Here is a 70,105-nt window from a genome sequence, read left to right as displayed (position 1 = left end):
GACCGTAGGTGGGCATTACACCGCATTAGATTGTAGGTTAGCAGACGAGGCGTTCTGTGCAGGTACCTGCCTCAGCTCCATGCCACTGGAGCCGAGGTGAGGCACTAGGAGATAAGCAGAGAGCATGTCACTGCTTTGTTTCGGCTCCGGTTCACCCGCGGCCCAGGTGAGCAGATGGAACAGGACGTGCAGAGATGTCACACCGGCACCATCATGCGGGACACGTATGGGCGGAGCCATGGGTTGGCGGACTCGCGTGGCCCGCCTCCACCAGTGGTTCCCCACCCAACCCCGAAGCACTTGTAGGCGATTTGAGCGGCACTGAGCATGCGCTGGGCGGCGCGCGGCTGGTGTGTCGTGCGTTTCGGTGGGGTGCAGCACTGAGGTGTCCCGGTGGGACGTGTGTCTCAGTAGGGCGCAGTGCTAAGGCTCGTCCCGGTGGGACGCAGCACTGAGGTGTCTCAGTAGGGCACAGCGCTGAGGTGTGTCCCAGTGGGGCGCAGCACTGAGGTGTCTCGGTGGGGCGCAGTACTGAGGTGTCTCGGTGGGGCGTGTGTCTCAGTAGGGCGCAGCGCTGAGGTGTGTCTCGGTGGGGCGCAGCGCTGAGACGTGTTTCAGTGGGGCGTGCGTCTCAGTAGGGCGCAGCGCTGAGGTGTGTCTCGGTGGGGCGCAGCGCTGAGACGTTTCAGTGGGGCGTGCGTCTCAGTAGGGCACAGCGCTGAGGTGTGTCCCAGTGGGGCGCAGCGCTGAGACGTGTTTCGGTGGGGCGTGCGTCTCAGTAGGGCACAGCGCTGAGGTGTGTCCCAGTGGGGCGCAGCGCTGAGGTGTGTCTCGGTAGGGCGCAGCGCTGAGGTGTGTCCCAGTAGGGCGCAGCGCTGAGGTGTGTCTCGGTAGGGCGCAGCACTGAGGTGTGTCCCGGTAGGGCGCAGCGCTGAGGTGTGTCTCAGTAGGGCGTAGCGCTGAGGTGTGTCCCAGTAGGGCGCAGCGCTGAGGTGTATCCCAGTAGGGCGCAGCGCTGAGGTGTGTCTCGGTGGGGCGCAGCGCTGAGATACGTCTTGCCGGGCAGGGTGGCGCGCAGCTGCGACGAGGGCCTCGACCTGGCCGAGGAGCCGACCAGCACCACACGGCGATACGTCGACATCGCGTCCAGTGAGTGCCAGAGCCCAATGGGCAACGGGCAGTTCATGTGTTACGCTACGCATGGGAGAGGGGTAATAATGGAGCGTAATCGAAGCGTAACAAGGGGTAGGGGATTTGGACAGCGTAGCGTTGCGCTCATGTATGGTGGTAAACAATGCTCAAGTATTTTTGTGGCGTTTCAACACTTGGATACCGTTGGCCTCCTCTCGTGACAACGAATACGTCTGCCTTTATGTTGCAACTCCAGCTCAACTACGGGCTAAACCGACAGTACCTTTTTGGGACGTTACGCTTGACATAGCCTAACCAAGGAGGGCTTTTCGTTCAACGCAGCCAGTTCGTAACTGGGTCGGGGGGGGGGGGGGGAAGTGTGCAACATAATTTATGGACGGAGACGCCACGGACGGACATGCGATCTTTCACGTCTTAAGGAAGGGGGCAATAACGAGGGGCGTGGTGTGGCATGTTCCTGTCCCCTCCTGTTGCTGTCCTGCTCGAGTACCCGTCTGTGAGTGTGTTGGGCTGATTGTTGCATGGTGAAGTAGTTTAAAATTATCATCATTGCCAGGACCAACGCCGCAGTACGTCCTAAAGAAGCAAAGTATAGTCAGTCAAGTCAGTAGAGATAAGCACTGCGTGGATCTGGCGACCTGACGGCACCGTCCTTCCATTTGCAGGAATCCTGGATGCCTGCGAGGGAACGGTTAAGGAGCGGAGCGACATGGAGACGGCGTAGTCGCGTTTGTCAGCGGTGTTGTTTCATTGTATTCCAAATGGATCGGTTACATTATACCCAGGATGAACGAGGCTATTATGGCACTCATGTAGCGTCTAGTGACCATCGTGACACTCCTTGGGTTGAGACCAGATGGGTCGAACTATCCTCTGAATGGTTTGTGTGGGGGTTCAAGAGAAGTCGGAACGGCGACGGCTCTTCCGTGGTACTGTTCAGGTCGTGGTAGACTAGCCCACCAGAGCCCTGCATCGTGCGTGCCATAAGCAGACACATGTCTAAGGACTCGACCCTTGGCTGCTTGTCGCCTGTCGGCTGGATGTGGTCGGATACGGCAGTCTTCCGGGAAGGAAAGCGAATGACGACTCTATTAAATATATTAAAACATGTCTCACCGGTATGTCACAGGTACAGATAGTATTATTTTAAATACACTCATTCCACTCTGGACTGCGATGTCTCATGCGCAACCCCGCACGTTCACCGTCGTGTATGATATAATGCAACGGCCACTGAGGACTACCTGCCAGCATCTAATACCAACGACGCAAGCCAACAATCCCACCATATAACCATAGCCTTGAAGCATGAAAGACTAGAATGCGTCACAACACCAACCCATTAAAATTCCCTGTGCCGATCCATCTCATTGCACGCTAAGGCGCCTCACCGAAACGCCACGACGTCGCAGTAGGCGAGATGGCGCCTCCATCGTCTTCAGTGGCGCCTTCTCCCCGCGGGGACCTTTTGCGCCGCCCAGCGCGCGTCCCGCTCGGAACGGTCGTCACCGGGTGCGGAGCTCCAGCAGTAGGAAGGCCTTAAGACTGGGGTCGGTCACATTAGCCTCGATGGCGCGCCGGCCGGCCTCGCCGCCGTCGCGGTAGTGCGCCGCCAGTCGCTCGGCGTACTCGATCCAGACGCAGTTGGCACAGCCGGACATGCAGCAGATGGTGGGTTGCTCCGGCGGCGGCGCGTCCACCGCCTCCGCCAGCGCCGACAGGTTCTCCAGCAGCTCCACGCTCTCGCCAGAGGACGACTCGCCGTCAGAGGAGGTGGCAGCGTCGGAATCGCCGGAGCTGTCCGAGGGAGACGCGACAGGGGATGGTGCACTGCTTTTTGGAGTGAGTGGTGGTGGTGATGTAGATGTATTACAGGGTGGACCATGTCTAGTGAAATATTTCTTATCTGAGAGGCTGATTTGGCCTGGAGACACAATAGGTATGGATTGAGTACAAATTGTGGGGACCCTTGTTGAGAACAACCAATTTTTTCTCACTAAGCATCTCAATGGCAATGCCATTCTATTCTTTGGAGGGTTACTTAGCAAATGTACCAGGATAAATGAATAGCACAGCATGCAAATGAAATGCAGCTATGACAAAATTACTTTTGTGGTATGATTGACTTGATGATGATGATGATGCATCCCTACTGGTGGGTACCAGAAACACCTGGAAGCACATAACAACATTTTACCTTGCAGAGTAACATGACAGTATTCAGGGAAAGTTGAAAGTTAAATCCATGAACAAAAATGACTTTCTTAATTCACAGCTTGCATGTACACTGTGTTAGTCAGAATGGTGTTCTTTCTCACAACAATGTCTTCATTTCAATTTGATCAAATTCACACACATTTCAATGCAAAATTACAGGGGAATTAGTTGCAATGCTTAACATCATAGTATGTAATCTGTCTGGCACTGCATGTGCATATGTCTTTAAGAACTTGACATTCTTCATTGGATGGTCTATGGGGGAGCTTTTTAATATGTCATTTGTAATCAGGGCCTGATAAGGGAAAATCATTCCTCTATTCACAGTTAGGAAGCTATTCTATTCACAGTCAGAGAAAGGTAGCTATACAGGCTAGAGCACTTTAAAACAAGTGGTAGGAATGAAAGGGAGGATGTTCTTTAAGTGTATGCCTGTTGCTGTGCATATGCAGAATTTCACAAACAGAAATCAACATATTTCATTGAGAAATATACCAGTGCACCAAGCACATTCAGACCCTGTTGGATGGGGCAAAAGTTGCAAAGACAGTTACACGGCACCTTTCCAACAATATTTGTCCACCTGGCGAACAAGCTTCAAAGCGCAACCGATTACGAGTTCGCAGCGACCCACCTGCTAAACCCGGGCTCGCTCTTTTGAAAAAACTGCGCAATTCACAAATCCCTTGTATGGATTATAAGCACTGACCCTTCCATCCAACCCTAAATGCACGGCATAGAGCCTTGCTGCACTCACCACGAGCGTCACCACACTTTTTTGCGATAAAGCAGCAATCGCCTCTTCTGCAGCATAGCTGCCGACTGCTAAGTTATCGGTAAATACCAAACAAATATGTAGCGACCCTACAAATACAATGTAGCTATTTATCTTGTATTTCGCTATTTTGGATCAATATGACATATTGGTGGACAATTTAGTTTTTCCTTCAACATTAAATTGAATTATGTGATCTTATGCTGCTTTAAAAGTGCTAAAAAACATTTGTTTCAAAATAGACTGAATTTTATTTCATGAGCTCTTGATGAGAGATTCATGGGAGTTATGGTAAACGGTGAACCTTCATTCAGATTCACCACTGTCTGCCGGTCTCGCTGCGCGGGGCAGGCGCCTTGGGGTAGGCGTGTTAGGAGCGAGTTACAGTGCAGGGTTGTGGTACAATTTTTTATAGCATTAGTGAACGTAAGCGCATGTTTTGAGTAGTATGTGGCATGTAGTAGCATGTCATGCCCAACAAGTTGTGATAGCAGGCAGGATAACGGACAGTGAACGTCTTCTTTCTGTAATAATAAAATAAGTGTCATTTGCATGAAGCGTGGTTGAAGGAGCATTTGACAGAGAACACTGCTCAGAGACATACACCCTACCCCCCTATCCCAGATGCTGCAGAAGTCTATGCAGTATTTGTGGTCACCACCTTCCAAGGCTCCTCATTTGTGGAGAAACTGGATTGTGACGACTTGCAGGATGTGACTGCTAGCTGGTTGCCTGCCTGTACAGAAGTCCCTCTAGCCAGGGTCAAATTACGGATGAGCATGGGTCATTGCTGGCATTTTATTTGCTAAGAATCTTGAAATAAGTGGTAACCATATCAAAAACTGCAGACTAACTTGTTTTATGGAACACATCAGTGTGTTCTAAATTGTGTGTTGTGTCCATTATATCCCAAATATGTTACAAATGTTGTGATTATAATACTCAGTGAATATACTAGCTTCACATTGACAGCCTTGCTTGAGCTGTTATGTGCAAGATTCATCAAAGTAGCAACTGATGATAATACTCATTCATTTGTCACTAGATGTAGGTGGTAATGGCCTGCAGTTAGCATTTCTGTGCATGACATTAACAGCAGTCTTTTTGTTTCAGCATTGATATTTGCAAGTCATGTCCTCTGAAGCTGTAAAAGAAACTGGGAATAAAAATGCTGACCAACCGTGCCAGGACAGTGCGTCACATGGTGACAGCATAGATGGCGACAAGCAGAGTTCAGTAGGCACAGACAAAGAAGATTTTGGTTATGATTTGTATCCTGAAAGACATGGTGGAAAGTATAAGCCAGGTTTTTGGGAGCATATGCTGCTTCATGAGGGTGAAAACCTAAGTGATCAGATTACTTGTGAGAAAAATGTCTTCAACTGCTTCAAGAAAAGTAAGTCTCTGCATCATTTATGGAGAATCAACCAGTGATCTGCTATGTTACATTTCTGAAAATGGCATGCAACAGCTGGGATATTTTGCTTGTTGGGATTGTTTTCCTGTGTGGACAGCTCAGGCATTGGTTCAGTGAGGGCAAGCTTCTGGCTGCTGCAAGGAACTATTGGTAATTGCGGATGGCTGCTGACACACTGGACTAGGTTGGGATTTGGCAGGTATTTGGGATAGTGATCAATGACCATCATTGGCCATCATTGATCAGTGATCATCATTGGTACCATGAGGATAAGCATCTTGCTGCATGGGATGTTTGGCAAGTGCAAGTGACAGTGGACCCACTATGAGTGAGGCTGGGACTTAACAGGCATTCAGGATAATGAGTGGTGACTGCATTCAAGATAACAGCTAAGGCAAAGAGGAATGGCATGGATAAGTCATAGTAATCATAAGGCACAGGAGTACTGTTTGCTTCCCAGCTGGCCGGAAAGATCGACCCGGGTCTCCATCGTAGATGTGATCTCTAGCTATTATTCTAGATGCATGTCTGAGGACATGTGATGTGCCATGCCTTGGACCCCATGCTTTTGATCATGGAGTAATTAATGATGCTGGTCAGCAGAAAATCACTGGCCTCGCGAAGCCAATCATTGCAAGGCCAGTTGGATGGTTTGCGTGGGGCTTCTGTTGCTATTGACATGTCATTTGCTGGGATTCTTAAGTTGAAACAATCACACTGCCCTGCTACTTTTAGGGTTGCCTGTGTTTCAGGTTGAGTCTACACAACATGATTTATGAGGAAAAATTGCACTGGTGTTTCTAGCACGGCCATACTGGTGTGTGGGTAGACATGATTTTGATATTTGTGTGATTGTTTATTGATTGCTGTGTTTCAGGTTATGGAGTAAGACTAATGCTAGATGCCTTGAAATCGGCAGGATGGTAAGTGTTTTCACTTTTTACAATTCCAACTTGAAATTTGATTTCCTCATGTACATCTTGACAATGTTGTATTTGGTGTTCAGGGACAAAATGAGTTGATATGATGCATGAGAGGTCATCCAAGTCAAAATACTATTTGTTTTGCCCCACAACACTATTTGTAATGCTAACTAGCCATGTTTCAGGGCAGATTAATTCTACTGTGTTTGGTGTCCGAGGCTGAGAGGCTGTTTGGCAATGACAACATGAACATAACAACCAGTAAGCACCCAGTAATCATAAGGCACGGGAACACTGTTTATTTCCATTCGGGCCGAAAGGATCGACATAGTTCTCCATGTACATATGATCTCCTGCCATGATTTCAGACACATGTCTGAGGGCCTGTGGCCTGTCATGCTTTGGATTCCATGACCTCCAACATTCAGTACATGGTACCGGTGACTTTTTCTTCACAGTCCAGTGGATATGAGCAGGAATGTGTCCTGTGAGACATGTGAACATATTGTCACTGGTGGCTATGACCCTTCCACAAATCAGGTACGTGCGGCAAACCTTGCCTAACGGATTTTGCGCACATATTTATTCAATCGCACTTGCAAAGGCTGTTGATATATTACAATACACAAATAGTTAAATGCTAGTATCCTCGCTTATCAGCGTCGCCTCCATTTCTCGTCCCTCCACTGTAGCTAAGGTGATATGGCGGACATCCTTATGCCACCAGAGCTCCTTACGCCCCGAGCCCAGCGGGCCGTCACGTGGTGCATAGTTTATAGGGCGTGCGATCTCGTTGAGTATCAGACTGTGTGGTTGGGCTTGTGCGATATGTGGGGTTCTGGAACGGATAACGACATGCTGGTTTTGACTCGGCTTTGTCTTCGGGTTAATGCTGGTGCCTTCCACTCGATGGTCGCAATAAACGGAGCTTATGCATGTATATATGTATATATATATATATATATATATATATATATAAGCTTCATAGATAGCATGAAGCTTATGAGCGGGCTGTTTGCCGCATCTAATGCTGTTTTGTGTTGGTCTTTTACAGATTGTCGTCTGTCAAAACGTTGCCCGGAAAGAAAGCGTGGTGCAGGGAATCCTGGTGCATGAACTTATACACATGTTCGACTTTTGCACCAAAAAGGTAAGTGGCTTCAAGTGAAATTGTTCGTTATGTTCTGTTTCCGCGCAACATTAACCACACTGGAAACGGTGGGAGTACTGGAGTCCGTTAAAGAAAAGGGGTAAGTACTGCTCTCCCCCCCCCCCCCCTCCCCTGCGATCAAATTTTGAATGCTCTGAGATGCTTATGAATAGATTCTGACAACAGGGGTATCACTTTGTACACTTTCGGGAGGCTGAGCCCTCCCCCCCCCCCCCAATCCTGACTTGAGCCTCCTCGATGCTCCTCTGAGTCCCTCCCCCTCCCCTCCCTCAATTGATACGAGGAAAAATGATATTTCGAGCCAATGAAATGCAACAGGTGTCCAAACTGCTGGTACACCAGGTCCTATACGCATCGCTATCGTTATCGTCATCATATATCATCACAACCACATCACAATCACATCATCACATCGCATCAAATTTTAAGTCGTTCCCCAACAGCAAGCAATTTTGGAACTGCCTAAATATTTGTTTTATTTTTTAATTTTGACGGCAGGGACGCAAATAAAAGTGACCGAAATCTGGGGAGAAATCAGGATTTCAGGGAAGGTTAGGTCAGTTTATTGGCGTGGCCCCTTCCCCCTCCCACCGATTTTAGAACGTGACAACCATGGCTGACAATATTAAATCAAGTTAAACTCGTAAGAATAGGTTAAAAGCAGGCGATGCTGGTAGACGCCATGCAAGCATAAAGATATTTCGCACGTCTGGTGCGCGAAAAGCTTTTCGTAGTCGATCTGTGCATTTGTGCTCCCTCCCTCCCCATCTCCGTGGCGAAATTCTGTATACGCCGCTACTGGGAAATATTTAATGTATTTTCTGTTGCCCCCCTCCCCTCCCTCCCTCCCTCCCCCTTCCCCCATGGACGTTATGTGACCTCGCCGTTGAAGCGCACATGAGCTCTATTTGCTACTTCTCTGCCCCTCCCCTCCCCGACAAACACTGCCCCCAACGACGTCTGTGACGGTGCCCACGTCTATGTCTCCTGCCTCTGTTGCAGTTTTCCTTTTTGTTTGCTGATCTGCAGTGTTGCCTTTGAATGGAAGTATCGAATATGTTGTCGTGAGACGGAAGTCACTTCCAATTTGGGACATATTTTGGTTTTCTCCGTAGCGGATGCTTGCGCAACGTGGCCACCATATTTCCCCTTTTGACTTGCTCGGTGCTTCGATCATGTACCAATAAGGTGCCCTTTTACACGTCTTCGGGTTATTATATCACCTGCGAATTTCTAGGAAGAGAATTGGTGTTAAACCTTGTCACTTCGATAGTCGCTATACGTTCGTTTCAGAGCTAAAGCAGGTCCCTGATTTGTGGTTCCAGTCATTGCGAGAGATGTCTGGAGCGCCTTAGGCTACGTGGCAAACTACGCTTCATGGACACAATCTCAGATATGCGTGTGTTGCTGCAGGTAAACTTCGAGAACCTTGAGCATTTGGCGTGCACTGAGATTCGGGCTGCCAATTTGACCCACTGCAGTTACGTCAGCTCCATCTTGCAAGGAGATTCCAGCCCCATCAACATCAAACAGACGCACCAGGTAAGATATGGGCTCCAAGTGAGCTACATTTTTACTGTGCACTAGAACACTAGGAGTGCTAGAGCACGGCGACGGAGCGTATGTGTTCGTGCTCTGCAATGTGACCTCAGCCGAACAGTGGCAACGCTGGCTGAAAACGGCTATAGTTGCGAAAGTGGTTGGTGTAGTTGTACTGTATCATGTTCATGTGATTCTTTCTCTTCGTAGCGCGTAATGTTACTGATGAACATGAATGTCAACAGGACTGCGTCAAGAACAAAGCGGCCTGCTCCCTGGTGGCGGCGCGCGGAATCACAAAACGCGAGGCCGTCCGCATAGTGGACCTGGTGTTTCCTAAGTGTTACGCTGACCTGGAGCCCATCGGCCGACGGGTGCGGCGTAACAGTGAGGATATCCGCAGAGCTTACTTGGAGCGGCACAAGTACGGATACGTGTGACCAACCAAACGGACTAGTCATTTATGAGGAGGTAGCCATTTTTGCATTGTTACGTGACCAAGATGCGCCGGAACCGCAGTGGACTTGTGATTGTCAATTCTCGTTGATTGCTCATTTATCGTGAGAGACAATACAAGGTTGTGCAAATTATCATGATCGTAATGTGTTGCGAAGTGGGCTTGGAAAGTTCCCATAACGAGTTTCCTTGGGCGACAAAATGCCACAATTATGCTGCATGCAATTTTAATGTAATTTTAGGTAATTGTTGGTGTGTCCGACGCCTTCCATTTTAGACTGACCACCCTAGCATAAACTGGTCTAATCTAGCTATATGGCGCATGTTCTACATTGCCCATGCGACCGAATGTAGCACGTGATCAGCAGGCCGCGAAAATATGAACAATGCACGGATGGATTGCAGCTGAGTGGTCAAGCCCTAATAACAACGGTGCCAACGGTGGTTAACACGCCCTGTTTTAAGCTCAAGTTAGGCTGATGGATAGGTCGGCTGAATCTCCCAGTCTGCCGGTTTTTCTTTTATGAGTTACGGCCGGGAAGGAAAATATTGTTTATGTGAGCATTTAATCTATGAGTTGATTTTCAGTGACCCGTTTTTGGAAGAGACCCAGGAACGTACGGGGGACGTGCCTTAAACGCATTGTCACGTGATCAAGTGTCTATTATATTCCCCTTTCACCATTGTAGTCGCATTCAAAATCTGCGTAGATATACTGGACATTTGTGTCATTAAATTCGTAGTCGAAGCATGCAAAAGAACGACCTGGAGGTGATCAAATTTGTTGTGTCATGTGTATTTGTACTGGCGGTGGAAGATACTACTACAGCAACATATCAAGTGCCTCCTATAGCTGCGCTGTCCACGCTTTCGTCTATCTCCTGATCCTCATCTACACCCTCAACTGGTTCATGAAGCCCAAATACTGCGGAGTCTGTCGGAGACGTGGCGGCAAGTTTTGCCCCCCTTCGGGCATGGCGCTCAGTCCCAACTGTCGGACCTCGCGCCGGTGCGACTGCTGCAGCCGGCCGCCCTCCCGCAGCGTGTCGCCCTGCCGCCGGCCGTGCCCCGAGCCGTTCCGCTCCAGGTCCCGCGGCTCGCTGAACTGCGGCCGCCGGTCTGGCAGGCGCGTGTCGGTCTGCAGCGTCAGGCGCTGTAAGCGGCTGGCGCGCACCACCTTCTACCCGTGACGACAAACTGGTGGGCCACGTGCCAGGGAGGCGTGGAGGAAGTCACATCGGAGGTCGATTGCGCGTATAAAATGAGCGTCTTCAAGGTTGCGTGGACCTCGTAACATTGCCGTGTCGCCATGTTATTGTATGCTAGACAGCTGTGTGGCAGAGCGTATCGTGACAGCTCGTGGACTTATGGGCAGGTAATTTTTTGAGCATGCAGATATACCTAGTACGCGCTTTTTAGCATCAACAGATCAGTTGATCCCTTTTCTATATAATGGTACGTAGGCAGACATATCCCTCGGGGGCATTCGTTTGCTGATGTTAATTTATCGGCGGCGAGCGACTTAGCAAGGCTTATTGCGTCGGGGTATCTACAATGTCTGTAAAGGTTCGTACGCACGGGTGTGTGAGGGCTTATGCCGACTGGGGCTTTAAAAAGTGACGTCCATTTTCACGTACAATAGCATATTCGAATACAATCTGTTGGCATTTTGTGCTGCAGTCTGCACTGTCTTAGGCCGTTTCCGGAAAATCAAATGTGGTGCTTTATTCCAGTGTAATAATGGTACAGCCTCCTGACCATCGGGGAGGGGCTCCAACCCACGGAACTTTGGAGAGAAATTGCGTCGGCAAGAATCCGCTTGGCTATATTTGGGTGCATGTTGAGCCATATTTTCCCGCGCAGGCCCGGTCCTAACTTGCTTTGCGCCACACACCCTCCCCCCCCCCTCCCCTCCTGTGTCGGCTGATGTAATGTGCGAGCTATAAAGGAATTTTTGCAGCTCGTACAAGACAGCGCAACACCCAGACCTCCAGCCACGGAAACTCTCCCCCCCCCGCGCCCACTCCCTACACTCTGCTGCGTGGCACGTTTTCCATGACAGCGTTTATGTCAGATTTGCTTCATACCTAGCCATCATTGTATGATGTCACAGACAACATACGGCTCATCATTCCACGCGCCGTTTTGAAATGTCGCTTATACTTACTTGCATAATTGCATGGTGTGACTTGGCATGGCCGTACCCCCAATGGTGTTCACACAGAACCATCCCCTCAATTTGTGATGCAATTTGTACCTGAGTTCACCATGATGTTTTATAATTGGCAAAGTCGGGCATTGATATGGTATATGGTGACTTCCAGGGGTCAGAACTGTGCGCCCGCGAAAATCCGAGACCCGTTCTTGTAATCTCGGATGTTCTCAACTTATAACGATTGTAAAGGAAATAGAAGAGGCTAGGATTTTCTAGGCTGTGTCTTTTTCTGATCAAGTCAATGAGAAATCATACTTTCGGCGAACAGCTGATCATTTTAAGACAAAAATTTATCTCCAGAGCTATGCGCCAATGAAAAATACTATCGATACGGCTCGACTTACCATTCCATGAACTGTTTGGTAATGAGTCACATATCCTGCTCACTACAAATTTCGAAGGGTTCGTCGTTTTCTGCCGAATATGATCCAAATTGAAATCGACTGATACGGAACATGCTTCACCATACGACATCTCCAACGCCACAGCGGGGGGAGGGGGGGGGGGGGCAAATCACGCCAGCGGTGGACTCGGACTCCGCTTCTACCTGCAGCAGGGGCAGAACTTCACTATTGTCCCGGTTTCTGGTTGTACGATCCCCGAAGCCGGACTTCTCGGGGCAAAAGAATTGTCCTGCTTCTGAATGCATTCCAATGTTGACAAGCATTCTCGAAGAAAGGAAAGCGAAAGGACTTGCGTACGCTGATGGAGGCAAGGGTGGATCCGGGAGATGGGGCCGACTCCCCCCCCCCCCCGCCCCTCAAAGGTCGTGAGACCATGGTTCCCCTCTCCAACGGTCTGACGTATGCTGTTATGTGCGTGCACCGGCATGTTTCCAACAGTTAATGGCATAGCTGGTTTCTCGTTCTGCCGCTGCTGGGGCAGTAAAATGTGTCAACGGTCGACACACCCGCAGCCTACGGCGGTTGCGGATCTAAAACGAGTTGTTCATTGCTGGCGGATGGTTAATCCGTTATGACATTGACATTTAGAGATGGGACTTAACCCGCTATTCTTTTGCCAGAATACCCCAGTGATCAGAACGCTGATGACCATGGTGCATCATTACAGTCAGCCTGCCGGTAACAGATATTTATATTCACTGCACACAGCCGTTCCACGCACGACACAGTGACGTGAACCCACGCCACGACGCCGGGGTCATATCATGCACACACACACACGCACACACACACACATGCACGCACGCACGCACGCACGCACCCACGCACACACACACACGCGCACACACACACGCACACACACACACACACTTCAATAACGGTCTGCCTCTCTCGCAAAAAAATAGCGGAGATCCGCCGCTGGATGGAGGTATTGGGGTGAGGTTTACAAAGGACGGGGGCATTAAATGAATGCCGGGGACCAATGAGCTTTCCTTCAAGGCACGTTAATACGGAGGGATCAAAAGTGCCTTCTGCTGTGCGTTCCTCTCCACGCAATAGCTTCGTCAAGAGTGTGGTAACGTGTCGCGATCGCAGTATGTGTGCAGCTGCGAGGTATGTGTGAGGAGTACGTGGTTGATGGCATGTCTGGTGATGGCGTGATGACGGCGTAGCGCATCAGAGAGGGGAGAGAGGGAATGCGTCGGCATCGGCACTTTCGTCTTGACGTTTCGGTCAGTGGCAGTGCCAGTTAGGCTATACGTGGCTACTTTTCCATCCCTGTTAGGATGTATGTACCGAACCCATTAGACATTTGGACACGTTACTGATGAGGGGTGGAAGAATATGCGGTGTGGAAGGTGCGCGAAGCAGGACATCAGTGCTCAGACTGTAAAGCCGAAGCAGTTGATTGTGTCAACTGTGGTCAAGGCGTGTTTTGTCGTTCTGAGGCTACTCAGTGCTTCCGACGCAGAAAGCCATCATGGGCATCAAGACGAAGGGGAAGTTTTTTTAGATAGGCCCAGCGTTGAGACGTTCACATGAATGTGTTACGGACAAGCCCCGCCCGCAGATAGGCATGCAAGCACCGCAGCCAACCCGATTTTACTAAGAGGATCACATGCTAACGCGCGGTGTGTGATCCGTGGGGCCAAAAATGCATCGTATTATACTGCATTACTTCGATAAAACCACCCTCAGTGGGCCGTGGCTATTATAGTCCCGTATCTAAAGTACAGGAGGTAAGCTGGACATGCAGGTAAAAAAAACAAAACATGAACACACAAACACCCGTTCACCGGCTACCAATAGCATAAGCGCTCAAGCAGGTGCTCTCTCACTTCGCGTGTGAAACGCTGCTGTGGCAGTTGTGTGATGCCGGCTGGCAGTGCAGCGTGCAATGCTGGCGCATGGTACCCAAGACGTCTCCTTCCGGGCCTCGGTTCTCGACCAAGGGAGGCGTACGAGTCTGTCCTGCCGAGCGGGTCGCGTACGTGTGTCGTGGTTTAACACACCCTTGGCCCTCAGAATAACAGGCCCACCGTGCAGCATCACCTTATGAGCCAGGGTGCCACCTGAAGCTCTTCCATGTTCTGAAGCGACATCTATCGAAGTGTTCCACGCAGGTCAAAGACATGGTGAAGTCTACTCGGCCAAACATCACCGGGGCAGCAAAGCTTAAGATCTTTTGTATTCTATCAAAGTCCGTTTGTGTGTCATTGCCGTAAACTGTGAGGCAGTATCTGGCCTTCGTAAGCACCATCGCCGTCACTTGAATTTTGATGACTCGACCTAGGGAGCTGCATCATAGTACACTGAAAGTAGATTTATCCCTACGTCCGCAAATTAACTCATCGCCGATGGGTAATGCATTATTTACTTGCCTGCGAAGGATTTTCATCATAGTTTGCTACTCATTCACGATTATTCCGTGATGACAATGAATCTTTTCGGGCGTAAAATCTGTTCACTCTTCCTGCTTAGATGGTGTTTACTGGCAACCTGTTAAATGCCTGAAATAATGGACTAATTGCCCGGATAATGAATTAGTGAATAGTTCGGCATGCATAATGCTTACATGTAATGCCTGATACGCTTGACTATAGTCAAGCGTATCAAGCATTAATCAGTTTACTCCCCTCGCAAAAATACGTAACTGAATGTACCAGATAGCAAAAAAGGCTTGTGCCACCATCTGTTAACGCCTTGTCAATGGCTCATAATGATCGAGCTCAGTCATGGGCACATGACAACAGCAGTCGGCGCGAACTAAAACCCCGATCCTCATCGAACATGCAGCTGACTTCTCACAGGTGCAATTGAGATGCCTCGCGATATCAAACCTGCACTGTCACAGGTCGCGTAATTCAGAAGCTACGAGAAATCATTCGCTGAAACCTATGGTTTTTGAAATCAGCGTTTCAAGAATGCCTTCCACACACAATTTAGACGGTATCGAGACGCCCGAACATGGCAGTACGATATTAATCTGCTGCTAGGTGGACGGACGTCCGCAGCTGGGTGTTGGGTGACCAGATATGAAATGCGCGTGCATCTTACGTCATGTAATCCAAAGGAAGCCTAGCTGTGATGGACATATGCAAGCGTTCGAATGTCTGGCGTCGGCAACAAGCTTCGTTCTTGAAAGGGTGTGCTGGACGACCATTCATCACCTGTCACCTGTCACCTGTCACCTGTCAGCAGGGCAGCCTTCTCCATTTAAGGCAGGTGTCACCATACCATTCATCCAAAAATTAAATATTTGGTAGCCGTAACTGCTACCATATTACGACATATCTGGAGCGTCATCGACGTTCTCGCGTGAATTTGTAAGGAAAAAATGAGTGCGTGGGAAGTGTGAAAACTGGGTTTGGCTTGTTTTTGTCGTTCGTCTTGTTTTCAGTGCTGGAGCTGTTAACGAGTAATCTGCGCTGCGGCACTGTTGGAATAAAATGTGGGTAACTTCTGGTGATCTTGTGGTTTATTATGCCGCTGACTTTCGCGTGCTGTCAGCTGTTCGCGCCAGCTCCGTGTGCGTTGCTGGATGCAACATTTGAATGTTTGCGTACCATTACCAACACTTTCATGTTGCATCATGTTCATTATCATTTGAAAGTAATTGGGTTCTTTAAGTCAATATACTTTCTGGGAATACTGTATTGCAGTGTAACAGGACTTACTATTATTTGTGAGTTTGTGAAAGGTAGCAGAGTTGCTGAATATATGGGACAGGTCCAATTCTTCCCCAAGCAGGGCAGCCTTCTCCATTTAAGGCAGGTGCTAATGATTTGATAACCAGAGAGGAGAGCAGGTCTCAAGATTTTCCTAATAATTTACACCTGCTGACCATTAATTACCAACACCACTATGGTCAAAGTGGGTCAAAGACACTGGCTTTGCCATCCAATGTTTTGGATGTCACCTTGAAAATGCTAAATTTATATTATAAAAATATGTGCTTAACATCTTGCAATGTGAAGGACACAACCCATCATTGTAGAGCAGCAACTCTAATTGTTGACCCATCTGGTGTGGGTCTGTTTGCAGCTGTTGTATCTGCTCAGCACAAGTAGCAGAGGCTCGAGTGTGTTCTTCTTCACACTCGAGCAGGATTTGTTGTCAAGCTCATCATTTAATATGTGGATCTTTGGGTATAGGGGATGTGTGAGTAGCAGCATGCTGACAGACAGGCAGCATACTACTGACAGACAGGGTAATATGACAGTGATTAAGACAACTATGATAAAGTTGAGACAAATTAGGCATACTCAGCCTTCAGGTTGTGTTTGCCTGTATGAATTCTCACTCCTTTGTTTTACACATTCAAATTTTCAATTCCAGCCTGATCTCCACCCAAGAATTTCCTGAACTTGCTCCAGATATCAATTTTGCCTCAACTCTGCTCCAATGACTTGTCATCATAATATGCCACATTTTGCGGACCAGTATGTGTTACCATAGAAATCCATGTGTACATGTATTTCCAGCTTTGGTGTGTGTATGTGTGTATTTGTGTGTGGTGGGAGGGAATGAGTGTCAAAAAGCATATGGAGTTGGGACAAAGAGAAAGATCAGGTAAGTACTTGTCATGTGAGAGCACATCTTAGTCTTAATGTTCACTTTTACCATATCATAATAGCCATTATCATCAGCATGAATCAGCATTTCTCCTCAACCATGGCCAGTCTTGACAGTTCAACTCTCTTTGTTGTAATTCATGAAATCTTTGTTTCTAAACTCCTGTGGTGTAGTCAGGCACAGGTAGTGATAGTGTATAAATATACTTTGAAATGACAATTGGCAGCATTGTCTTTACAAATGCCACACTTGGGTATCACAAGATTCATTGTACATATATGAGGAATAACAGTGCATTGGTAAGTATTCTATAGTACTGTATGGAGGTGTGTAATACTCAAAAAATGCTCCCCAGTGGTATCTTCCATAACTAAACATTGGTACCAAGTCAGTTGTGGATAGCCTAAGTAATTTCGATCTGTATCTGCACCTGTGTCTGGTGTGTGTGTCGCTCAGTCTGCAAAAAATCAATTGACTGGGTGGGATGGGGGTGCCGGTTGTGAAGTGGTTCATCGGTCTGAGTTAACCACCGCGGTGACGCCATATGGCCTCAGCAGCTGAGTGCGTCATATACCCCCAAAGACACGCAGACTGGATGGTACGCCTACTCAAAATCGACTGCACTGAACCTCACTGTCATGTGTGCTGAACTCAGGCTTGCCAAATTTGTCCTGCCATTTCAAGTTGCCTTTTGTGTGCACATGTTTTTGGATCATTTTTGCCAGAAACTGCCTGTGCAACATCATATTTCTCTGAGACACTGGCTCTCTGTGTGCTCATGTTGGTAATTGGTGTCTCACTGACTGCCACGGCCATTTCGAGACTGGGATTACCCTGCCAACCACCTTTGTGCTGTGTAAATGTGAACTATGCACCTGTTTATGTTTGCATAATTACAACATTGATATTCCTGTGAAACTATTGTTGTTTATTACCTTTCCAGCTTATCATGTTATCCATAATTTTGCAGATCATTTGGCACCTTTAACCTCCCTCCTATGACACTATATCAGGGCTATTTCATATATATTCATATATTAGGATCACAGGCATGGGGACAAAGCCAGACTCCTGGCTTTCAACCGAATCCGACGCCAAGACAATGAAATGAGGCTGAAGTCAGTGGTAAAGCCAGTGGCTGTAAAGTTTGGGACTGCGAGTCCTTACAAACTGATCAGTGTAAAATCACGAGATCGACGCGGAAGCCCAGTGCACGACGTTTTGCGAAACCAAATGATTTTCACGTCCGCTAGAACTGCATGAGATAAAACTATATAATCAGGGTGTTTTGCAATGATTGAGACAAGTTGCTAGCATTACAGACAAAACAAAGCATTACATGGCAAAAGGCTTAACCTGACAGCAACTCTTTGAAATACCACTAAGCCAAAGAAGGAGACAGGAATAGAAAGCCTGTTCGAAGGCTTCAAGGGAGGGTCGAGCTCAAAGCCGTTTGCGAAAAAGCTGCAGCTTCGTGAATCCGAAGTCAGCTGTGTTCCCATGCCTGATAAATATGCAGCCAGTTAATACCTTTCCCCGTCCACCGGTTTGCAGTTATGGATGGTACCGTAGTTTGTTCCGTGATTGCCTAGAGCTTTGCCATTATCTGATTTGTTATGCGTTCATCTTCAAATCGCATGTCTCTCATTTACTGGGCAAGTTACATAGATGGAATGTATCGTTCAAAATTATCAATTAAGATGGCAAAACTGCAGTTGGAGACGTAGGAATGTTAATGCAGAATTGAATGCCTTGGAACTTAAGTGTGACATTACTAAGACTCATTGGCTTATCACATGGTGTATCATTTCAGAAGTAATTGAAACAAGTCACACCATTTTGCGTGCTGATGCGTCTCACTTTCCCACGCAGGTGACCAGGACATGATTGAAGTGGACCACCAAGACTGACACTGCCTGTTCATCAATACATATTCCCATAATGGGCTTGATACTATCGCGCTTTCGGGTAAGCCGCATTGAAACTGTGGTCAGTACATCACCTTTTCTCATGGCACTGCATGTGCTTGAAGTAGCGTGAGAAAGCATGAGCCAGCTAGTCAAATGAGGGATTTTGTTTTTTTTTTCAAATTGAATGACAGTGTTTGATGCATGCATATGAGTTAGTGCAATGAACTGAGACAGAAGTAGATGTGTGGGTCATTTGACACACGCGAGAAGACACCCTATGTGAAGTGACCCAAACGCATCGTGGAATGAGAGCGATGCATGACTTTATCCATTTCCGCTGCCGTCCACCATTAAGGTTAAATGTCTGTATTGTAGGATTGGTAATATGATGTGTGGCTCTTGTCTGGAGGAGAACCAGGCCTGTCCGATCAAAGCCGCGCCCGTGCCCCGTGTGACGCCGTTCTTCCCCGGCTGGCGCAGCGCAAGGCGTCGACCATCGAGGTCCTTCAGAAGATCGAGGACGACATGGGCTCCATCGCCGAGAACGAGGCGGCCGTGCGGCGCCGGCAACGCCGCCTGGCGGCCGTGGTCGTAGCCTACTCGGCCCTGCTGTACGTGCTGGCCGGGCTGCTGTTCTACTACCGCTACTTCCCCGACGACGTGCTGACGCGCCTACTGTGCGCCGGCGCGCTGCTGCTCTTCCCGGCCCTGTGAGTCTCGTGTACGGAGCGCCGCCCTCGTCCGGCACCGGACGGGGCTGGAATGTGTGGTGCTAGTTGAAAGGATTCTCAGGCTGTAGTGGCTGCGTTGCCTGAATGCGGTCTTAAAGTTGTCTTCGATTGGTTCAGCTGTATTTTTGAGGGGGCTGAAGATTTTAGTAAGGAAAGATAAATGGCGCTACCTTCGCGCTTAAATATGGTGAAATGTTCGTATCTAAAAAAGTAATTGTTGCTTTACTCAAGGTGTTACTTGGATTTAGCGATTATTAACAGTTCAGGTCTTTTGGATAATATTCTAATTTCCTATCCTATTTGTAGGGTTTACTCTCTTAAGAGATTGATGACATGGTACTACGAAAGAAAGATACGTCAAAATGAAACCAGATTGGCTGCATTGAAGAAAAAGAAAGAACAGATCTTGGAGGAGGTCCAAGACAAGGAGACGTACAAGGTCGCCAAGGAGATCCTGGAGAAGTTTGCTCCTGAGCAGCTGCGCCGATCACCGGTAAGGTATCATGACCGTAGCCGAGCGGGGGGAAGGCATGTCGTTATTGGGACTACACTTCCGAGCTGCTTGACTCGTTGCCCTTTAGTTGTTACGGCCTCATTTCGAACACATTTTGTAGCTGCCGTGCTCGAACACACAACGCACGCCACCGCTGCTGTGTGACTGCAAGCCGAACCTCACGAAAACGATGCGTCTGGAATATTGTCAATCGCACCAAGGCAACCAAGAGCATCACGTTTAGCCGTCCACGCCGCCGTCACAGGGTCACGCACGCTGTAAGGTCGACCAAATTGAAACCACTTTACCACAATACCAGTGGCTCGTGAACAACGGTCTTACCACGACAGCCTTCTGCACTGGGCAGCCAAGTGGTGGCCTGCTGCGCCTATCACATCCCTTTCCTGGCAGTATGCTGCAAAACAAACAGGTCACTGTGTTTCTCACAAAATGCGAGGCGACCAAATGCTTTGTGGAACCGAACTGACAGACGCACCACCACCACGACCGGCGCTACCATCGCCACCACCACCGGCGCAGTCACCGATGCGGCCACCGACGCTGCCACCGACATTGACACTGACGCAGTCACCGACGCAGCGACCGACGCCGGCACCGACGCTGCCACTGACGCAGTCACCGACGCAGCGACCGACCCTGGCACCGATGCTGCCAACGACGCTGCCACCGACGCAGCGACCGGCCTCGGCACCGGCGCTGCCACCGACCCTGGCACCGACGCTGCCATCGCCGCTGCCACCGACGCTGCCATCGACGCTGTCACCGACGCCGCTACCGACGCTGCCACGGACGCTGCCATCGACGCTGCCATCGACGCTAGCACTGACGCTGCCACCGACGCTGCCACGGACGCTGCCACGGACGCTGCCATCGACGCTGGCACTGACGCAGCCATCGACGCAGTCACCGACGCTGCCACCGACGCTGGCACTGACGCTGGCGTCACCGACGCAGCGGTCGACCTTGGCACGGACGCTACCACCGACGCTGCCATCGACGCTACCACCGATGCTGCCACCGGCGCTGGCGCTGACGCCGCGACCGACGCAGCGACCGACCTTGGCACTGACGCTGCCATCGACGCTGCCACCGATGCTGCCATCGACGCAGCCACCGACGCCACCGTTATCGAGGCCGCCACCGGTGCCACGGCCGTCGAGACCACCGACGACGTCGTCGCATCGACGCCTTCCTCACGGGACGCCCCAGGCTGCTGTTCCGCCACCGCTTCTTCAGCCATATCAGTCAGAGCTGACCTGACGATCGCGGGCCCCCGGTGCGCCGGCTCCTCTTCCACGTTCATGCCTTCAGGTAGCTCAGCCGCAGCTGACTCTTCCAGTGCCGTACTCTCAGCTGCTGTCTTGGTAGGTTTGTCCGCGATTGCCTCCTGTGTCCGATCACCGGCAGACACGGCGTGATTGGGCGATGATAGTTAGCCCCGGCTCACGCCTGCTCGCCGCAGTCGAGCTCTTGCCCCCGCCCCCCCCCCCCCCCCTCATCCGTCCTCATTTCGGTATTTGCATTGACAGAAGGAGGATATGCTAGCAAGGGGCACGTTCTTTAGACAAGTACCATGCGCTGCTGCCCCCTTCCTTTTCGGACCCTTTAGTCGAGGGGGCGTGACTTGACCACTTAAAGAAGACCCTCAAACTTGGACCTCAGTACACCGTTTACGTCTTTTCGTCATGTGAAGTTTTGCACCAGACCACGTCTCCTTTCCTGGAGGTGCCCTGATTGTGGTCCGTCCGGATCGCTTGCTAACAGCGCTGGTATGATTCCACGACACATCGCTTGCGGCAGGCATGTTGCCATCTGCCCTGGCGTCTGGCACCTCGGCAGGAAGACTCCTATTAGCTTGATGAAGATGCCGGTGATGACCAGGATACGTTGGTATCCATCTTCTGTTCAGGGAGCTCAGTCACATCAGCAGCTCACTGTCGTCAGTGGGGCCTTACGCCGCGCTCAGCTGCTGGAGCTGTATTGTGCTGCCTGTCTCCCACCTCGGCAGGAAGGGCGGGCACCGAACTCTACCTACGTACCTCTGGTTTCTCATTTGTGCAGTTTAATCACTGCACGATCGGTACCCCAAGCGAGTCATGGCCGCGCCCGTGGCCTTGAACACAACATGAAATGTCGGGTTTGAACAATATGACCACTGCTTGTTTAATCAAACGTTTAACCAGCACCTCCCGTATTTTAAGCGGGTTTTAGAGGGGTTTTGTGGTATTATTGGACCTTTGTTATCCAAACATGTCTGGTGTCAGGTCTCTGTTCTTTTTCAACATCTGTTTGCAAACAGTCCCAGAATATTCTCTGTGGAACCAGAAGTATCGCATTTACTTTGCAGCGGGCGCCGTTTCAGTGCGTGTTTTGGGTTGCCGCCATGCTATGTACATAAGCCCGGTCGCGATCGGTCGGCCGCCGTACAGCCCCTGACTGGTACTGTGCGTCTGCCCTCCCCCCCCCCCCCCCCCCCCTCCGCCCAGCACAGCCCCTGACTGGTGCGCTGCGTGTGCCCGCAGCTGCGCCCGGCCAGCACGCCTCTTGTGCCGCGGGGCGGTGACGCAGGTGAGAGGCGCCAATACCGCCGCCACGCCCACCCCTCCTAGCTGACTGCCCGGTCACCGGGGCCGCGGTCAGTGAGTGACGTGACAGACGTGTCACCGAGTGTCGCGCAAATTGTGCCTCTGTCGAAGCTTGATGTTACAGCGTATCACCTCTCTGACGTCCAAGTGCGTGCGTGCGTGCGTACGTGCATGTGGGTGTGGGTGTGGGTGTGGGTGTGAGTGTGGGTGGGTGTTTTTTTATGTATATACATGATGTATGTGTAATATGCATACATACATACATAAAACATGCATGTATACATACATTAATATCACATCTGATTCGGGGTGGGGCGTGTTCCGGCAGGAGGCGCCCGGCAGCGGCAGCTGGCTACATTGACGGCCCCCCGGGGCCCGCTCACCTCAACCCCGTTGGGCGCGGCCGGCCGCGGTGCGCCCCAACCCGGTCAGTGTCGCTGGCCTCGGTGGCGGCTGTGGGGCGTCGAGGAGGAGTGGTCGGCGGCGGCCCGGTCCTTGCTGTGTGACTGGGGGCTGGGTTCCCGGCGCGCCATCACTGGACACGTGACGTTGCGAGGTCGCGCGCTTGTCACATTCGCTCACAGTCGTGCACAGGCACATCTGCTTGCAGCTGTACATAAGACTCGTAGTTCGCACCTCCGGACGTTGACAGCTGAGCAAATGTCGCCTGCCATTGATCGCGTGACAAACCTGAACGCGTGCTGTGGGAGCATCTCTTTCGAGATATTACGGTTACGGGTGTCAGCACTGGAGCTGCCACAGCTTTACCACTGGCGACCTTGACCTCATGGATCTGAAGATCGCGGACAGATTTGCAAGCACACCAGTTATCACCAGATGTTGGAAAGATTGTTTCGTATATTCATATGAACTAGCAATCACCAGGGGTCGTGACTGCTGATGATGCTCGGGGCCCTGGCGGCACGACCTCTCTCATGGGCCCTTCTCGGCGCTCCCTGCGGTGTTCGGGGCGGCGTGAGCGCGCGGTGCTGTCGCTCTGTGTGACGGTGACCCTGTGCCGCGCCAGGCATCGGCGCCGGCCGGTACTCGGGCCCGATGGCGCCGTCTCCGCTCGTGCCGGCCGGCCGCGGCCTGCCGCCCGTCGGTGAGTACTCATCCTGCGTCTGCTGCCCAGCCGTCGCCGGCAATGGTCCACAGCTGTCGCGGGCCGGCTCTTGTGCAGGGGTGACTGCCGAATTTCACATGGGTTTCACTTGCTCAACTCGCCAGGGTGGTGACCTCAAAGTTGTGCCTGTTGGTCATCGCCCAGTCATTTTGCAAAGTGTGGTGGATAGGTGCAGGGGCATGGGTGTACCTAACTCAGGTTGGTGGCAAGGGGAGGGGGTCACTTCCTGAAGTCAGTTGCGGGGGGGGGGGCTGAGCCAATTAAGTTGACCTAACCAGTTCCCAAATCCTGACATCTCCCCGGATTTTGGCCACTTGAATTTGTGTCCTGATGCCAAAATGAAATTTAAAGAAACAGTTGGATTCAAATGCTGTTTTGATCTTGAAGAATGCCATCCCATTTGAAGCTGACGTGGTTATGATGATGTTAATACATGATGATAATAATATAAATTATGGTGTGATGAGATACCGAGTGCAGCAGCAGTCCAGAGCTTACATAGTTCGCCGTCATTAGCATACAAAGTGACCCCCCTGGTTGGCGGTGCCCGGGCCACGAACCCCAGTAACTTTTGGGTTGATAAGTTTTTTTTGCGTTTAGAGCACATAATGAGTGTCACATAATTATGTGCACATAAATAGTGCACATAATTACACATGAGTGTAATGCACATCGATCATGGCCGAAGGCGTTCCTATTCGTAATATGGTATAAGTACACGATGTGACGTGTGTGGAGGCAGTTCCTCTGGTAGCTCAGTTGGTAGAGCGGTGGACTGTAGTGGTTACGGGCGGACATCCATAGGTCGCTGGTTCAAATCCGGCCCGGAGGACTTTTTCGGTTTGTGGCGTTTTTCGTCTCCTTTGCGCATTCGTGTCGTTGAAATCCGCCCTGTAGAATTTTTGTAATTCGCGACCTTTCGGTGGTTATTTCGTTTCGTAAGTGGAATGGTTTTATTGTATCTGTAAGTGGTAGCAAAATTGGAGAGCCATTTTCGGCAAAATTCGGCGTGGATCTAACTTCTACGAGGCGTTTGCCCAGGCTCTGTCTCATCCAAGGTACATTACCATGACTAGCGGGACCTGCTCATTTTCTGTCAAGTCGAACATGATGTATGAATGGGTTCTAAAATTGTGTTGCAATGCTTGCAAGGATGTTATATAAATATTACGATTTAACCCCGTACGTCATTAGAGGAACCACTTCCTTTGTACTGAAAGTTACGGCATCGCGGCCTGTCATCTTGCTTGATAACACCTGAAGGGACGCACCGAAAAAATGTTTCGGTCGCAATAGATAACAAGATGCCACATAATGCGATACCTTTCTTGATGACACGTTTCTTTTCACGCGGTCATAAATCTGTACAGCTTTAACCCTATCATGTGTCTGTGAGAAACGGACAGGGGGAAAAGGAACGGTCGGGTCAGTTCCTTTGTGAGTTTCCTTACAGTGGCGTAGCCAAGAGGAGCTTTTTGGTCAATGCGAGGTAATTTTGTTAAAACCATGCTTAATAAACAAGTAAAACATGATTTTTAAACATTTTTGTGAAAATCAGTGGACCGCAATCCTCATTATCGTCTCCAGCTTACCACGAAGGCTGCCAGATTGGCGGAGTATTCGCGTAAAAAAACAGCATCGTCAGCACTCATGATGAGGTGAGATCAATGAATACAAGAAGCCAGGTCATCAGTGCACGGTGACAGCGTCATTGACCTTCGCCCCGGTTGGCGCGCAGGGCCGCGCGCTGGGCCGCCGCTGCCGCGGCCGGTGTTGCCCCGCGAGCGCGGCTACATGGACCGCATGATCGACTATCTGGTGGGCGACGGCCCGGCCAACCGGTACGCGCTCATCTGCCACCAGTGCCAGAGCCACAACGGCATGGCGCTTAAGGAGGAGTTCGAGTACCTGGGTGAGTGCCGGCCGGAGCGTCCTCCGTGGGCGTCACGCTCGCGCTGCCAGCTGGGGCCGATGTTGCGGCTCGGCCAGCGGCGAAGTTTCGTATGGTGTATTGGGGAGGGGGTCTAAGCCGTGAAATAAGATGAAACGTTCTCCAAAAATTCACTAACCGGATTTCTCCCCGGATTTGACCCACTTTTCTCTCAAAGTTTGGGTGAGGCTGGAGGGCGGGGGGTTTCTTACTTAAATTGTGGTTGAAATGTTCCAGTTCACTTCGATATTTATGAGGATTGGTAACTAATTATTTAAGAAAAATGAGTAGAACCACACCATATTGTCAGCACTAATCTGCTGAAACCTGCCGTGGCGCAAAGTAAGGACATAACAATTGTCCATTTCTAATGTGGGTTCAGGGAAGGGCTCTACAATGCCTTGGGATGAAATACGTAAAATGGCACCCATGTTTCATACACTGCCGTTACAACGCACTTCGTCATTTTTAACTCTGTCTTGCGTCCCATTCGTCGTTTATTCCGGACGGTGGCGTCGCAGTGCTTCTATCCCTCTGTTAGGGCTACGGGGCCGCGTTACCAGGGCATCTTTGAGGGGATGTAGAGGACGAGCATGTCCCTTATCAAGTGTATTGCATGCATTCAGTCACGGGCAGATCCAGGGAGGGCCACGGCTCCTGTACTTTTGGACCTGCGTAGATGTCCAAAGGTAGAAGAATGGTGGGGCCGGCAAAATTGGTCAACCCCAGGAACTTTCACGATCACAACGGCTTGAGTGTGGTCCAGACGCAGGGGGATGACCACTTATGGCGATCCAGTATGCGTAGTGCTTCGACTTATATCCGTGCAGATGGCGAAATGTGGGGAAGGGGCGCCACCGTGCCTTTTGGGGTCTCACGTCCCATTGCGAGATCCTGGAAGCGTTAATGCCCCCCCCCCCCTCCCCCGTTCCCCCCGTCCCTGGTAACAACAGCCAGGGTCGGACCCTCCATTTAATATACTTTTGAGGAAATTTTTAATTGATATAGCTGGATAGGGGTGGGGCTTTCATATTGAAGTGATGTATCTTACCAGTGGTTGAACGAAGTGAGCTCCTCGAAAAAATATATTGGGTTCAGTTACGTACGTCGAAGATCGCTCCTTCTACTACTAACCCACGTGGTAACTATCGGCAGCCGCTAGCTCCGTACGCTGCATTGTTTCCGTAAAATCCATTCTGGCCTTGACGAGACCCCAGCGGAAGGGGGAGGGGCAATACAACTTACGAAGGAAGCTGGAAGACGACCGCGACTGAAGCCATGACGTTTTAGCACCGTGAGCCTAAGGAACAACGTTGTCGATAGTTTCTTTGTTTCTCATTCAATGACGCCAAAATGTGACCGCTGGCAACTGTAATTTTCATCTTTTTCGAGAGCACAAAACTTATTTTGGAATATTGTTTTTTAGGCTACACTCGTTCAAGGGACCATCATGTACATGGTGTGCCGTTATCATGGGCCGGCAGGTCCGTGGCGGGTGGGATCGCCGGTGGCAGTCGGGCAGAGCCGGCGCTGACCGGGCGCGCCGGGCGCTGTGTTTCAGCGTTCCGCTGCAGCTACTGCTTCGCCTGGAACCCGGCGCGCAAGCAGCGTCCGTCGGCGCCGCGTCTGCCGGCGGCGCCCACCTCCGGCGAAAGCATGGTCGAGTCGGACACCACAGGTGGGCCGACACCGCTCCGGCTGCGCCGTGGCGCTAACGCGGCTTGCCCTGGCCGACGCCAGCGCGAGTCAAATACATGCAGTTAATGTTTGTCGACTATTTCCTGTAGAACGTCCACTTGATTATTTCTATACCAACTTCGTCGCTTTCGTACCAAATTCGTTAGTTTTATACCACATTCGTCGCTATGTCAGGATTGCCACATATCAGGATCTCTGTGCCATAATTGGCTATTCTTCTGTCCGAAATGTACTGGCAATAGGCCAGTGTAACCCGCGTGATATGTCGCGCCTGTGTCCTTCGCCGTCATAAAGATTGTGCGGTGTGGCCTTCAGAGACGAGTGAGAGCGAGACAGAGCCGGACGTGCCGAGCCGGCCGCGGTCGGCGTCCGGGCCGGAGCCGGCCGGCCCCGCAGCCGACCCTGCCGCGACCGATGCGGCCCAGCCCAGCGCTGGGGTTTCCGAGCCGACCAGCATCGCTTCAGCCCAGCCTAGCGCTGGACCCACCGAGCCGACCAGCACCGCTACAGCCCAGCCCAGCGCCGGCCCCGCCGAGCCGACCAGCACTGCTACAGCCCAGCCCAGCGTCGGGCCCGCCGAGCCGACCAGCACTGCTACAGCCCAGCCCAGCGCCGGGCCCGCCGAGCCGGCGAGCGCGGACAGTGACCGGCTGGGGTCGAGTTCGGCGGGGGGCGAGGCCGACCCGAGGCCGCCGTCTGACGAAGAGCTGGCACCAGAGGCGCGGGCAGACCCACCGCCGCCCGGCGAGGAGCAGAGCGGTCTGCCGTCTAGTCCAGCGGCAGACGATCAAACGCAAGGTATGGGGCGTGCAAAGCAACTTGCAATAGGTGTGTGCCGTGTTCGACGCTAAGATTGCCTTAGCTGACATTCCGCTCCTGTGCTTAGACCGTTACCTCCGTGGCCGGAGGCTGACCAGCTCGATTCCGCCTGTTGCGATTTGCTGTGATCAGTGAAGGCGGTCGGTCGCGCGATGCCATCATATGTCGGCTGTTGTGTGCGGCGCCGCTCCGCCACGCCTATCTGACCTGTGACCGCTGACCCGAGCTGACCGCCGGCAGAGCGGCGGACTCCTCCGGCGGCCTCCGTCGACACACCGCCGCTGTCACTGGCGGGCGCCGAGCACGTGCCGTTCGCCGACGATAGCGGCGCCGAGACGTGATGCCGCCGGCCGACCGGGCCGGCCGGCTGCCCACTCAGGCGGGGTCGGGGGCGCGCCGCGGCGCCAGGCCTCAGGTGTAACGTCGGAGCCGTCTTGCCAGCGTGTTGTGCCTTAGTGGCGGCGGAGCGCGGCGCGAGTCCGCACCGTGAGAGCGGCGCTGGACGGCATCGTCGCGTCGCGATGGCTGTGTAGAAGCCATGACGGGTCGGAGAAGCTCCGGTTCGTCCTGTGCGTCGGACGGCTCGCCGCGCCGTAGCTCCCCTTTGATGTGCGAGCCCAGGTCAAGGCGTGTCGTGCCCCGCCCCCTCTGCGATGCGGGTCGTGAGAGCTCATTAACAAGCGTCCGCTCGGTGGTTGAAATCTCAGCGGTGCTCATCTTCCTCGAGGCGTCGTGTGAAACGTATGTCGCCTGCTTGTGGCGGACGGGTATGCGGTGTAATAACGGTTTGGAATGGAATAAAAGAGTTGTATTAATATGTATCCCATCGGCTTTCATCCGGTGTCTGCTCTTTGACTTTGCGTACTAGTTATCCAGCGGTGTAATTTTGCAGCAGCCGGTCGAGTGCTGAGCTGAGATCGATTAGCCTGGGGCTTCCTCAAGTGCTAGACTCCTTGAATTGTGCTTTTTGGGAAAATTTATGTGCATGAACATGTTTGTTTTGACATTTCAATTAGAAAATAAACAGCTTCATGTTTTTTTGGTTATATTGATAGCTCCCTGTGGTTTTTGCTGCTGTCAGTTTTATTTCGTATACTTTTGGGCCCTGTGTCGCCAATGTTTTGTAAACTCATGGAGATGCGTGAACAATTCAGGAGAAAAAAAAATTGAAACAAAAAGCCCAAAGTCAATGTTCGCGGAGCCCGCGATTGTTGGTGAGTTTCGCCACTGGTTGCATGGGCTTCATTAAATTTCTATCACCGTTATGTTTTAGTTGGAAACACCGCTGCCGAGGCTCGGGAGCTCGAATACCACTAGCTGCGGATTGAGGGATCGAGTCACCTCAATTCATTGCGAGTCCACGCCCCTCGCCCCGTGCGGATGAACGGACTGCAGAACAGCTATGCATGTCGTAGCGAATGCTCTCGGTGTAAATAGAACCCAATTAAAATTGTCCACCTGTTCTAGAAGCAGATTATAAGCGTACTCCACATTCAGGATTCTCGGGCATGTAACTCCATAGTATCAAAGCCGCCGAATGGTATCTGCCAAGCCATAGGCCCGCAAATCAGGCGCACGAATTTTAGCCATTGTTTTCTGGCGCTCGATATTGTCAACGACGCCCGTACCGTGTGTAAGACTATCCTTCGCCGGAAGTGCACTTACACCTTTAATGTGGGGTTTCTTTAAACGCGTAGGCAAATAGCCACCGACCTGCAGCCAATGCGTAGTTTTTTTGGGACCGTGCCCTTCCGTCTCGCAGAGCTCCCGGGACTAAAGGCCTCGTAATGTTCGACAATTTAAGGCGTCCGTAGTACTTTTTAAATACAGTTAGACGCCCCGGGGACTGAAAATACTGTCCCGAACCATACGAGGTCCCCGCAATCTGCAATTCTGGCTATGCAGCCGCAAATAACATGGGCTAGGGCTCGTGGGTGTGCGTCGATTCGTGAAAGCTCATGAGGGTGTGATGCACGCGAGTTAGATTTAGTCAGCTGTCAATTTGGTTGCTCCCTGAACCGCTTTATCGGCAACCTTGTCGGAGGCCAAAACGCCCCCTTGCTTGATATGTGTCCGTTACATACCCCCATTTAGTAGGCGTTTCCCTGCTGTCTGGATTCGTGGGTGGCTAGGGATCTGCGACTGGCGTCAAAGATGAGCAAGCATTACAGATAATTAAAGGACAGAGTGACGCGACCGCGAAATATGTAAGTGCATATGCTAGCTTTGAAAAGGCGTTGATGGGGGTTACGGAGTTTGAATGTTTGGCTGGGGTAGTTCAGTAAGTAGGTACCTACCTACCTTTACATCCAAGTACCCACTCAGCAGCCCCATCCTAACTTGCTGCAGCCTTAATGGGACTTGTTCTGGGGAGAGATAGTGTGGGCATGATATGTGAAGCAGATGCCAGCTGTGAATGTCATGTGGCACCAGTTTACCTGCCCCACATATACCTGATTTTCATCATACTATTTCTCTGGGAAATTAGATCACTTCAAAGGAATTGGAACAAGTAGGCATGGTCACAATTTAATTTTGCATGTCATGAATCTAGTCTGTTGTTTTACAAATATTACTGATGCCCCATCCCAGGACATTTTTGGCTCATTTGCATGAACATGCCCACACTACTCAGTAGTGGTTTCATTTTTGGCAGCCTGGTTGGTCAGCCATGATCATAGGCTTTTTGTTAGGATGCCTGCCATAGAGGGGCAGGCATTTCGTGAAATGATTGATGGGACTCAACAGCAAAAACTAACCCAACGTGCCCCCAAATATGCTAACAAACAGTTGTCTCCTGGATTTTTCCCACTTTGTTGCCAAATTTTGAAGATTGAAGCCCAAGCCTGGGGGGTTGGGCCGAGCCCACCCCCTCCCCTAATTGAATAAGAAGCTACCTCCCTGTTGCCATAGGATGCATGTGTGCTGTTGCCTAGCAAAATTTCTCTGGGTGAGTAGGGCGGAGGCCAGTGCAAAGAATTCATCTGCTGCCAGCATCTACACATCATCAATATGCTGAATGTAATACTCACCATGTGAACTGAATTTGGAATAGTCTGAATTTGGTATAAATAAGGTTTCTCAGAGTATGTATAAGAAATTACTTTGCTCTACATCATAATTCTGTGAGATATTAGCTCCTCATCCCAAAATTGGTCGTGGTGATGCACCATGCTCATGACTGCTCAGATTTGTGTCAGTTATATGCTGAGATTGCTGCAGCAATTGTAGCATCTACACCTCCATGTATTTTACTATTTGTGTCAGGGGACTGCTTTATTAACCAAGGGTGTTCACCTGGTTTGGGTCAGGGATGAAGTGCCCTGGCAGTTCCAGAGTTTTTTGTTCAGCTATCTCTGCCCAAGCTGTCCTATCAAAAATAGTAGTGAAAGTGAAAGAAATATTTCAAATATGGGATGGGATAGGAGAAGATCATGTGATTTCAGAACAGCCCAAATCAGCTTGCTATCTGTAAATTTGGTGGTGTACCTGTGTATACTGCCACTGTTCAAACTGTGCTTGATAGCAGCTGCCATCTGTGTATTTCTGAGATGCCCAAGACTCATATTCTCTGCTGGGTTTACACATTGGACATGCTGCTGGATGTATCCAACTCGCTGTTGCAGAAGATTCAATATATATTGGTGAAACATAAACACAATATGTACTGGTGAAATTAAATGACCAAAGAGTGTGCTGGAAACCAGTATAGTAGTTGTTTATCAGATATTGTTGAACATTTATTGGGTAGGTCATCAACTGACAATAAGTAGCAACTCAGTAGGAGGTTAAGGCTGGATGTCAAATGGAACTCGGCATCCTTGTAGAAACACCAAGAAGTATTGCACAGTCTTCTTGCCTTAAGCAGTGCAATTATTTTGTTTATTATCATGTAATTGCAATTTATTCCAGTGGAAGATTGCTTCATCTTTCACTTTTGTCCACTGTTGATTTTGATTCACATTTAATACAAGGAGCACCTTAAATAAAAGTAGATTTTTTTGTTTTTCAAGCATGGATTTTGTCTGCCTTTTCTTATTTTTCATGACACACAATGGTCCAAACTGTGACTTTGATGCAAAATCACCCTGGGAGTGTCAGAACATGTAAATGGTGTATGGCCCAAAACCAGGGTCAGAATACTGACCCCGTGCTCATGCCACCATGTCCTGTTTTATGCTGTGGAACGAACTGCTCGTCCTGTTACATCGAGTCGCTCTGCGACGGCTTGGACAGTACGGACGGCACGGACGCGACTGGGATCTCGCGGTAGAGCGAACTGGCCGGCTTCTGCGGTAGCTGCACGATCGGTCGGTTCGTCATTTCGAGCAGCACGTCCAGGAAGCCGTGACGCCGCAGGAACTGGCCGTAGCGCTGGCTGCTGGGTGCCGGCTGGCCGCTGGGCCACGCGCACTGCAGGTACAGCGCGCGCGTCATGCGGCCAGGCGGCGGCCGCTCGTACGTCTGCTCGTACAGCACGTAGTCGTCGACGGAGAGCAGCTCGCGCACGGAGCCGGTGATGGTGAGGATGTGCTCCCAGTCGGTGATGCCCATGCGCGGCAGGTTGGACGCCGTCAGCAGGCAAAGTCGGCGGCCGCAGATGTTGTTGTTGAGCAGGGCGTCCACGTACTGCGACAGGCCGAGCCGGCCAAGCCAGCCGCGAATCTCGCACGGACCCCAGCCTAGGCAGCGCGGCAGGCGTACGTCAGGCACGTCCATGGCGACCAGGTCGTCCACCGTCTTGCGGTGCCAGTCGCCCGAGCAGGGTGCGTCCCGCGCCGGCGGTGGCGGCGGCGCCGGCGCCGGGGCCGGGGCCGGCGTCTCCGGTGGCGGCTCCGGCAACCCGGGCTCGCTATATACGGGCGTCTCCGAGTACGGCCGGAACGCTGGACTGTCGCTGGGGCCTGGCACGGTCACTGTGACATCGCCCGTGGCACCCTCATTCGCTCCGCCCTCGCCCTCGCCCCCGTCCGCATCCGCGTCGCCCGGCGCGCCCGGCACGACGATGCTGAACGCGTCGTCGAGCTCGGCCGGCGCCGGGCTCGCACTCGGCTCGGGCACAGGCAGTTCGAGCGTCGGCCCTGTCATCGGGGCGACGGGCGGCACGGCGTAGCTCTCTTCTGCCGCATCGGTCGGTTCCTCCGCCGCCGGCGTGGCTTGGTCGGGCTCTGCCGCTGGCGTGTCCGGCTTAGGCTCTGCCGCTGGCGTGTCCGACTTGGGCTCTGCCGCCGACGTGTCTTGCTCGGGCTCTGCTGCTGGCGTGTCCTGCTCGGGCTCTGCCGCCGGCGTGTCCGGCTCTTGCTCCGCCGCCGGCGTGTCCTGCTCGGGCTCTGCCGCTGGCGTGCCCTGCTCAGGCTCCGCCGCCGGCGCGTCCGGTTCTTGCTCCGCCGCCGGCGTGTCCTGCTCGGGCTCTACCGCCGGCGTGTCGGGCTCGGGCTCCGCTGCCAGTGTGTTCTGCTCGGGCTCTGCCGCTGGCGTGTCCTGCTCGGGCTCCATATCGGGCGCTACTGGATCTGGGGCGGACTCACCACCACTGTGCGATTCAGCCGCGGTAGCGGCGTCGTCGGTAGGCTGGTCACCGTCCTGCGGGCGATCGACAGCGGCGGCGTCTGGAGGCGGCTCCGACTCCTCCTCGTCTCCAGGTGGCTGTGTCACTGCCGAGTCCTGGAGCCGCATGGGTCCTGCGTCATCCTCGATCGACTTTGAATCTGCCGCGTCCTGCGCAAGCTGCGGTGTTGCGTCCTCTTCGACTGTCTCGGGGTCAGCTGGGCTTTCGCTTGGCTCGGGGTCTGCCACTCCGTGCTCAATCGGCTCAGAGTGCTCAACCCCGGGTGGCTCGGACACCTTTTGGTCGCCATTCTCCCGGAGTTCTGTCTCGTCCTGGCCGTTGCTCGGGGCATCGGGATCTTGCTCAGGCTCGGTATTGGCGTCACATTGCGACTGCTGGGCTACCGGCTCTTTTACGGAGGCGTTCGAGCTGGAGTTTGTCGCGGTGTTGGTGTCGGGCTCCCCCGCGCCGGTGTCCTCGGCGGGCTCCTCTCCGCCCATTGTGCTTGCGGCAGAGCGACTATGCAGACCGCGAATGGTGACGTCACATGGCCATGTACGGTCAGACGGGTGGTTCCTGACTGTTTAAATGAGTCATCGTTTTGTTTACACTGTCGCTGCTTGGGGGGAGCAGATTTCGGTGCGTTCTTGGAGCGGCCTTAAACCACGCTGCTCGGCTCGGACTGTGAGGAAGTACGCGGCCAAAGAGGGCTTAGATCAACTTGGAGACTGTTGGTTTCGCGCAGTTGGCGCAGTTCATTGCTGTATGTTTTCCAGTATTTTTTCTTGGGTTTCCAAAGTTTTTAGCGTGGCGTTTCATTTGTTACACCTTTGCTTTCGGTAAACTGTGTGCGGATGACAAGTCATCACATAGCTGGTGTGCATGCAAGATAATACTGACACAAATGTAGATTTTGGTTCAAAGTCTCAGTGCCTGTGACAAATATCGCGAGCGTGACGGGAACGGAGTCTGGGGTACCGGCTGCTTGATCACCCGTCTGACCAGTTCCGTGGGCGCGCTGTTTCAGGTTCTGTGGTATTCATGCGGCATGAGCACCGAGCGGCTGCAGCAGCGTGAGCCGGCGGGCGGGGGCGGCTGGCTGTCGCCGCCAGACGGCCCGGGCCGCGCCATCGTGACTCACGCTGACGTCACGTGCGCCCACTTTCAGACCGGACTTCCGCCGCGCGGCGCAAAGATGGGCAAGTTCTTGTCGAAGATATTCGGCAACAAGGAGATCCGGATTCTGATGCTGGGCCTGGACGCCGCGGGCAAGACCAGTATCCTTTTGGGCTGCACGCGGCCGTCTGCGTCACCAGCTGTTGGCGACATCGTCCGAGAGCTTATCGTGTGTAGTGCTGAATTGCAAAAGTAAAGACATTGTCGATTTATCTCTGTTGCAAGAGCCTGTCTTAGTGCTATCCAGCGCGCGCGCGGCTTGTGCAAGTGCTATCCAGCCGTTCAAGCGTTCCATTCCCTGCGGATGTTGGGGCACATTTTAGCGAATGTTTGTGCAGGACATCGAGATAAATCTTCATCGAGGTATGCTGTTGCCGTGGGCACCGCTACGTGTTTGGATATGCCATGCACGTGTATGCCATCATATCTTCCTTGACCGCCCCTGCAGCTATTTTATACAAGCTGAAACTAGGTCAATCCGTCACAACGATACCAACAGTGGGATTCAACGTAGAAACTGTATCGTACAAAAATGTTAAATTCAATGTATGGGTACGTATGTTCGTTGTCTTATGTGCGCTTAAGCATCTTAAGCATTTATAGTCAGAAAGATGGTCGGTGTTTCATGGAATGTGTTCAGAAGAGGTGGTCATTATTTTGTGGAATTAAACCCTCAGTTCAACAGTTCGACCTCTTGTTCAACGTTGCTTGCGCTGTATTTCCAACACGGTTTGTGCGTTTGTGTATTGATTTCCGTCGAGCTCATGAAATTATTTGCGTCAGCTATTCCATTAGTAAAAATCACCGTCACTGATTCACTGCTTAGAACCGATCTCGCGACCCGGAGAGCTGTATTGTGAGCCGCCACGGCTCGGTCGGAAGTGACAGTGCTGCTGTGTTCTAGGCGTAGCGCTTTGCCTTAAGGAAAAGATGCCATCGTCTCTGTGCGCCGTGCCCCGTATCGTCTCTGTGCGCCGTGTGCTCTCTGGCTCTGGCTGTGTGTGTGGAGTCAATCTTGTTCGGGGCTGCTCTGAGGCTCCGTGGGCTGGCTCGGGCCTCACCCCGTGGCGGCGCCCGTCGGCAGGACGTGGGCGGTCAGGACAAGATCCGGCCGCTCTGGCGACACTACTACACCGGCACGCAGGGCCTCATCTTCGTGGTGGACTGCGCCGACCGCGACCGCATCGACGAGGCCAAGCAGGAGCTGCATCGCATCATCAACGACAGAGAGATGCGCGACGCCATCATCCTGGTATTCGCCAACAAACAGGACTTGCCCGACGGTGAGTGGCGGCCGGGGGCGAGGGCGGAGCCGGAGCGGGAACAGTGGCGGGGACGGGGGTGGAGCGGGAGCAGTGGTGGGGGTGGGGGCCGGGGCGGAGTCGGGGCGGGAGTGTGGTAGCGGGGATGTGGAGGGCGAGAGGGGTATGACGCCTGTGAGGAGGGAGGAGCTTGGTGTGCCGCGGCCGACCCGAACTGACCGCGGATCATAGGTACAGTGTTCACTGCTGGGTCAGTGTCGAATCGTTTTCGTCGTGGCTCTGGTATGGATGTGACGGAGTATCATGTGGCGTCATCCAGCATTGATCCACGTGTGTGTCACCCGTCTGACCACCCTGTCTGGTCCGGTCCGTGGCACCAGCCTCCGTGCCGCGTGCGCCAACCGTCGCGCGTGCTGCCGCCTGCGTGACTCGGTCCCCTCACCGGCAGCGATGAAGCCGCACGAGATCCAGGAGAAGCTGGGTCTCACGCGCATCAACGACCGCAACTGGTACGTGCAGCCGGCGTGCGCCACCACCGGCGACGGCCTGTTCGAGGGCCTCATGTGGCTGACGTCGAACCACAAGTCGTGAGGTCCGGCCGGGCGGCGCCGCCGGCTCGCCGCTGCTGCTAGTCCCGCCGCCGCCGCCGCCGCCGCCGCCGACCTGTTGTTATTCCTGTTGCCGGCCGGCCGACGGCCGACGGTGGACGGTGCCGGCGCCGCCTGACGCCATTCCAGCGGGCAGCCGACCGCCGGCGGGGTCCGGCGGCGCCGCGGCGGGTGGACTGAGCCGCGCCGCTTCATATCAGGCCCTCTCTGTGGGCGGCGAGCGGGTGGGCCCGTCCGGAGAGCGCCGCTCCACCAGCCGGACGCTAGATGCCATTTGGACCCGGATAAATCACTATATTATTTAAAGTAGCCGATAGCTTGGTGCGGTGTCCCGCGGCGTCGGGGCGCGCTGGCGATCGCACGCGATGCGATCGACGAGGTCGAGGGGCCGTGCTGTTGTGAGCGCTGGACGAACGCAGTGCTGCGCATGCGCCGGTGAGGATCGTCCAGCGCGGAGCGGCGTCCAGTACGCCGCGCGCTCGAGGCGTGCGTCTGGCGTGTCTGCCTCGCGGTGCGCTGGTGAGGACGCGATGTGCCTCGCGGTCGCCCGCCTCGGAACGCTCGTCGGCCGCCGCGGTTACGAGGGTCTTCCGATCGCGATATTAACGAGCGCCCTTCTGCTGACCTTCTGCTGAGCCAATGGACGCGGGCTGGGGCCGGGAGAACGTCTGGAAACGTCGCGATGCGTTGTAAGCATGTGTACCTTGTCGACCGATCCCCGCTCATTCAGTGACGAGTTCTCATGAATAAAATGCTTGATACACTATGTGTTCGCGGTCTTTGGCATAGCCACGTAGCCCGAAAGTGACACAAGCTTGCGGCGCACGTGCCGCGCCCGGAGGGAGGGACTAAATAACCGACATATTAATTAAGCAGACACGCTCGTTCTCCGAAACCTCTGATCAGATCACTTTAAAGTCTTCAATGGATTCAGCGTGGTGAGGTGAGCAGTGGGGTGGCAATATCGTGACCTAACTCAGGGGGCTACGCTCGACAAACGCGGGGGAAACTTAACAGTCAAACCAAACAGCTCAGATTTCGGAACGCACTGTTACCATGCAGCTGGTCGTGACCTTGGGTCGGTGCGGACGCAGTCCTCCGGTGCTCCTCCGACCGGCGTATGACCGACGTGACCTGGACAGCTCGCTGGGCAGGGCGGTTTTTAGTGAAAATTTGTGAGTATGGTGTAAGTGATCAGCACGACTGCTGTGGACCAGAGCACCGCGGAGAGTGCATCGCAGGCGGTTTCCATTGCGACGGATGAGATGCCGTCAAGACCGAAACAGAGGCGGCAAAGTCGGCACCCTCTGCGATCCAAAGTTTAGAGGATCAAACGGAAAAGGAAAGGCACCACATCCAGCGGCAATTGCTTTACTCCGCCCCAGATTATGAACGGTGGTATTGCAATCTTTATGGGAGGTAATCGAAGGGACTATACAAAAAAGTACATACAGACAAACGTGGAAGCAGCAGTTGACGCCAAGAGCAAAAAGCTCTCCCAAGTCGATGAGAAAACTGATTACCTGGAATCCACACGGTTTGAAAAAGAACAAGAGGCTGGTTCACTGACCGTCACATTAATGTCGGCACGCGTCAGGAGCCGTGTAATCGACGACGGCGGTAACGGAGCATGCATTTCACTGATAACCGTGTCACTTAGTCCATCCCGCAAGACGTTAAGTGGTAACCGTAACGCTTAAGTCCACAATTAAGATATCCAGGAGATGAGTTTGTCATACAACGCTGGAAAATGTCCATCGCTCTTATCATGAAGCTTGGCATAGCCTGGGCTTGAGTTGCGAGGAGAGACAAAATTGACTCGATCAGAAGCCAAAACCTGTGGGATTCAAGTTCGCGACGTACTTTGTTTGAGGGCACTTTGGTCACGGTGGATTCGTGATCAAACCCCGCTTCTCACTGGAAGCAACTTGATCGCGTGTTATAATCCATAAATGATGCTACTTTCGTAATTAGAAGTCAAACGGCAGACGATAAAAAAGTGAACGTTCAAAACTTGCGCTTACCTAATCCAGGTACTCCACGGCAAAAGGTGTCAAATAAGCCGGGTCATGTTGCTAAAAAGTCCAAAGGATGCAAAAATCGTGCATTTATATCCGCATAGAACCAACAAGAGTCAAGAGCTGCCCCGGAATATGAGCTTTCCTTTTAACGCACGGGTGCAGCTTCGTCTATTGCATCAGCTCTGAGCTGTAATTTTGGCTCGAGCAGTCAAGCATCTCAAGAAAACATGCGTCAGATTATCCAAGTACAAGCGATTAAGGCAACATTCGTTTAACAGGATTGCGTTCGGTCGAAAGATAAAGAAGAGAATAGGCCTGTTACAGAATTTGGCGAAACAAATTCAAAACAATAACGAACTGAAAACACTGAAAGGACCTCTCCTAGAACGCGATTCTGAGGATGAAAACTTAGCGCAAAATGCTCACGAGAGCAGTATGAAAAAAATGGGATAGGAAGGCTCAGACGATCAATGTCTACCGAACAAACTACTTTATCGTGGTTCGGACACAGAAACGTCTGAAGTTTAAGCGTGTAAATTTGCAACTCTTAAAAAGCGGACAGCAAGAGGGATAACACGATACATTTGTTTAAACACATGCTGTCAAGACAGGACCACAGCATGAACAATGTAGTATCACGACTGATTGACAGGCAAAAGGACATGTTTTTGGTGATGCTAGATTTTAAACCCACATTGGAGCAATGTCGAACGAATCACAAAACCCTGAAGATAGCAGCGCCATCTATAACCGGTTTGTTACGCGTGCCGCTAGGTGTTGGACAAAACGAGCCGCCAGCGATCAAAGGGGCGGCGATTCTCAAAACGAAACAAACTCACACTCGAGGCGACATATTGAAGCGTTCAACGTCACGGGTAGCTCACAAAAGAAGCGTTGCACGTCTTGGAACAATGGCCAGCTACGAATCACCTTTGCAATTAACTGTAAAAATTCCTCATACTTTTAGACAAGTGTGACCAGGCAGCCAGGCGCACAGCGAGAGCCTTGGCTAGTAGGAGGCACAGATTTGGCAAAAGGTGCTCTCATAGCTAAAGCCCCGCGCAAAAAAAAATCGCCGGGATGGACTATTTGTTAATGCAAGCATGTTCTGTTTGATATTTTTCATTTTTACCTCCTATAACTGAAATCAAAGCCAAAAGCTATCGCGAGACCAATTCCTCCTGAATCTTATGGCCTACGGACTGAAGAAATTGTGCGTTAAGCGAACGCATGAAATAAATCGCCCACTTTGTTCATTTTACAGTGGTTAAGTGGACTCTTCCTAAACTGATAAGCCTCAGAAGCTTTATCAGAACCTGTGTTTGGGCTGTACAAAGATATTAATGGTCCCGTAATTCTAGATCTAAATGGGTTAACATTGAGTGATAGCATGGCTAAGTCATAGTTGTCGGAAACTGCTTATTCAAGAACTCGATGCCAAGCGTTGCAGTCTTTATAGGCCGCGCGACGTCGGCCCCGTAGCTAATACTAAGTCTTGGCCGACGGGTGGGCGAAAATGATGTCGCATTTGAAAGAAAGAGCTTTGAACGCTTATGATACCGTGTCGTACATCTGGAAAACAGTCCGGGCTTATATTTCACCTGAGCGATTTTTAGATTGATGATAAGAACGGATTGGTTTCTACAGCACTGCGAAGTAGTGCCGAAATCTGGTGGTAGAACTGGAAGAGTAAGGGCAGAATCTCTACTTTTTGTGCTGCTGTAACTGCTAATCTGTACAAAGGACTGCCTCAAAGTTACCGAAAGGATACGCCTAGTCTCGTGTTGGGGGGGGGGGGATACGAATCAATTTTGAAAGACATTCGGAACCATTATTTTACGACGGTCGTTCTCGCGCGCACGGCGCCCGCCGCCTGGTATTAGGTGCAGTGGCTAACGTCGTTCAGTTTCACAACCCAGGCCATCGCTGTCTGTGCTCCCGAGGGTGCGGGTGCGCAAGCTCAAACCTTTTGATGTAATTTGTTTTATTAGCCGATTCTGCAATGGAACACACGTTCTCAGGCAAACATGGGATGGTCTTGTTCGTTTTTGAACTCATTTCGATCCACTCTATTTAACACTAATGAGACCCCTTATTTCTTTCCGCGGGAGGGTATCTTGGGAACAGCACCAGGTGTCGCATGATGGTTCCCATTCAAGGGCTGAAGGGCTATTCCGTCGCACCGCGGGGTGTCTTCCGGCCGTCATTCTGGTGACAAGGGTTGGGATCCCCTGGCCGATCCAGAGGCTCTTTAAGGGATACATCATATTACATTGGTTCCCTTTCTGACGCGAGAGGCCCTCTGACCCGTACAGTTGACCTCGGGTCGACGCAAGAATCCTCATTGACGCAACAACATCCCTGATCGCCTCAGGTGGTCCAATAATGATACGTAGACACCAATTTGGCTTAGCGGACCCATGTTAGAAACCGGTTTGAGGGCCCACTGTTCGGCACTGGGGGCCCTGACTGGCACAAGACTCATCCACTGTCCCAATGTATATGATCATCACAAGTTATCATGTTTTCTTTCATTGTCAGAGGTCCCCGACCAACGTAAGAGGCCCTCTGTCATTCGGAATCCCGTCCCTGTCCCTTTTGAGCAAATTTAAGCACTGTGGGCCCCTGAACGATATAGGAGCCCCGCATTCTTGCAGGGACCCCAACCACTGCAAATCTCGGACTCGGCCGCTTGGAAAATGGGGCCCGAGAGACCAAACCGACACGGAGTCTACTAGTCGGTGTTGGTGATCTCCGAGCGAAATAGAGGAACGCACTGTCTCAGGGACACCCGGTCGGCACAAGAGGCCCTCCAACTGACAGCTGAGGTCACGGTCTTTCGGGCGGAGTCCCTGATGTACCATACAGTCAGCCCTTTGGACGTTTCAATCTTCCAATCGAGCCCTTGATGCTTGGTCTCAAGAGACCCTTCGACCCCTCTTCGGGCCTCTAAAGGATTGCTTCTGGCCGACTGGGGGCCAGTTGTCGCCACAGGGTCCCTGTTGGGCACTGTGGCCCCTGATCGACACAGGAGCTCTTCATTAAATCAAGGACCTTTGACATTGCAAATCGCGAACCCCGACCTCGTTCCTGCTTGGGAAATGTGTCCCAAGGGGCTCAGAGTGACATGGAGCCGACTGTTTGGCTCCGCATCGAGGTCCTATATGATATTATAGGGAACCCTGATAAGAGGGTCCTTATAGAAGCCCTCTGATATTTCAGGTCACGGTACTACGGTTGGGGGCAAGGGGCTGGGCCCGAGTCCAATGGGGCCGCCCTTGAGGGGTCGCTCTCGAGGGGCCCTCCGGCCCTCTTCGGACCTCCTCAAAGCCTGTAACTGGCTGTGGGTCACTAGCAGACACATAACCCCCTGGTAGGCAATGTGGGCCTCTTACCGACATAACTGCTCCAACCACCGTTTCATGGACCCAGACCAATGCAGATCGTGGCCCCCAGCCATGCTCCTGCTTCGGAAATGGGGCCCCTCGGGTTCAGATTGACGGGGAGCTGTCTGTTCGGTGTTCGTGGTCTCTGGTTGACTTAGACACCTGTATTGTCTCAGGGATCCTCAAACGATGCAAGAGCACCTCCGATTGATATTTCGGATCACGACCCCACGGGCCGCGCTTCTTTATGTAACTTGCAGCCAGTCCTTCAGGCCCCTATGCCCTCCAACCGGGCCTTTGATAATCGGTTCCGTTGGTCCGCCCGGGCCTCTCTTCGGGCCCCATCGAACACTGCCCTTAGTCGGCTCGGGGCCCCTTGCAAGCATAGGATATGTTATTAGGTGCCGTGGGGCCCTGACAGATACAGCGGTCCCGACCAGTGTAAATCGCAGGCCCCGGCCTTACAGCTGTTTTGGAAAGTGGGCCCTCGGGCCTGTACCGAGCCGTCTCCACACCGGACCTGGACACCAGCCTGCTGGTCTCCTCTCGGGACCGGTCTGCCGCCGACGTCATGGGCCTGCCGATGTGAGCTCCGCTGGCCCCATTGAAGGGCTCTGTCAAACAGACGGCCGTCTCATCTGCTGTTGCTCCGAGGGCAGGGAAGGCGCTGCTGGTCCAAGGAAGCCAAGTGGCGCCGTCAGTCGCGGTCGCCGTAACACTAACAGTAGACAGAAAACGCACAAAAAAGCACTGCATGCCAAATACGTTTCATGGAAAAAATGACCCCCTATATAAATACGCTCTGCGAAATAGCCCTGGACGAGGGGCGTGCGTCAGCTGGTATTATTTCAAGATGTTATGAACTTCTTGACTGTTATATCAATCTTCTTGATGGCAAAATGCTGTAATTGCCTGTACGCTGCCTTCATGCTTCACATTCCACTTTGACCAATGAGAACGACGAAAATTTTAAGCATTTATTCAAGGTTTCGTTGAAAAAGCTTCACGCTGTAACATAACGCAGTCCACTTCGCGGAATGGAAAGCCCATTTCGTGGCTCTATGCGGTCCGCCGTCCAATAAAGGGAATGCTCCTCATTTGAAGATATTGAAGCAAGCATCATATATGATGAAGTAGACCCACTTATAGCTATTGGTATACTTTTGAGTGGAAAGACTACCCTGGACAAAAACTGCTATTTTTTTTTTAGTAAATATGCTGCTCAATACAGCATTATTTGTCTGCGTCATGGAACGTTTGTGTAATGTTGAGGCACTTCGAAACTAACCGTAAAAAATCGCCACTTACTTGTAGTACTCCAAACTCGTCGATAAATTGCAGCACGGGCCGGAGGTATTCGCTGATGAACCCAAGTTGGCTGCACCGAATATCATAATGTGCTGATATTTTGGCCCTTTCTTGTGCTGTTCTTGCACATTTATCCGTGAGTTTAGGATGTCTACTCGTGTTTAGATACTGGGTTCTGGCGTTATTATCAAGAAATTCGACAACGAGTTTTTTTCGTAAAACTAGCAAATGAAAAAAACATATCCAACTTTTTATATTGTATAGCACAAAATATGCTTTGTGATTGAAGCTTGCACAGGCTGTTCAATGTTGCTTGAGAGCTGATTGGGTCCGCTATGATTGGGAATGGCGCTAATGGATCTAGTTCTGAACCGTTGGACGATGATATTCGTCTGGCCTTGAACGCCGCCTGGCCTGTAGCGTGACAGAATTTGAATAACGTTGCTTTGGCGTCATGCATATCTGAATGGCCTCAAGATAGTCTGCACGATGAAGTATGCACATCTTCACGGGCGTATAGCTCAGAAACTAGATGGTTTTGGTTTTAAGAGGGGCACGGCTGATGCTGCACCGAAGAATGTTCAAAATAGCTGTTTCAGCTCAAAACTCCATACAAGTGTGAAACACTCCCTTTAACTGGTTTGCCCAATATCCCGCTCCCTTCACATAATGCCGTTTATGTTTCTTATTGGATGATGATGACGTGATATCCAACCTTTTCCGTAAGACGTGGTCATGACTCGCATCCGTTTGAAGGTGGCATACAAGGTGAACCGTTTGTTTTTGTGTATGCTCATAATGTTTACTTGATCTGAAGACACAAGATTGCTGTTGGTCGTGCACCTGGACATTCTGGCGTGGAGTGAGTACGGTGAGTGTGAGGTACAGGCTAATGAAAGTTCGAGACCGACACAACTTATGTTAACCTGACTCACAAAAAGGACTGGCACAAGCGAAGTCGTCACGAGTCTAACTATCACGCAGAACAACTAGAAATCTGCCACAGGGATCCGTCTGCTGCATCTGGATTACATCCATCCGTCTCCGACGCGCTTCGCCTTTTCAGGGAGCGCATTCTGCAAAGTACGCTGTGTTAAAGGGAGAGTCCAACATTTGTATGTGGTTTTGAACTGAGATAGCAATTTTGAAGATTGGACTCAGTGCAGACTATTGCCATTCCCTTTTTAAGACCGGCAACTCTCTTGCCTCCGAACCTGATGCCTGCGAACTTGTGCGGTCTATTTCGTGCGTACTATTTTAAGGTCACCCAGGCATGCATGTCGGTATTAAAACGTCACATGATTTCTGTCACTTTATTGGCCAGGTAATACTCAGGTATACCCTATCGAAAGTGTCAAGTGCAAAAGTTGTGCCTAGGAAAAAATATTTGATTTAGTCATGCCTGGCATGCGTCAGCACGATTTCTGGCATCAGCGGGCTTGAGTTGGTCGTCAACCAATGTAACGCGTTCGGTGCATGTTTTGAACGCCAGTCACGTCTTTGCCACATAATACAGAAATTTGGACATTATCAGTGGTTATGGCGGAAATGAGACTGGGAATCAAATAACTTAAAAATTGCGCCGCAACCGACTATGTGGACACAAGAAAAAATATAAAATCACAGACACATATGCAAGAAGACGAGTACGGGCCAAAATACGCGCATATAACAGTATTTGGGTTCTGCAAACATGCACCGATTTCAGATGCTAATCCACCTCATGTGGTAGATCAGCATGCTACCTTTCGATAGGTTGTAGTACCACAAGTGAGTCACCCCTCCGTTATAGTAGCAATTTTGCACGGCCAGTCTGGCAGTGACTCTGACGTCATATAAACGTCCCATGACGCAATTAAACGATGACGCATGGAGGAGCATATTTCCTAATGGTAAAATTGTGTTGTCTAGAGGAGTCTTAAACTTGAAACCATGACCATGGTTGTAAGTGCGCTTATTTCATCACATCCGATGTTTGCCTCATTGCCTGCAAAGGTGGCATCTTCCGTTTAAAGACACAAAATACTGGGATAGCAAATGTAAGAACACACTGCAAAGTACACTGAACATAGGCTTCATGCAGCTTTGTTTTCGATATAATCAATGGCTTTTTGGAGATTTGAATGCAACGTGCACATAAGAGCATTCTGCAAAACACACGGAGTTAATCGGAGTTAATACTATTCTAACCGCTGCATGTGTCAAATTTTTACATAAATTCAACCCGGTTCCGTTGTTGTTGACCGCCGGCAGCAGGTTCCGGGACAGGAAATCGCGACAAAAAACGCCCTACCCTTGTCGGGTATAGCCAGAGGGCGGGAAGGGCCAACACTGGCCAGCGCCGACTGCGCGTTACGCTCACATACAGCAGTGCGGCACGAACGGCAAACTGTGGTCCTGGGCAAGAGCCAGGCTTGTCATTGCCAGGGGCGGTGATATGACCTCTTCTCCCACGCGCTGCCACTGTCATCGGTTTCGAACAGGTACCAATTTACGTCGTGGATCGTCACAGAAGCACAGCTCGTTGCGTGCGCGCGTATTGTTCCGTCTGCGGTGCAATCGTCTGTTCTGTGCGCTGGCCTGTGGCGCTAAATGATTGCCGCAGTCGACGCGCCCCCTAAAAACCCCACATACTACCACTTCTCTTCAGTGTGCCTGCTTACAAATACAATGGCAGACAAAGATGCACACGCCGAATGGTGCTCTTGAAAAAAATGTCTACGCGGACGAAGTCTCGCTGTCAGTGCAACGACGGTGGCATTAGTGTTCACGCCTCACATGCGTCGATATCTCACAGTGGTTTCGTCCCCCTTACCCTGTGGCATTGTAGTCACCATTCCACCACCGGCAGCTCATGGCGTTATTTCTGTACCCTTTGCGTAGTGTTTTCGGAGTCAAGATGGGACTGTTTGATGCCTGTCCGTGGTTCGAATGGCGTCTTTTTCAATGTGCTAGAGACTATTTTCAGTTTCTTACAAGATTCGTGTAGTCACAGGTACGGAAAGGATTGACTTACTGCACAAGCTGAATTGTAATGTAATCCTTAAATGCATTCACACTGAGCTGTTTACCAAATGAGGGTTATAGTGTGGAGATTGAATTATGAACCATCCCAACTTTGTGATTCAGTCCGGACTGTAGCTATTTGTCATTCACAAAGCCCCTTCTCCTCCACTTCAAAATCCTTCTATCGCTAGAAGCATGTGAAGCACGTCGCGCAGATGGATCGAACTTGTTCCGCTCCACGATCTTGTCTGATAGGCTAGGATGCTCAATATTTTCGCGTGATTTAACAGTTGCTTGGTCTGCACTTTTTCTCGACGAATTAGCCCTTTTTTGTTCAAAACACCCACGTCTGAGGAGACAGTATTCCTGTAATCATTCATTCGTAGTGCGCAATCATCGTACCATGCATCGAAGCCGCCTGCCTTAATCTACGCCGGGAATGCACATCACGTGTCCATATATCACGTACCGCGCTTCACAACTGCATCTAAGCTGTTATAATACAATGAGTGCGTGCCTTGTTATGCCCAAAATGAGATTACAAGAATGAGTGCCGCAAGTTTTGATGTCCTTCCAAAGACGAATTACGGATTGGATTGAAATGATGTGTACAAGGATTGATTGAGTATCGGCTTGAAATGGTTTTAAAAGGGTTGCGTCCATCTGCATTGACTTCCAGTGCTCAGCACAGTGTTTAATGTCTTGTAAAAACAGTCTATTTTTGCGCTGAACTGTTCCGTTCAAGAACTTATCTATCCAACCATCCGACAGACAATTATCGGTCCATCAAAACAGACGGTGATCGACGAAACACGCAGCGCCCGTTCGCGAGCTGTGCGGCGGCTGCCCTGTTCAGCGGGCAGCGCGCCGCTGCTCGGGCAGCTCGGCGCGGGCAGATCACCGTTGCAGACAGCCGCTGCCGGTCCAGGCCACGGCTGCCGACCGGCTGATTAATTATCGGGCGATACTATCGGCAGTGCTGCACGCACGGCCCGCGGCCACCGGCCGGCCGGCACCGCATCTCGCCGGAGAGGCCGCCGGCGCAGGCCGGACTGGCCCCGGCTGAGTCGGTACGGCCGGCGGGCCGACGCTCAGGGTCCAGTGCCGTGTCCGCGCTGTCGGAGCGGGTGCAGTTATGTCGAGATGCCGGCTTAGGCATGTGCCGCGCGCTTCGTGAGTTCAGCTCGTGTGTTGTAGGGACCTCCGGTAATTTCAGGTAGAATGCAGAATACAAATAACCCACGTGGATTGGGTGGGCTTTTAGTTCTTTTGATTGCTTGTGCTTGATTTACCGTTGAAGGTGCATGTGCAGTGAACGCATTGAATTGAATTGAATCCCAAAGCAAAACAACAAAAGCAGATGGCAAACAACGGATGGCAAAATGCCTACCAGCGACACTTAATAGAATCTCTCTCACAACTGGGGCGAAGCCGCCTGGATCAGGCTGATGATTGATCCTAGTGTTGGGAACAAGAAACAGGTCGTCGTTCCATTTGAGTTCAAAGATGGATGTATTTGCGACACGCCGGCACGCGGCAGCACAACAGCAGCCGTCCCACAACGGGTGAACCGGATCGGACCTGATGACAAATCAACAAGCCTCTTGAACAACACATGCCAGCCGAACGCCAATAAACACGACAGGCATCGGGATGGGCTCGGTCGGTGTGCAGAAGTTGCACGCGCAACATACGGAAAGCACGTTAGTGCATGTCCAAGTCCAGTATCAACCATGCCCATGTGTCGCCTGGCTCAGATCTGCGCGCCAGCTTCCCAGTCAGGTCATGTGGTCACCAGGTACAAGCGCAGCTCACTTGTTCACATCCAGGGGTCAAGTGGGTGCATCTTAAAAAGTTGGTAACATCCTTCATACCAACATTTACCGCAACGTTTCATCTAAACTGCGGTCGGGTTTGAACCCACATTGTGCACAGGCTCGTAGGTGTTCATTTGCACGTGTGCACCGTCTTTTGCCGGACACATGTTTGGCACTGAACCTTGCAGCACCAGACGAACTTGCACTGGCAGCGTTCATTGACGGTGATGCGCTGGGTGTTGTAGCCCCGGCCACAACAGAGCAGTCCGCAGCCGTCGGTGCCTTTTGAAGTTCGCTCACACGCGCGACCAGTTGTTCCTGCGGAACGGTGAGTTGCATGGACAGCTATTCTCCCCGCATGGCTTGCAAAAGGCGAGCACATAAATGACAAAACCGACGTGATGGCCTTGCGGCTGTCACAAAACAGCGATTGCTACGGGAAATTCCGACTGGTTTCACGGTCGAAAATTCCCCAGATGTCCATTGTCTGCTGGCAATGCCGAGGGTCAAAATAACTAATTTCGTCGAAATGCTTTTCATGACTCGGCGTCGCCCTTGACAGACATGGCTTGCGGCCGGTGATGGGGGCCGCGCTAAAGGTCAAGCAACGTCAGAGAGCAGGACGGCCGCGCCGTGCATTGCGACGCGTTAAACCTTTGCCACCAAATCCTGTCGTTGACCTGGAACTAAACTATCGGATGGTAGGTGTCAGGGCTCACGCAACAAGCATATTGACAGGCACTACTTAACGTGATCTCAAATCCCAGAAATCCACCCATACAATAAGCTTCCGAGCAAATCTAAAAAGCGCGCCTCGGCATCAGAGCACAAGTGCCCTGTCTCGCGACGTGTCTGAACCTCCTGCAGAGGTCACCACTGACCAGACGATCCGAGCGCTTCGTTCCTCCTGCAGTAGTCCGGACTCTCCTGGATGTAGACCAGATCGTTGGCGGTCGGCCTCCTGTACCGGCGGTTTTTGACGCGCAGCCGGCCGCGGCGAGTGACCTTGACCTCCGTCGCTCCGTCGTACTTGTCCTTCAGCGTGTCACCTGATGACCCAGTCGACATCGGCTTGAATCGGCATGTCACGCCCAGCATCGGTTGCCCTTCTGGACGGCCAAGTGCCAGAAGGCCTTTGAAGGCTCAGGAGGCCGGCGTGCTGTCCGGCATTGACTGACCGCGTGTGGTCAGCGTTGTGTTTCACGCCCCCGGGCTTGAAAACACCCATAGAATGTCATATTTACGGTGGGAAGAGTACTGCGTGGAGGGAATGGTGCAGGTTGCTCATGAAGGTGGCTGCTCATGCATGCTCATTGGTAAAAATATACAGCGGTGTATTTTGGGCCTTTGCCAGATGCGCAGTTCGCAACTGTGATGTCCCGGAATTACACTGGAATGATAACAACTTCTGGTTAATAGCGTGTACCCTAACCGAAATGTGGATAATGAGAGCCGTGACATCCTTTGCAACTTAACTGAAAGGAGTCTACAACAGAAATGAGCGAGCACCATCAAACTCCACTGCAAAAACCAAACGTTAGCTGCATATAAATCGATTAAGGGATCCTTCGCAAAATCATAAAATCAACGTCACTAGTCTCAACAACGATGACCGAATGCAACGCGTGATATACTACAAGGCTAACGAGGTGTTCAACACAATCATAAAAACAGCCCAAATGATGACAAACAACTAAGGCATGCCGCTCTCACTTATGAATGGCAACGCCCAAACGCAGATTTTTGGCTTCGTGGCGTAAGTTGCACTGACATGATAATAACAACCCTATTAAGACGTTTAACCATGCATTTTCAGGAGGTGCTCCTAAAAATCACCTCCAGGAAACACTAACGATGCCTAATGCGTTAAACCGTTCCAGCAAACACCAGAGTACTAGCCTCTTGTCATGACCATGGTTGGCTTCCCCCTTTGGGGCATTAGAGAAAGCCACCCAACCACGAACATTCAAAGTCATGAACAACTCTTGCGTTCAATGGAGCAGTATACTGGCCGGTGAGGACTGCTCCCCAACCCCTTATCTGTCTCCTATCTGCGACTTGTATTAACATGGTTTTCCAATGATAGTGCTGTGGTGAAGAGCTTTTGCATGTCAAGGGTTATCGTGTTCTTTTTCAAATGTTTGTAAGGCTGACAAACAGTAAGCTGCAAAATTTTCAACAAAAAAGTTTCAAAATTCGCGTTGCCTGACTCTAAAAATGTATCTCTAAAACAAAGTCAAGGTAAAAGTGTATGCTTATGATAGCTGCAATGTCGACTGAATATATGCATATCATATGTGATTTACCAGACAAAATTCAATGTTTAACGCGAAGGTTCGAAAGGCTGAGAAAAGGTTGATAGCGGAGATTTAGGCCTTGATATCCGAAAGGTGTCACACCTTGAAGGTTAATAGCTCCGGAAATTTTCGACATCAAACACTGAACCAAGTTGGAACAAAACGGCGTTAAGGTAATTTTCACCGTCACAAGCGCCACGGCCAGTGCATACATACCGAACTACAGCGTGTATTTCAACTGCCCCCCCCCCCCTTCGTCCCACATGCGCTTCACTGAGCTCAGTTCGTCACAGGACCTGTCTCACGATTGCAAGACCTGCATCACCGCCGGGGTGCACGTGTCGGACTGGATCCACTCATGCGTCGCTCGGACTTGCGGCTTCAGATTTTTAAGGCCTGTGGGCGGCTTTTGGTGGACTTGGTCCTTCAGATACCCACAAAGGAAAAATTTGGGGGTGTTCAATCGAAGCAGCGCGCAGGCCAGGGAATCGCCGTCTTCTTGGAGATAACACGACCTCCAGTCAAAGCCAGCTAGAAGCTTACCTGTCAACGTGAATATCGCTCTCTTTGAAACCAAGCTGGCTGGATAAGGATTTTTAAGTTTTCTCGTAGTCAGTATGGTATTTTTTGCCTGGAGATAGCTGTGAACGTCTTTTTTGTTCCGTGCAAATCCAGAACATGCCGCAGAAATCTCCGTACGGGCTAATCCGTAGTTCTCCCTCAGCGTGGTTAATTCTCTGGAGCGATTTTCTTGTGTTGGCGGTGGCGAACGTCATTCCAGGATTTTTTAACATTCCAGATAGCTATCACAGAATATCTGGCGGCCGAACGCGGACAAATTTTCACATCTATTTTCTCGTATCAATTTCACGTGACGTGCAAAATATGTGTTACGTTTTGCGCAGATGAGAAAGAAACGTGGTACCTTTTCACGAGACGTCCCGTATATGCGCTGATGTTGCTTTCTGAAGCACTCCCCACCAAAGGCAGGGCTTCAGGCCCCAAGCCCTCAGGGAGGGGCTTAACACTAACTAGGCCCCTCAGCTTTGATAAGTAGGCCAACTCCGCGGTGAAGCCCGATTTGGGGTATGTAAGGTCGTGTTCCGCTTGCTCGCGGACCCCTTAACAAGGTGCACGTGACGCGACCTCTCCCTAGAGCGAAACAGAACGCCGACTGCTCCTCCCCCTTCCGACAAGGCCGGACTCTCGTTCTCATAGTACGTTAGCTCCCACTGATCTACCAGTGAGGCGAAGTGGACGTTGGTACATCCCAAACGAGCAGACTGAATTTCAACCTGTCAGGAAAGACACCAGAGTCCAGTCCGCTCGGGGCAGGGTGTTGTAGCTGGAATTCCTACGAAACGCCAGCGTCGAACAATGACAAACCGACGCAAAGCCTCCGAGAACATGACCTGTCAAGCCCACCTGACCCAGAGGTCAGAGGTCCCCAGAGCCGCGCGCGTGACAATGTTTCCTCCGCTCCGGTCACACTCACCGACTTCTCTGAAGGCGGGCAGCCGCTGCCAGCAGGTCACGGTGGAGCAGGAGCCCGATACGCCGTGACACTTGCAGTTGACCTTCGTCAGGTTGATGACCGCCTGCAGATGATACACGGTGAACGAATGAGTTCCGCTGGAAATTCCGAGCAAGCTACAGCGCTCATTGCCTGTGGTCAAACATGTGTGGCCCATGTCATAGTAGGATTGCGTGATCCTGGTTATTTATGTGCCTGGCTGGTAGAGATGATCCCTAATTGGCTTTTTCCATCCTGGCGAGTGAAACACAACTTGATCCTCTTGGAAAAGGACATAATCCTTATGGAAGGTTAATGGCATAAGTTAGATGTCCCCAAGCAAGCGGTCGTTTTATTTGATATGGGATGTTTGCAGGTCACGTTTTTCCATCCCAGATCATGATGGAGTGTAGTCTTTGTTCTTGAGTGATTTTAGGCTGCTTTAAGGCATTTTTCACTTCCAGAATGAATAAAAAACAGCAGACACTATAATACCACCGCCCCACAAACACACGCTCAGACTCGCGCCAATATAAACGAGTACATGCCGCTCTCATGGCTGCAGTCTTCCGAAGCACACTGAGCCTATGAGGGAATGTGAAGCACACGGCCTCGTAAATTTGAATGCGAAACTCTCGGTACGTTGGGGCTAAACCCATTTCTTACCACGTTTGTTCTCGTGTAAACCGGAGTTCCGAGCGGCATTACTTTATGAAAGCCCCAGCTAATTTCCATCAACATCTGTTTCCTCGCCCACTGCCCCGGCTTAAGCCGCGCACATTCTCTGATCCTGTACAAGGAGCGACGATGGGTGACAATGCCTCCAAGAACAACATGTCTAGTCCCCATGTACACACGCGGAAAACAAAATGGTCTATACAGCTTCCGATTGCATGCTTTTAGGGGCGCAGTTTCCTATTCAGTCAGGGGGGGGGGGGGGGCTTCAGTCCCCTGTCCCGCAATTTGAGCTTTAGCATCCCCCTGACTTTGGGAAGAAAGTGGGCAAAACCCATGTTGAGAACTGTTTGTTGGCATATTCTGGGGGCAGGTTGGGTAATTTTTCGCTGTTGAGCTCCAACTCATTTTGCAAAACTACACCCCCATGTGTTGTTATGCATTTATTGGGATTAGAACGCGAGCCACTTACCCAGAAGCATGAAGATAAGTGGCATACTAAACACACGTCCATCGTTGGGTTCTCACGTTTACAACTCCTTAAACGATGAGCTAGACAATACGAGGAGCGTAAACATTGCGATTATGTTCAGAAAACACAACATCCATTCCCATCTAATCACTTTATTGGCGCGATAGCATCTGGACTCATTATCGCACCATTACCGCACTGATTGAGAGATTTTACGACTGGCGGAATATCCGGTAGTAAAAATATAAATACACCAAACATACCAAGCCCAGAGATCGTCGTAAACTGGCTATGGCAGCACTAAAAGCATGAGAGCGTGAGACCAGGCAAAGCGCGATAAGTTTCCTGCTCTTTCAACACCTGTCTTCCCTGACACCTGACCCGGAACTGCAACTTGGCGTCTGACCCGGAACACGTGACCTGACTTCTGACTCGGGACAACGTGCATCCGCATAACGTGCATAGACGGAGTGAAGTCATCCGCTTGGGCTTTTTACTAACGGCCACCGCTATCTGGATTGGGTCGACGAGATGCACGAGGCTCTATAGCAGCACCTCTGAATGAGCATCGGCAAGGCTATGCCTTATTAATGCTGCTGAACACGAACCCGGCGCACCTGCGGCATTCGCGATCGCCGACATCGTTGAGGCCGAATGACCACTCCCGAGAATGCCCGCAAAAAGCGGATCGCTGCCCGTTGTACTCGCCGTTAATCATTCAGAGCGTGCCAGTGACTTCCTCCTGGCTAGAGTCGATCGGGGAGCAGCTGGCATGACAGGATGTGATTTGTGGCGTTTGAAATGAAAACGTATGATTAAGTACATCCTTGCGTGCGTTTCGCAGAAGGATGCACGGCCGCATACGCCCTTACGACGGCAAGAGGCCGCTGGGTTATTCCATGGAAGATCGGCACGGACATGCACTCGAGCGTGCTCGGCTGCGGAAGAGTTGTTGGTGATACGCAAAGTCTATTTTCTGCATCCAAACATCTGAGATATATCATCATTTTTAAAGACATAATTCAAAGTCAGTCGCATTCATTCATTTCAAGCGGTTTAGGTGTGACGATATCTGAAGCATAAAAAGATGTTGAAGGTTATAAACATAACTATTTACATTCAAATTTGCACGTTTGGAGGTGGCCAAGCGTGGTAATGACTGATCAAGAGTCCGATGGAAGAATGCCGCACAAACAGTAATTTTGACCGGAAAACATAAGTTATTGATAAGTAACAACTTGATAAGGCTGAACATGCAGTCCGAGCAGAAGTCTGCTTACTTAGATGCATACACCTGCAGTTCAATTTATATCTCAAGTGTGGCTCATTTCCTGTAACGGCGAGCAAAACATAGATGCCACAATCAAGGGATCACCATGACGCGACTGCCCCACGCACAACCCTTCCTCAGTCGGGGGACGGGCTGCAGCTATAACGTCAAGCAGCCAGAAGACGACACGCCGGCACCAGCCGCACCACCCACGCCACCGAGGGCGGCACGCTCCCGGGCGCCCCGGCTGCCGCCGGGCCGATCGGCACTCACGCGCCGGCCGGCCTCGTTGTTGTGCAGGTTCATGAGGGCGCGGCCCCGCCGCAGCGAGCCGGCCCCGCGCTGACGCTCGCGCTCACGGATGTCGACGAAACCCTTGGTGAACCTGGCGGCGCAGTGACAGAGAGGCGGGATCAGTTCGATATGCGTTGGGGCTTAGGTATGCCTGAGCCGCCGCAGAGGCATGGGAATCGTTCGGAGACATGTTCTGCGGTGTTGGCGGATATCCCATAGCAACGCATCCCGAGAAAAAAACAAGAGTGTTCTTAGTTGCGCGGCTCTGTGGCAGTTATAATCATGGTTTTACGATCGCAGATGTAGTAGGCACAGCGCACACGAATGACTTCTTTGTACCAGCGCTTATACAAACAGACACAGCGAGCCTAGTTACATTTCCGGAAACTGTTCCAGGGCTATGTTGCGCATTTCACAACGTACACATCTTTACTCTCATCCAGACGTGGATTAAAGACCTAGTCGATTCGCAAAGGAATCGTAACGGCCATGCCCTATCGCACACGCATACCAATGCATCCCCTATCAAGATCGAATTCCAAGCCTGTTCCGGTTATCAGCTACCTACATGATATGCGTGTCACATTAACATCGCCTTTTCATTGCGGCTCACATCAAACCAGTTCTGGACAGCCGCAACGACATACTCAAGCAGCGACACTGGAATAGCAAACACGAGCGGCACACATACTGAAGTCCTTTAAAACATTGGCATTCGCGGCCGTTGCACGCGCATTCTGCTTCGCCTGCCGCGGCACGCATGCAAGCGCGCATACTAAGATGAGCGATAAGATCGGGACCAGTGACGTCATCGCTACGGCTTCGCGGCGTGCTCGGGGCTCCACTCTACCATTGGCTGTCGTTGCCAACGATGCATTAGTGATGTAAAATGAGAAGAAAAAAAACGCTGAACCAGCAGAATAAACGTCCGGTGAGATGGCTTCACCGGCTGAAAAATGCATTACAAATTAGGTAACTTCACTTGACGTTGGGAGTCAACAAAGGAAAGTTGAGGAAGATCCTGTCAGGCCTATTTCCCCTGCCCGGCCTTAGAGAGATCATTCAGGAATGCCCCGCAGGAGAGCAATGAGCGACACCTGAGTGGGTACGGGACTGCCGTGTCACGTCCGAGGTCAGGTCACCGTGTCGCGCTGTGGGACGCTGTCTGTGGTATGCGCAAACTGCTCGGCGTCCTCCAATCGCTTATTTGTGTTTGATTGTGACCAAATCGCCATTAAACGTTTTTACCAAGGATTAACGAAGCTATTTATCAGCAGAATGCACTTGTGAGTTGTTGCGAAATATGAACGCCGAGCAATCAACAGAAGACGCTGGGTAGCTCAGTCTGCGCCCCACCCCCCACCCTGGCTCAGGCGGTGGGCAATGGCAGCCGGCTGACCAGCCGTGACACAGAAGCTGCCAGCAGGGGAACAGTGGCAGCCGGCTGACCAGCCCTGACGTAGTGGCCGCCAGCAGGGGAGCAGTGGCTGCTGGCCGACCAGCCCTGACGCAGTGGCTGCCGGCAGGTTCGGCCCCAGCTCAGTGACTCGGCAGCAGTCGTGGCCCCGATAGCGGCTTGTGATTGCCAGTAGGCGTCCGTCCAGAAGTGACTCGACTTCGAGTGGGCTCGGTTCAAGACGGTAGCTATAAGAGACAGCGACAATTGGCGGCACACGGGTACACACGGGTTCATCAACAATAGCATACCATAACATATCACACATTAACATCTTAACATGTTAATGGCACACACGTCATTCCACGCATTTGTGCTTGTAAGTTCATACGCGGCATTAACGCGGTAACCGAAAAGATGTCAATATAACTTTTGACCAGGAATTATTCAACATCTCAAAGACTTTTAGCACAAACACCTATTTTACCTAGCATGACAAAGGGCAAACATTCGGAAAGCTCCTCGCTTGTGTATGCCCTGACACCGCGGAAAAGGAGGTGGGACGGATGCTGCAGCGTTTACTGATACTTCTTCAAAGTTCGGTGATGAGACATTACCTCGTTGCAGAGTTACATGAAAAATTAATTACAATGCATAATGCCATAATGCCATTACAATGTCCCATGCAGTTTACAATTTATTTGCTTGAAAACTGTCTGGCTGTGAACTTGCCCAACCTCGGTAATTGTAATCGAAGACAAGACAAATATGGAGAAAACATAATACAACAGCCTCGGGAGTTGTAGACGAAGACAGAATACAGCTCTCAATAATTCAGATTATCGCAGTCAAGACCAAAGCAAAATATTGCAAAGATGTAAATATTTGCTTGGGTTTATTGATGGAAACAAACTGTGCATAGTTTGTACGGTTTTCATGGCTCAATTTGTATCTATTTAGGCCACCATGTCTTATATTGGAGTCAGGTTACGAGACAATGACACTGATCGGTTTCCGGTCGGTCGCTGGCGAAGCGGCGATACAGGACGGCTCTGAAATCCGTTAGCGAGCTGGACCGATACTTAAGCATGCACAGCGGAGTTGCTTTGCCGACTTCTTATGCTCAAACCTGACACACGTCCTTAAAACGTCCCAAAACGGGTGCATCTGTGGTCTACGCACGAGGGCGCGTAGTCGTATGCACACATTGACTCACACTGTTGTCTACGCGAGTGTCCTTTTTCTCCCTGGTAAGCTAGTTTATTAGTAATTAGTATCTCCTCCAGATAACAATATGCTAGTTTCGTGTTGGCACGGCGCCAACTCGTCGAGATCTGAACCCAGCCTTAACCCGCGTTTTGCCTCGTCTCACCCGACCGCGTACATGCGAATGCGTAGCAATTTATGAGGCACAACGTTTAAGGCGATAAGCTTGTTTCTGAAAACTGCATACATCTGCATCAGTGGTCACAAAAGTATCGTCTTCTGGAACGCATGGAAATTGGGCGCGGCAAAGCCACTTAAGTTGAACATGTTCTTAAAGTTCAAGTACGACATAACTGGCCTGCGGCTTCATCCGCAATGATCGGAACGATGTAGTGGTCGCAACAACATGCAGTTGGCAACGTGTGTTGCCAACTCCCTTGTAGTCACCGAACGCCAAGAGCAACGTTTGTAGTTGAAGTGTCTTTGCTTGTAGCTTTTCGTGCCTAGTGATGAATAATCCGCCGTTTTCTGGGCAGTGTCCAATCCAGTCAAACTGCTAATAAAGCTCAAATGATTCTTTTGATACAGGTAATGAGCACCACACAAACTGCAGAAAAGTCGATCTTGTACACAGCTGCTCTTCTCCTAAACTGATGAACGCAATCCGATATCAGTCAGACACAGTCAGTCAGAGTGCGCAGCGCGGACTGACCTGTATCCGTATCGGATGTTGTCGCCGCAGCCGCCCCAGGTCCAGTCGGGGTCAAGGTCAGCCGGTCGTGCTGACCGGGAGCAGCCGCAGGAGGCCAGCTGGCCGTCCCGACAGGCGCGTGACACCGACATCACCACACCGGCGGCTGCGATCGAGTGCGCGAACGCCGCCTCCCGGGACGCTGCCGGAGATCAGGTCAGATTAGGTCAGGTCACCACACCGGCGGCCGCGATCGAGTGCGCGAACGCCGCCTCCCGGGACGCTGCCGGAGATCAGGTCAGATTAGGTCAGGTCACCACACCGGCGGCTGCGATCGAGTGCACGAACGCCGCCTCCCGGGACGCTGCCGGAGATCAGGTCAGGTCAGGTCAGGTCACCACACCGTCGGCTGCGATCGAGTGCGCGAAAGCCGCCTCCCGGGACGCTGCCGGAGATCAAGTCAGGTCAGATCAGGTCACCACACCGTCGGCTGCGATCGAGTGCGCGAACGCCGCCTCCCGGGACGCTGCCGGAAATCAGGTCAGATTAGGTCAGGTCACCACACCGGCGGCCGCGATCGAGTGCGCGAACGCCGCCTCCCGGGACGCTGCCGGAAATCAGGTCAGATTAGGTCAGGTCACCACACCGGCGGCTGCGATCGAGTGCACGAACGCCGCCTCCCGGGACGCTGCCGGAGATCAGGTCAGATCAGATCAGGTCACCACACCGGCGGCTGTGATCGAGTGCGCGAACGCTGCCTCCAAGAACGACGCCAGAGGTAGAGTCAACTGCCACAGAGAAGAGAAGCGCATGCCATATATGCCTATTAATACTCATTCATATGGACAGGGCTGTGTGACACAAACGATCGTAACTTTTGTACTTAAAGTGGTATGGTCGCGAATTCCATTTCAAGCTACAATACATCACATCAAGTTACGTAGCATAAACATAAAAGGTGTCATTTGTTTCCGACCCGATCGTACACCGAGCTAAGCTTGTTCGTCCAAGATACGACACATACCATTTTGCCTTTGGCACGACAGATGCTAGGACAAGCCAAGGGTATCAAGTGGGCTAACAACAGCCCCAGGAGAAATTCACAGGTGTTTTCAGATCATTCAATCACTTGGAATGACTTGATCCAACGGAAAACGGTTTTGTCAGTTCTACACAGGGCGCTAAAATACGTGTCTCACAAGCTCATGCCGGACAACTGGGCTGGACAGGGAAGAGCGACACGGGCGGGCATGGGTCGACGCGCCGCCCCGCAGAGACTGCCACTCACGGATCTGCAGGACGGGTCCGAAGACGGACGAGTCGTCGACGGTGGAGCAGTTCCAGCGGCTGCTGCTGAACTGGTGCTGACACTCGGCGATGCCTGCCCGGGCGCCGCGGCCCACGCTCCGCATGTGGTCCTGCGGGCAGGGGCGCGCCCCCGGCACACTCAGTCGGCGCCCCCACCCTCCACCCCGGCTCCGGCAGGGGAGCAGTGGCAGCCGGTTGACCAGCCGTGACAAAGTGGCTACCAACAGAGAGAGAGAGGGGGGGGGGCAATGGTAGCCGGCTGACGTGACTGAGCTGGAGCCAAAGCTGCCGGTATCAGGTCCGGCTCCAGCTCAGTGATTCAGCAGCAGTCGTGGTTCTGATAGCGGCTTGTGATTGCCAGTAGGCGTCCCTGCAGTAGTGACTCGACTTCGAGTGGGTACGGCTCAGACCGGTAGCTTTAATAGACATGAGGAATTGGCGGCACACGCGTTCGGTTTTGCAGTTACCTTGTCCAACTCGAAGACTGGAGGTGCCCTGCGTGTGTTAGATTTTAATTAATGCAACCAATTGAACAATTGTGAGCGACTCTGCCTTCTCTTCTGCCAATGACGGAGTCTAGACGATGGATTGGACTTACCAAGTAGCATGACCGCTCCTAATTCTTACGATGCCTTTCTTTTTCCAGACGCTCTCAATTCCTGTTGCAATTTGTATGCCAAGCCCTAGCTTCAGCATGGGTCACCAAGGTTCCGGAACAGCAAAAGGTCATAAAAATGGCATTTTCCCCACGGGGGAGCCGTTATAAAAGCTTGGAGGAAACGTCACGAGTCTGTGTGCGCCAGACAAAAGGTTTTGGTACACCCAAATCCGAAAGGAATTTTGGGGGTTTTGCGCTTATTATAGAATAATTGCAGCGGAGCATTCTGCTAACAATTGCACGACCCATAGCGAGCGTGTGAAGATGGCAACCAGTGTTCACAACTATTTCACCAGCGCGTCAGTTTATCAGCGAATCATGTTTTCATTATCATTAGGGAAAAATTTGTATGGGCTGACTGATGGAGCTGGCACAGCTTCCTCTGCTCCGGGTTGAGGCCCTGTATCTACTGACCTGACGGAACTGGCACAGCTTCCTCTGCTCCGGACTGAGGCCCTGTATCTACTGACCTGACGGAGCTGGCACAGCTTCCTCTGCCCCGGACTGAGGCCCCGTATTTGGCCGCACAGAGGGGACGTCCCCACCATGTAGATCTGCGGGTTCCTCCAAACGTCCAGACCTTGCATCCCGAGGTTCCTGGAACAAACGGTGACATGTGTTAAGTAAACAAGGCATACCGTACTTATTCACTGTTGCTCAATTAGTGAAGGGTCGGCCACAGACCGATTCGTGGTAGGCATGTGGGCCACGGCCAAGAGACCCCGCTTACGTGGCTCGTCTTTGGTCGTCCGTTGGCTCCTGTTTAAGACAGCCAGCCTGAGGCAGGGCAGCCGCAGCATAAGTATTTACAGCGCAGACGTAGCATAAGCCTGGTACGTCCAAACCTTTCGGAAAAATCCTTTTAATTGATCTGGCTCTACTGAAATTGTGGTGTCAGTGTCCTTTCAACATCGTTATAAAAACTCCAATCGCAAAATTATCCCTGCAACACATGATAAAATAATAATAAAAATATAAAAAGACAAGTTTGGGAAGTGTGCAAATGTTGCAATGATACCAAATTGTTGTGAAAGTTTGATTATTTTAAACAGAGGCCAACTGATTTCGCTAAACGGAAGACGATGCGACCACAGCCTCCCCAATGGCGCTATCAATGCGATAATAATCACTTCAAATCGTATGATAATCCTTAAGAATCATGTGATGATTTGACTCGATGATTTGATGTGATTGCATGTGGCCAGCGTTTGCGTGAACACCTTCGTTATTTCAGTCCTAAAAAAGTATCATTCATTCCTTTGGTAATGAAGGCCTTCATATCAGACGTCTTCTTTACATCCCCTTCTCCTTCCTTACAGCCCGCAACACCACCGAAAGTGAAAAACAGCATAATTGTGAAAGCTTAACCCACAAAATGCCATAATTACGATCTCGCATGGTCAGCAATGTTCCGTACAATGGCGAGGCAAAACTGCATCACACATCAAGGCCAAGGGGCGCGAAAAGATAAAGTCGACGGTTGATTCGTCGTCAAAGTGACCAAAGTTAACATTTTTACACGACACGTAAGTGTGACGTTTACATGTTAATGGAATATGCTTTAAGTTTGTTTAGCACAGTGCAAATGTAATGAATCTGAATCATTTGGTCATGAACCAAGCGCTTCCTCTCAAAATGGGGTGTTTTGAAACAGTTAGGGTGTATCTACTAAACAAATTTTCGGGCACGGTGCATGAGCGCATCTAAAGCCCCGAAAAAAGAACACCACCAAGACACACCAAAGTACAACTCGCACAATGCCTCAATATCCATACGCAACGAACTCTTCAGAAAATATCAAAGCTTAGGCGAACGTATACAAAAAAGGAAATATACGAGATTAGCTCACTATCACAGAACTGCTACCAAAAACAAAACTGCTGAAGCCCCTGTAGGTGACCATTTTATCACTTTATACGATGACTAACAAATGCCATCTGATAAAATCCCTCTTTGCACTCGGATTTTGTAGAAATCAAGGACTAATCTCACTAGAAAATTTGTGGATCACATTACGTTTGCGAACTGAAACCTTTCTTGGACAAAAACGCAACGTTATGACCTATCTTGTAAGCTGTAGTTTCTGACCGTTGTCAAATCGCTCATGTGTTCTCTTTTTGTATGAGCTTGTCTAAACTGAGTCCCGGTGCATGGCTGGTCGCGTGCTGATATTAAAGCATTTGTGTCGTTTACCCTGGAGTGTCTTGGTGGTGTGTTTTCTTATTTTTTCCTTCGCGATATTGGGCTGTACCCGAAAATTCATAAAATCAAATACACTCGTTTTCAAAACAATGCATTTTGCAAAGCTGTTAACACTTGCTTGAAATACACTTACCATGCACTGTTTAAGGATTTAAGTTAAGTGTTTTAAACAAAGTACGAGCGAAATACCAATCCAGACGGATACTGAGAGGGATCAGGGGACGGAGAACCCCGTCCACTTCCAGTTCTTGTGACCTTCAGCTCTTGTGACCTTCACCACCTTCAGCTCCTGTGACCGGCCCAACGCGTGCCCTGTTGCCGTTGTTGCAGGCACTGTGGCTGGTGCTGGCGCCAGTCCTGGCACTGCTCGCGCTGCTGCCACTGACGGTGGTGGCGATGGCGGTGGACTGATCGGCCTTGGCACTCTGTAAGTGACGCCTTGCCCTGGTGATTATATATGTTCTTCCACCGGCTCAACCGACCGCTTGGTATGGGTTAGACCAATTATTTTCTACCGGCAGTCCTGGTCTTACTAAATTCTCAGGATCTGGTGTTGGCAGGGACTGTGCTGCATCCGATCACCTCAAGGAATCTGACCGATAGTCCATCAGAGTCAGCCGTGGATCCTGTTCAAGAAGCGTTCTCTTCTCTTTGACAACGCTCGTTCTGGATTTCCGTTTCCTCTGGGGCAGTGCGGGACTGGTGGGGCATGGCTGGAGTGCCAGTCAGTAGCGGGGCGGCGGAGCTCTGCGCTCGTAGACTGTCGACCGCTATCAGAGCGCATTTCTTCTGATGTTCTTAGTGTTACCGAGTGCTGCCATTTGTTCGATGACTTCTTCTCTTGTTGTTCGGTTTATTTGGACAAGTTAAGTCCAACGGCTGCAGAAACCGTCTAGTGCCAAGCTCGGTTTTTTCAATGTGCCCACATGGGTCTGCGCCTAGTTTCTGTCATGAGAGTCCAGATGGTCCACGTGACTCAGCTTCCGTCAGGGGCGTCGCGGTGACCCACATTACCCAGCTCGCTAAGCTCGACTGTGCTTCTGGCATAACTGGCATGGGCATGTTCTCTTCTCCATATGGATGGACAGCGCGGGACTGCTTGGCACAGATTTTGCATGCCCCCAGGCTACTGTGTTGATCATGCCGCCGATTGGGGATGATCAATTGTATTTTCGCCATGATTATGGTGAGAAGAAGGTTGTATGTGATAATGAGCCCTGCTCTACTCTGGTTGCATGCTCCCAATTCTTCTTCTGGTGAGTCTGGCCAGTCACGTTTTGGGTACTCAACGAGCAATTACAATAAAGGGTCTTCTTTTTGCGTTTCATTCTCTTATCAGCCTCTGTGGCTCCAGTACCATGGGGACAACTGCATGCACATGTGCAACCACAGCTTCTGGGACGTACACCCAGCTCGCCTCTAGCTGAGTCCATTAAGTGGCACGACAGAAAGTCTGCCACAGCCGGATGCCGTTCACTTCGAAGCGGTGTCTGTGCAGGTCCTTGCCTTTCATCAGCGGGCATTGCGGTTTGCGGGCCGCCTGTAAGCGGGAGGACTGAAGGCCGCACACTTATGGATTACATTTTTCACATGCCCAAACGGCCGCCAAACAACCATTTTCTACTTGCACTTAGCGCCGCTCTGTTTCATTCAGCATCTTGAGCTGAAGGCCACTGGCTTGCAGCTAAAGCCGTGGCACTGTGGCAAGATTGTTTCGAGACCAGAGTAGCTACCCTGAACTGACACCAATGCGGGCTAGTTGCGGTAAAAGTGTTTATAAACAGGTACATTGGCGATGAGCTTCTATGTCTTTCTGAGCGCTTCTTTCGGTTTTGAGTCACAGCACCAACTGTTGTATCTCGCCAAGTCATTCAAAGGTGCCAGGACTGTTTGTGCTCCTGGGATCAGTAACGTTCTGATCTGATATGATAGTGTTCCTGGGATCAGCTGGTCACGCCTAGGACTGGCTGCAGGTCAGTTTGGTTCTTTTGCGTTTTGAGGACTTGGATTCCAGGCATTGTCTGGTCTGGACCCCGAAGTTCTCCTCGGTTACGACGTGGCCAATTGACTTCACCGAGTCCTGTCTGAATTGATGCTGAACTTTCTCGATGTTGCGCACTTGAGCTTGGCTAGAACTTTTCACAGCCGTTCGTCATGTCTGTTTGTGTGGCGTCTTTGTACTTCCATTTTATTCATGTATATAGCCACACATTAGATTTATTGTAGAAGTTCTGCAACCTTGAATTGGTATCTTTCTGGAGCAACATTGCATTCCACCAGCCAGGCATGTACCTGGAGCCGCCACAAAGATTTCAGAATCCTATCCCATGATCTGTCAACCATATTACTCTATGGGATCCTGGATCCTCCGCCTTGGGATCCAGACAATTGATCCAGGTAATCTCTTTGACACGTCTCGACCCAGTTGCGTTATGGAAGACGTCACATTCTGGCCTTCTGTGGTTATTTCAATTTGATGGCAGCCTGCTGACGCATTCAGTTCGGATAATGCTTCGCTCACGAAAACTGGACGAAAAACTCCTCGAACACTGGATGGCTGCAGTTCTCCCGAAGGGAGGATTGCGTTCTCACAGGCATCGGGTGGTCTTGGTTTTTTTTCTCGGTTTTACCGCTGTCACCATGGGGCGTGCACCGCCATCTATGTGATGTCATCCAGGCGATAACATCTTGTCCCTTCACGTAATATGGCGTCTCTTTTACAGCACTGTGGGGCGGGATCAGCACAGTTCCTGCTGCGGTTCGCTCTTATGGCTGTACTTCCTTTTTCAGCTGCAGCCTCACAGGCTTACTATTCCAGCACACCAGCCAAACACATTCATACATCAGCGGAGTGGAGGGAATGGGCTGGGCCCAGCTTCTCTGCCTCTAGCCTAACGCATTAGGACTTTGCTTTTTTGTTTTAGCTTGGGTATTACACAAATGTTCATTTGCACACTGATGCATTCTTCCTTGTAATTGTTTCGAAGAAACCAAGAGGTGCCATATTTCCTCCTGCATTGTACCAGGACGCATCACTCACCCGGCATGAAGCGTTAGTACTCAGCACCTTATATCAGCCACATCGGCTCCTACGTCGACTTTAAGTATCGCTTTATTGCTGCAGATCCGCATATCTACTAAGCAGCTTTTCGATGCCCTACATTTTTTAATGTTCGACTATTCGGTATTTTCTGGCTTAGTTTTTTCTGTATTTTGTCTTTTATTTATTCGAGGAAGGTTTCTTCATCAGTTGCATTCACTCACTGCGTGTATCTATTGTTTACCTTCTTAACACCGTGGTTCTTCATTGCGAAGAGGCTAGGCTTTCTTCTACAAACTGCGCATGTCCTGACAGGTGCTGGACGTTTTCGTGCGATTAGTTACAACCACAAAACAGGAACTTTCATTGTCGCTTATTTGGTCTGGAGTTGCGAAACCCGATTCCTGTGATGCGTCTTCCTTTGATTTTTATTCTCACACGTATTAATGCATGCAATAAATTTCATAACGGAGGGGCATGTGCCACGAGGGGGGGGGGGTGGTATGTGAGTGCGTCACTGCCTGCATGCCTTTGCATTCCATCGCATGCTTTTATGTAGTCCACCAAGACTTCAAGCGACGTACCACGCTCCGATATGCGAAGGATTTTCAAGGCGCTGAGCCAACTTCTGATCTTTCACGACTGAAATTAAATCTAAAGTTCAGACATTTTTTCCTAAAAAAATTACAAATGATCTTTGTTTTACTCCTCCTTTTCTACTTAAAAAATCATGCTGTTCAGGTAGCGCGTAAGGGTGGCGTACAAAAGCTTTGGTTGGCTCACTATCTTCCTTCTTCCATTTTTGAATGTCGGTTTGAGTCCGAAATCATTTTTTCTTCGGCCGCAAAGTACGCGTGGAGCAGGCCCGCAGTCAGTGGTAACACATGTCGACATGTTTGCAGGCGCGGGACGGGAAATGCTGACTAAATGACGCACTTCACTAACGTCCTTAGTTAAGTTTAGTACTAGACGATGTGCTCCGATTTTCCATAGTTAGGACTGTCCTGCCCTCTCCGGCAGCCAGGTGCAACGGCATCCTTCTCTCCCCAGTCCAGCGTCCGCTTGGAATAGCAGCGGCATGTGGCTGGCTCAGTGGGCTCTTTATGATGTCCTGGTCCGATCCATCACGGCGAAGGTTCGCGTTCACAGGCGGACCCCTGTCGGCCCCGCCCTGCACGAGCTCGCCGCGCTTGTCGGGAGCCTCCCCCACCGGTCCGACGTTACACGCGCCCCGCCCAGTGCGAGCGTCGACACCCGGCGCAGCTAAGGTCCGGGACACAGGGACGGGCCTGTCCGCACCCCCGCACTGCTGCCGCCTCCACCAGGGCCCGCCGGCAGGAATGCGCAGAACCCTCCCCTGCGGCATGAGCTGCCAGCTCCCGGTAAAATCTCGATAAATTGGGATTCAGAGATGGTGGGGGCCCGCAACGCGAAAATCTCGCGGCAATGTCTGTATATGCTGACGGAATTGCTTTATCGGACAATGGTCTACAGCCTTCCTTCTTCTCATCAAATACTGCGATCTTTCACGGATCGTTTAAGGAAACGTGCACTGTATAATTAACGATCTTATGCGCATGAGTGCGCAAGCATGTCGTGTATTCCTTTATCATCAGTGTGTGCTGGGATTTACTTTCACTCAGTGACGTCTCACAAACTAATTCGAATCGTATCAGGAGACAAAACGCGCACATCTGTATTGCCTCGCTCCTGAAGCGAGACACACTCGAAGGTCATTGGACGGCTGTCCGCGTCACGTGCGCGATCGTGGCCGAGTGGCGGCTCGGCAGCGGCGGCAGACGGGTGGACACGCACGGGCCGCAGCTGGGCCAATAGTGGCTCACTCTGCTCGGCACGGACGGCAGAGCGCCCGCGGTCTGCCCTCCATCGAGGCGGCGGGAGCTTTCCCAACGGGCCTGGTGAAACGGTCCAACTGCCGTTACCCGATAGCACTGAGTGGCGTATCCCCGAACGCCAGACCGGATCAGGCGGCCCCGACACCAACACATGCTGCAACATTCAGGGTAATGGTGGACCGTGCGGCTCATCCGTCTGCATTAGGGCTCATTCTCGCGTGAAAGAAACATCCTCTCCGAATTCAGTAACCGGGAATTGGGTATCAATTTTCGGTATGCCTTGCTTTAAAGGGCACGTAAAGGATAACTGCACTACGAGTGAACAAGTTAGGGCAAGAATTGTGCGATGGCTCCACACTTGCCACCTTCAAAGTGACTTCTCTCTTAATTCTCAACTTCTTTTTCATAGCTCATTTGTTTTCGCTCTGGCTCTTTTTTTAAACTCTTCTTCTCAACCGCACCGCGACCCACGCTACATCACGTAAACTTCGAGGGCAGTCTTTCATTCCCATTTCGGATCTCTCTGAATCGCATCAGGTGTTGCTGCTTCCTATCCTGCGAATAAGGTCGGACCACATCGGATGTGGAGCTCATCCTGTGCAGCGGGTCAGATCAGACACGTGCCTGAATTCAAAAGGAAAGAGGGCCCGAATCACGCCGCATCCTTGATCCCAGAAGATCCTATCGGGCTGATTTGTGCAATGAATCCTGAATTCCGGAAGATCCACGACCTAGGAATCAAGAATGCGATATCGGGATTTATTTCTGGGATTTGGGCACATGTCTGTCAGAAATTTGCAGCAAACGGATCCATACAGCAGCATAGGCACGGCCAGGAGCCACGTCTAGTCCGATCACACCGGGCACTGCTGAACGCAAGCACCCCTCAACCCAACAAGCAAAGCATGTTAAAAAGCTATCGCCACGCTAGATTACCACACATTTTGCAATCAAACAGACAAAATTTTGCTTTCTCAAGTGGGCAAGCTCAAGGACTGACGTTCTTTCTAGATCATGTTTTTGTCTTGTGCCTGCGACTTTCGGTGACGGTAGCTGCGTTGGAGTACCAAACCAGTCCTCCCACGTCCTATGTCAGTCTGTAATAGATGTCGTTTGCAGGAGTTACCCAGTGTCCCTTCGTCTCATAATCCACGATCGGAGAACGCCCGATCACGAACACCTCTGGCCGCCCCGCCCCGCCGCGTCCCTCGCAGCCGCCCTGCTCTCGCCGCCGCTCTGGCCGGCGCCAGGGAAGACACACCCCTCAGACCGGCCATCCGTCTTCTGCGCGGGATCGGCGGCACAGGCACGCCGACACCGGATTTGTATTGCGGTTTGGGCGTGGGCCCAGTGAAGGGATGAGATCGCCGATAATGGGCAGGACACGCCATTTCACGGGGTGCCCGGGGCATCCGATCCATTGCTCCACACAATCCGGTGCGATGACTCGTGGCAGGCGACGGGGGGAGAGCTGTAAACACATCGGTCGGTGTCAGGCGCATGGTGAGGCGCGACACCTCTGCAGGGCTATGAGGAGTGATCGCAGGACCGTGTCGCATCAGAGGGTTTAGCAGTCAGCCGCGGGAGTGCGACGAAAATGGCAGCGTTGTCATCACGCTGCGCGTGAGAACCAATAATTCACAACGCACACCAATGACGGGCTGTGGCAATGGCACACCTGCATACCAGACGCATTCACCAGCAGGCAGAGAACGCCGGGGAGTGAGTGAGAGGGTGCCGTCTGTGTCCGGGTTCGGAAATGGGTGCATAAGAGGCACGCTGGCCCGCTCTGCTTCCGGCCGGCCCCGGCATCACCGCCATATTCATCACCCCACCGCCCGCTACTCGCCGCGGACAGCGTAATGTGCCCGACGCGGTGCGCCGTAATTGAAAGCGCCTAATACCCTGTAGTTACCGGCACCGCGATGAATGGGGAGAAATCAGTGCAGACCCCGAGGGTCCAGGGAGCGTTGACACTGACCATTCTGACCTGGATGCGTAGCGCCGGTGCATCCACATGCGAACGCGGTCCGAGGATGGTTTTGGTACACACCGCTTCTGCGGTCAATCGGCATTGCCCTCGCAACGGGGAGCGGTTGTTGAACCGTTGGCTTGCGGACAGGCCACGCGTGTCGGCGTCCCTGGCCGTCAAATCAAACAGCCCAGGACGAGTGTCGGCATCGCAACTCGCCCTTGCCATACACCAGCTGGCCGTGTCTGAAATACAGGATGTCCCCCAGCCCATGTGTTTTCAGCGTCAGGTCACCGTCTTCCAACGGGCACAGCTCGATTTCGATCAGCACGAGCCTTTAAGACACCAGATTATAGACAGGTCTTGCTCCAGTTTCTGTGCAGGTGCGTGACAATACTATTGCGTCCAGTACTGAAACCTGTCCATCCATATACCGAAGTCCGGCGTCATTTTCCGACATTGGGAAACGTAACCCGGCCTAAGTCCCGCCCTGGTGCGTCACAATACGTCGCCGAAGCCGACACCCAGCCCCCTGTCTGTGCACGCGCGCTACGGCACACCGTCGCCCGGTGTGTGTGTGTGTGTGTGTGTGTTGTGTGTGTGTGTGTGTGTGTGTGTGTGTGTGTGTGTGTGTGTGTGTGTGTGTGTGTGTGTGTGTGTGCGTGCGTGCGTGCGTGTGACGTGGTCCCAACATTTCAGCTGCGTCTGTCGTATGCCTGCATCCTGCAGTCATGCGCCAATAAGGAGGGTAGTGGCAGAGTAAGGGGTGGATCTTAAGGATGCAGTCCTACTCAATCCACCATACGATGAACTTCAATCCAGTACATTCACCATTTCACCTCCTCCACAAAATCCAAGCCCAGCCCTGGCTTATTTGACGCCGCTAAATCCGCCCCGGCAAAGAGCATATCAATTGGTCACGTACCAGCTCACGCTGTATGGATTCACATTCAGTCAGCTCCAGCT

The 70,105-nt window shown here is 51.4% G+C and overlaps 6 protein-coding genes across 6 annotated transcripts in view; 4 read left to right on the top strand and 2 right to left on the bottom strand.

Moving 5' to 3' along the window:
• Nucleotides 1-2,323, top strand: part of LOC119092880 (cytosolic Fe-S cluster assembly factor nubp1) — a gene marked incomplete at its 5' end in the record, with an annotated part of 4,884 nt that extends 2,561 nt beyond the window's left edge. The window contains 2 exon segments of the mRNA XM_037215784.1: nucleotides 1,067-1,149; nucleotides 1,818-2,323. Of these exon segments, the coding sequence (XP_037071679.1) occupies nucleotides 1,067-1,149; nucleotides 1,818-1,876 (142 nt within the window). The 3' untranslated portion in view covers nucleotides 1,877-2,323.
• Nucleotides 2,324-4,463: 2,140 nt separating this feature from the next.
• On the top strand, nucleotides 4,464-9,784 carry LOC119092875 (mitochondrial inner membrane protease ATP23 homolog). Its single transcript, XM_037215780.1, has 7 exons — nucleotides 4,464-4,570; nucleotides 5,258-5,540; nucleotides 6,439-6,484; nucleotides 6,943-7,024; nucleotides 7,539-7,634; nucleotides 9,069-9,197; nucleotides 9,440-9,784. Exons 2-7 carry the CDS (start codon nucleotides 5,276-5,278, stop codon nucleotides 9,632-9,634), a joined length of 813 nt encoding a protein of 270 aa, XP_037071675.1. The 5' UTR covers nucleotides 4,464-4,570; nucleotides 5,258-5,275; the 3' UTR covers nucleotides 9,635-9,784.
• Nucleotides 9,785-15,628: 5,844 nt separating this feature from the next.
• LOC119092877 (endoplasmic reticulum junction formation protein lunapark-B) lies at nucleotides 15,629-28,810 on the top strand. The gene is made up of 11 exons (XM_037215782.1): nucleotides 15,629-15,720; nucleotides 18,717-18,812; nucleotides 19,235-19,464; nucleotides 19,792-19,978; nucleotides 22,522-22,567; nucleotides 22,913-23,011; nucleotides 23,612-23,689; nucleotides 25,449-25,622; nucleotides 27,202-27,318; nucleotides 27,654-28,136; nucleotides 28,398-28,810. Exons 2-11 carry the CDS (start codon nucleotides 18,786-18,788, stop codon nucleotides 28,496-28,498), a joined length of 1,542 nt encoding a protein of 513 aa, XP_037071677.1. The 5' UTR covers nucleotides 15,629-15,720; nucleotides 18,717-18,785; the 3' UTR covers nucleotides 28,499-28,810.
• A 1,409-nt stretch (nucleotides 28,811-30,219) lies between these two features.
• On the top strand, nucleotides 30,220-36,785 carry LOC119092879 (ADP-ribosylation factor 6). The gene is made up of 5 exons (XM_037215783.1): nucleotides 30,220-30,364; nucleotides 34,874-34,982; nucleotides 35,330-35,433; nucleotides 35,966-36,164; nucleotides 36,592-36,785. Exons 2-5 carry the CDS (start codon nucleotides 34,901-34,903, stop codon nucleotides 36,732-36,734), a joined length of 528 nt encoding a protein of 175 aa, XP_037071678.1. The 5' UTR covers nucleotides 30,220-30,364; nucleotides 34,874-34,900; the 3' UTR covers nucleotides 36,735-36,785.
• LOC119092876 (cell surface glycoprotein 1-like) lies at nucleotides 32,361-34,512 on the bottom strand. The gene has a single exon (XM_037215781.1). The coding sequence runs from the start codon at nucleotides 34,203-34,205 to the stop codon at nucleotides 32,361-32,363; it is 1,845 nt and encodes a 614-aa protein (XP_037071676.1). The 5' UTR covers nucleotides 34,206-34,512.
• Nucleotides 36,786-47,988: 11,203 nt separating the features above from the next.
• Nucleotides 47,989-60,666, bottom strand: LOC119092874 (protein Wnt-5b; the record flags this gene model as incomplete). Its single annotated transcript, XM_037215779.1, has 7 exons — nucleotides 47,989-48,607; nucleotides 49,171-49,338; nucleotides 52,082-52,184; nucleotides 54,790-54,901; nucleotides 58,125-58,305; nucleotides 59,392-59,521; nucleotides 60,540-60,666. Coding segments are annotated over 7 exons (1,009 nt in total), but the record flags the coding sequence as incomplete, so codon positions are not given.
• Nucleotides 60,667-70,105: the final 9,439 nt, after the last annotated feature.

Source organism: Pollicipes pollicipes, unplaced genomic scaffold (assembly GCF_011947565.3).
Source record: "Pollicipes pollicipes isolate AB1234 unplaced genomic scaffold, Ppol_2.1 Scaffold_3544;HRSCAF=4165_pilon_pilon_pilon, whole genome shotgun sequence".
In the NCBI taxonomy this organism is placed as follows: domain Eukaryota; kingdom Metazoa; phylum Arthropoda; class Thecostraca; order Pollicipedomorpha; family Pollicipedidae; genus Pollicipes; species Pollicipes pollicipes.
This window is presented reverse-complemented; position numbering and strand designations above follow the sequence as displayed.

Coding starts and splice junctions, on each gene's coding strand:
- LOC119092875 (XM_037215780.1), top strand. CDS start 5,276: ATGTCCTCTGAAGCTGTAAAAGAAACTGGGAATAAAAATGCTGACCAA. Junction 6,485..6,942: donor GCCTTGAAATCGGCAGGATG/GTAAGTGTTTTC, acceptor TTTTCTTCACAG/TCCAGTGGATATGAGCAGGA. Junction 7,635..9,068: donor TCGACTTTTGCACCAAAAAG/GTAAGTGGCTTC, acceptor GTGTTGCTGCAG/GTAAACTTCGAGAACCTTGA.
- LOC119092876 (XM_037215781.1), bottom strand. CDS start 34,205: ATGGGCGGAGAGGAGCCCGCCGAGGACACCGGCGCGGGGGAGCCCGAC.
- LOC119092877 (XM_037215782.1), top strand. CDS start 18,786: ATGGGCTTGATACTATCGCGCTTTCGG. Junction 19,465..19,791: donor CTGCTGCTCTTCCCGGCCCT/GTGAGTCTCGTG, acceptor TCCTATTTGTAG/GGTTTACTCTCTTAAGAGAT. Junction 25,623..27,201: donor GGAGGAGTTCGAGTACCTGG/GTGAGTGCCGGC, acceptor GCTGTGTTTCAG/CGTTCCGCTGCAGCTACTGC.
- LOC119092879 (XM_037215783.1), top strand. CDS start 34,901: ATGGGCAAGTTCTTGTCGAAGATATTCGGCAACAAGGAGATCCGGATT. Junction 35,434..35,965: donor ATGTTAAATTCAATGTATGG/GTACGTATGTTC, acceptor GCCCGTCGGCAG/GACGTGGGCGGTCAGGACAA. Junction 36,165..36,591: donor CAAACAGGACTTGCCCGACG/GTGAGTGGCGGC, acceptor CCTCACCGGCAG/CGATGAAGCCGCACGAGATC.